The 52,479-nt window shown below is 40.8% G+C and overlaps 2 protein-coding genes and 1 long non-coding RNA gene across 4 annotated transcripts; 2 read left to right on the top strand and 1 right to left on the bottom strand.

Annotated features, from left to right (window-relative positions):
• Positions 1 to 10,830: 10,830 nt before the first annotated feature.
• On the bottom strand, positions 10,831 to 14,034 carry LOC139364959 (uncharacterized). Its single transcript, XR_011626519.1, has 2 exons — positions 13,626 to 14,034; positions 10,831 to 12,432 (listed from the first exon to the last, which is right to left on the bottom strand). It is a non-coding gene; the product is annotated as an uncharacterized lncRNA (long non-coding RNA).
• A 1,226-nt stretch (positions 14,035 to 15,260) lies between these two features.
• On the top strand, positions 15,261 to 20,470 carry LOC139364958 (phosphatidylcholine transfer protein-like). 2 transcript variants are annotated; one of them, XM_071102233.1, is made up of 6 exons: positions 15,261 to 15,446; positions 16,536 to 16,653; positions 18,030 to 18,109; positions 18,486 to 18,657; positions 18,831 to 18,898; positions 19,429 to 20,470. In XM_071102233.1, the coding sequence occupies exons 1-6, from the start codon at positions 15,318 to 15,320 to the stop codon at positions 19,507 to 19,509; spliced, it is 648 nt and encodes a 215-aa protein (XP_070958334.1). In that variant the 5' UTR covers positions 15,261 to 15,317; the 3' UTR covers positions 19,510 to 20,470. The 2 variants fall into 2 exon arrangements, with proteins under 2 accessions (XP_070958334.1, XP_070958336.1); XM_071102235.1 differs by lacking the exon at positions 18,831 to 18,898 and having other exon boundaries at positions 19,429 to 19,808.
• A 26,831-nt stretch (positions 20,471 to 47,301) lies between these two features.
• Positions 47,302 to 48,053, top strand: LOC139424012 (noggin-3-like). Its single transcript, XM_071175691.1, has one exon. It carries the CDS (start codon positions 47,385 to 47,387, stop codon positions 48,051 to 48,053), a length of 669 nt encoding a protein of 222 aa, XP_071031792.1. The 5' UTR covers positions 47,302 to 47,384.
• The last annotated feature ends 4,426 nt before the right edge of the window (positions 48,054 to 52,479 follow it).

Below are 52,479 nucleotides of genomic sequence, written 5' to 3'. Positions count from 1 at the left end.
ACACACACACACACTCCTGTGTCTGTCATTTATTGAGGCGGCAGGGTAGCCTAGTGGTTAGAGTGTTGGACTAGTAATTGGAAGGTTGCAAGTTCAAACCCCGGAGCTGTCGTTCTTCCTCTGAACAGGCAGTTAACCCACTGTTCCTAGGCCGTCATTGACTTGCCTAGTTAAATGTATGGGGATAGGCAAACTGTTATGTTCTACTTGATGTCGTTTGTAATAAATATTTGTTTATTAGGCATGAGTTTTAGATTGTATTCTTGAACAAAGATAAAACCAGATAGATCCTATGTGAATTGATGAACTTCTAACAGCTCTGTTTTTAGAGTTCATGTTCCTCTGGCTCATTTTGCCATTTATCAGGATGATTGTCTACAATGGACAAGCCCCAAACAGATGACATGGGTTTTTAGAACAAAGGACAGAGGTGTTTTAATTCGAAAAAGTAAGGATTTCTTTGAAAAATAGGTTTCATGTTTCCAAATACCATCAGAGGCTTAGTTAGGATTCACTGTTACTTCATAGCAGAACTGGATTTTCATGCCTTTAATACGTTTTTAATGTTCTTGTGACCAATGTCAAAGGTTACAAAGATTTTTCATAGCCACACCAACATGTCATGATCTAACTGTTCATTTGGACATTGATTTAAAACTAGAGGGTTATTTTGGCTTCTGAAGGACAATCGGCACAATATTTCATGAACGCTTATGAAGAAGACTAATGCCTTCTCTGTCTTTGAGTAAAAAGTCCTCATTGAGCAACCATGTCCTCTGACAGTCCTCTGTACGTCAGTCAGTTCGTCATCACTTGTTAATCTGGTCAAATTCCAAAATGAGCATCTGGAAAAGGCTACGCCCTTGTGTGGCGGCCTCAACATTAACACAGTCAGCCTGTCTGTTTGTGGATTGATATGCAGAACATAGTCAACATGCATTTTTTTAGCAAACATCAACCTTATTTTTGGAGGCCAGAATTTCCTTCTGGGAAATGGTAGATTTTGGCAATGAGATGACATTGTGGGTATGGTTTAATATTGGTAAGGTCATTTGCAGCATCAATGAGATTACTTTGTGCGTTGAAATCCATATAGCTTCATTTTCAAGATTACTAAACAAAAAATAGCACATTAACATTGGGTTGAAGGAAAAGCTGAGGGATGTTTTTGTTGAGTTCTTTGGAAGTGATTACAGGAGAGGATATGTCAGGTTTGTCTGTCTGTCCAATGCCCATGGGTGGGGTCTCTCTCCTGTTTACATCTGGGTCGGCGATCTTTCCCAGCTCCAGACCTGGTGCCAGGGTGTCCGGCCGTCTCCACGGGACTGGAAGCAGACAGACGTCCTGAGAGAGCTGGGGAGAAAGGATATGTATGTAGAGAAACCTGCCGGAGGGCCTTGGGCCTTCCCATCTGTCGTCTCTGTCTGGATGGAACCTTTCTGTGTGCAGATGTCTGAGGGCGCTAGGGGGGTTAGTCTTTTCTTTGACTTTTCTGTTAACAAAAGCCTCACTTTCTGCTAGAGCACAAATACTTTACCTCCAAGGGAAAGAGACACAATTCTGCTCCATGTTTGTTTATTTTCCCAGCATGCCACTAATACTCGGTGGTGTCCCTCCCTCCATCAGACATATCCTGACCCCCCACCCTCACCCCTCCAAGTCCACAACAAATGAGTTACAAGGCATACACATTCAAAAGGTCCCTCCCTCTCTGCAATCCAACACATTGTGATAAATCGGCACTACAGGGCCCCAAGAGCCTTTCTTGCCATTACTAGCTTCACGTTCAAATACTGAACAGCATAGACCTTTGTCTTGACATGTATGTATTCAAGCACTCTTGTCTTTGTTGCCATGGTGCCTCTGTGGGCAACCATGAGGGTACGCCAAATGTAGACAGTTGTTACAACTTAACTGACATCAATCAAAAGGCAGCATGTTTACATTTTAGGTTAAAATGCTCTGTTTTACGGATCTGGTAATAATGAAATTCAATCGGCGGACAGTGGCGTACATTGTGTTCTTTCTACTACTAACAAATGTAAGATATATTTTATACAAGTTTGGAGAGTTTAGCCATGCCAGTAAAAAATATTGCAGAGTTTTTTTTTTAAAACCAGAGTGCTAATTTTGTAATGCGTTAGTGTATCAATTTCTCTCAACAACCCATAAAATCGAGACCTCCTCAATGTGGCAAAGGTTTCCCTATGACGTTAGTGGGATATCATCTTCTCCTAGTCCCTATCCTACATGACTGTTGCTGAGATCTGTTTCTATCTAAAGAATGGAGGAGTCAACCAAGAAAACATTTGTTGCTGAAAGGTTTAACTAAACTGAAGTTTCAAAGTATCAAAGTTTCCTTCCCCCATTAAATATACCATTCCACTTCCGGTTCATTTTCATAAGGGTTTAATACGTTTAGAAAAAAGATCAACATAGACACAGCCCTCTTTACTGGACATAAGGGAACTATTACTCACTCGGAGTTGTCCAAGCGGCATACACAGTCATGAGGTGCTGAAGCCAGCAGATGTTGTGAACGTGTCCCTGTTCTTTGTGTCTTCAGTCTCCATGAGTTACTCCAGAGATGTTCCATGAGGTAAGCAAAGAGGCAGGGTTATGCAATCAAAAGACAGCCGAGGGCAGCTCCTGTTCGGCCGCAATGTGTACGAATACCACAGGAGAGACATACTGGTCCATGGGCACAGAGAGTAGAGGGGATCTAGACTGAGGAACCAGGGGGTGCTGTGTTTATTTCCTTCAGAATTGTTTTTATGAATAGTATAACTTGTTTGATCAGGAAATTAGACCTGAACGGGAAGGAATCCATGTGTGGTGTGGTAAACCAAGCTTACCCACACTCTACCCACAGATCTGTTATTTTGTTCATTCTATAGTAATTGTTACCACATTGCTGTATCATGTTGGCCAGACCTTCCTGAACATGTGTTAAGGGGTGTAGGCCTACCGTGCACAGGTCATCACACATTGCACTGCCGGTCTAGCCCTATCTGATAGTGTTGCCATTAGCCTGCATTCTTGAAATTGGTCCCAAAACTCACAGACTAGTTCCAGACTTTACCCCTGTATGCATTTTGTCCTCAGACCCAAATAAGGGAGTGACCTAGCAGCTAGCCTGATATATTAGTAGTGCATTATGATGACTGATTATTTCAGAGTAAAGGGACCATTAAATTGGACCAGGGTGAAGCCGTACCTCTCGGGGGGAAAGCAGCTGGCAGGCGACTGGCGGACTGAGGCGCTCACAGATCTGATAAAGGCCTAAAGGGAGCCTTTTCCTTCCTGAAAGGCGGACTGTTTGTGTTAGCCTGTCCTCCATCTCTTCTTCTGGGTGTGGGAACCTGCTCCTCCCAGAGCTCATGGCTTCCTCTAGTCAAGGACCCCACAAAGCACGACCAGTCTGTGTACCATGTGACTTACATTTAAAGCCTGGGAGAGGAGTGCTTTTACAGTGGTGTTAAAGCGCATGTGACACATGTAAAGACCCTTACCGAAACACCACATGAATCATTGAAATGGTTTTTAGACAGCACTAAATTACAGATGTAGGATTTTAATTTCACTCTTTTGTTGCTGAGAATTTTCTTGCACAAGAGGAAATGCAAACTTGTAGTGTATTAATGGTTTTAAAAGGATTCTAAAGTTAGTCATTTCCACATATCAGACTTTATATGCATGATTTGCCCTAACAAAATGTTTCCTGCTGTACTAAACTGGCTCAAATTAAGATCCTACATCTGTAGCCTACTTAGACATGTATGTAATATGGAGTAATAGGATTTCAATTAACTGTTTTACTCTACATGAAGCCTGTGTAATCCTTTGTAACACTCTTCCTGACCATATGTCTCAGAACACATTGCAACCTATAGCAATGTTCTACATACTCAGGAGGACAGAGAGCTGTCGAAGGGTTTTCTTTCTCCATCTAATTAATGCATTGTTGACTTGTTTTATTTGTTTTAAATCTCACTCACCATCAAAGAGACTCTTTCACCTTGCAGCTCCAGATGAGCTCAGATTTACATGTGGGTCCCATTGGCCACAGTAATAAGTAAGTCATTGGGGCACTACAAAGACTGTGTCCCCTCTCCATTGTCCTGCATACGTCATCAGAAATGCTGCTGTTTTCTTCCCTAGGCAGCGCTCAGAAGAACGTCCAGAGCTGATTAAAAGCATGCCGATTTACACCCCGAGACCACATTAAACGCTCCCCCACTGTTTCCCACAGTAACCTATTCACACCTGTTCAAGATTAGGTGGTGCTTGGAGCTGGGGTCCCACTACTCTCAGCTGGGCCACATTCCCTTGTTGTGCTCTGTGTGACCAGGTCTGACCAAGTCCTAGGCTCCCAGGCGGGTTTATGGGGCCATAGCTTCTGGGTGTGAAAGTTACCTGACAGAGCGTGGCAAATAGGAGAGCCTCTGGGCTTTCACTTCATGTCACATAAGGGCAGAATAAGGTAAATAAATATACATTCCTGTCTTGGTCTCCATTAATGCATTCAAGGATGAAGTGTTTAGGTTATTCCCTCGATATTTTTTCATTTTCCCCCAAAGATCAATACATTTATAGCATAACTGTATTAGTTTATCTGTTGAGGAATATCAAGGTGGTAACCTAACCAACAGCAGAAGTAGAAGTTTCTACTTACCATTCAAAAAGATCTATGCAATGGAGTTTTTGAACGCCTATAGAGGAAAATCCAACCATTTACAAAGTAGCTCAGCTGTTCCGATGAAAGGAAACCAAGTGCTGTGAAGAAGCTACTTCCCATGACATCATTGTTTGTTAAATGACCTCTGCAGCTGTGTCAGACACACCTTGTCATTTCCTCTCTGAACCATTCCAATTATTTAGTTAATTTACTTAGGGGAAAAAGACTGGCCATGCTTGCCAAGATGTTTCTTGGCACACATACAAAAATATGGTACTGGAAAGAGTGAACACCTTGCATGTATTATTGCAGTTTAACCAATTACACTTGAGGTCTTCCAGCATTAACTCACTGTCCACAATGCACGCACATGCACGTGCACATACACACACACAAATATACACACACACACACACACACACTTTAATTAAGGTGGAAGTTCAAATAATAAACACTGATTAATAGATAACTCTTCAATTACAGCTGTTTCCAAATCCTTGGTTTCAAAGGAGAACTTGCAAATTACAAACAGATTTCCTGAGGCAGAGTTGGTAAACACTGTGGAAGTCGCTTTTTTCCTGTTGGTGTCAGAGATTGACATGAAACAGCCCTGTTGGTCTTTTACACCATGACAGGAGTGATTGTTCCTCTGTTGTTCCAACAAGGGTACAAGGATTAGATTGTTTCAGGGTGAGAACTTCTTTCAAGATCAACATTGAGCCAACATATTGACCATGAATAACATATCCGTCACTGCCTTGTTCATACTACTTATCTCTCTAAGCTTTTTGCAATGCATTGTAAATCACAAGATACAACATACACAATGGTCCAACAGAAATTCGGCCAACTATCCTGTATTATGTATCACAGTGAAACCAAACTCTGACCATGTCTGTTCTCATTCCTCTTTTCAGACAAATGGATTAAATGTATCTTCATGCTTGACGGAGTCAACAATACAGTTACGATAGGATGTCACTTTTGTGGTTTCCCTTTGTGCCGTTTTGATGTCCTTCCGTCTTTGTTGCATGATGGGAATCATTTTCACCCTTTTCCAGCAGGCAGCTGGTTGAGGCTCACTATGTTTGAGAGAGGTCTTGATGAGGAAAGAGAAACAAAGGGAAAACCCTGTTAGCAGTACACTCCTTGGTTTAATTAGGAAATATGTGGGGAGAGAGACAGAAGGGTGGCTGGCTACAAGGAGACAAGAGGTAAAATACTACACAGCACAATCGATTAGAAGATGAATGTGCTCGTTCAACAGTTGGTCGTTGTTGGGCATTGGGGGAGCTGCAGCTGCTTCAATCGTCAAGATTGTATCAGTCAAGATGGCCTTTTGTTATGGTTGAAGAGAGCCCTGTAGTCTGAATAAGAATTTAGGGAAATAATACAAAACAAAAATAATTGTTTCTAGAGACCCTGACCCACCACCCTTCCAAGGTTCTACACAATGTCCAGACTCAATAATGTCACAGTGTCTACTGATCTTGCGTTGTTTGTTGTTCAGACTTATTTTACTCTGCTGAGAGTTGTTCATGTCAAGTTGAATCAAGATTCAAAACTCAAGTTAAACTGCCAGATACAAGAGGGTGAAGAACTTTACAGTTTTAAAAAAGGCTTTAAAAAGCCGTGCTTAAGTTTTTCTTTTAAAACAACAGTGGGAAATCTTGGGTTGAACTGAGATTTAATGGCGATCCAGTGCATCCTCTATCCCTCTGAGTTGTTGAGTTTGTCAGGAAGGGCTTTACCTCCAGTGTGCATGGGAATGAGGACATGCCATGGGTTAGGACCCCAGAGGCAGCGGGGCAGGCAGCACTTCAGACACCTCTTTGAGAGCTGTTGGCACAGCATGAAAGAAAACACAGTCTTGGGCAGTGCCAGTGAAGATAACTGTTGTGAATGCCATAGTGGCTTTTCTGTTCCTTTTAAGGTAAAATGTGCTTCTTGGATAATGGATGTAGTCTGGATTTCTTCCAATAAAAAGTTATTAATATGTTTATCCTCTCCCAGCTATCACAATAATCATTTGTTTAAGGGAACCACCACCATAATTGTGGTTAACGATTGCCTTGAAATACTTTTTGATAAGCGATTTATTTACCTTGGAGGGTGTGCACTTAGTACCTTTCAGAAGGAGCAGAAAGAAAACATTGCTTGATGAGGCGCTTGAAATATAGATTGGAATATCTGAAGGGCTGAACCAATACATGGAATTTAGCATGTTTCAGTGGTTGCTCTTTCAGTTTTCAAGAACATGGGCCAATGTTGAAATTCAGCAGAGGCACAAACTTAAAAGTTTGAAACTCCAAGTGAACAAATATTTCTGACAGTGAAGATTTGGGAAGGCAAGCATTCTTACAAACGACTACTGCAACAATCTAATCAAAACCCTCTCCTGATTGCCAAGGTTCCACTTTTGTTGTATCCACTGACATTACCATCAAAGAACTGCTCACGTTCAAGAAATTGGAGGGTTGTGTCTGATAAGCAGGCAAGCTGCCTATTGTTTCCTGCATCAGCTGGCCTGTGCCCATGGTCGCTGAGTGTCAGGTGGGGTGAGTTTACAGAGGAAGTAGTGACATGGGCCAATCGTCCAGGGGAAAGGTGGCTGACGCACTCTCCAGCTCTTTAACCCTCCGGCCCTTGTAGAGCAACTAAACAGTCACTCCCCAGCTCTTTAACCAACAGACCCTTGTAGAGCAATTAAACAGTCACTCTCCATCTCTTTAACCCACCAGCCCTTGTAGAGCAACTAAACAGTCACTCCCCAGCTCTTTAACCCACCAGCCCTTGTAGAGCAACTAAACCCTCCTGTTCAGCCTGTACATTAATGATCTGCCTTCTGTCTGTACTGGGTCTGAAGTTCAAATGTATGCAGATGATACAGTGATATATGTGCATGCAAAGAGCAAACAACAAGCTGCACAAGAACTCACTACTGTAATGGTCCAGGTTACAAAGTGGCTCAGTGACTCGTGTTTGCATCTCAATGTGAAAAAAACTGTTTGCATGTTCTTCACAAAGAGGGCAACAGATGCTACGGAGCCAGATGTCTATGTGTCAGGGGAGAAGCTCCAGGTGGTATCCGATTTTAAGTACCTTGGCATCATACTTGATTCCAACCTCTCTTTTAAAAAGCATGTGAAAAAAGTAATTCAAATAACCAAATTCAACCTAGCTAATTTCCGATTTATACAAAATTGTTTGACTACAGAGGTAGCAAAACTGTACTTCGAAACTATGATACTCCCCCACTTAACATACTGCTTGACTAGTTGGGCCCAAGCTTGCTGTACAACATTAAATCTTATTCAGTCTGTCTACAAACAGGCTCTCAAAGTGCTTGATAGGAAGCCCAATAGCCATCATCATTGTCACATTCTTAGAAAGCATGAGCTCTTGAGTTGGGAAAATCTTGTGCAATACACCGACGCATGTCTTGTATTCAAGATCCTTAATGGCCTGGCTCCCCCTCCACTCAATATTTTTGTTAAACAGAAAACCCAGACATATGGCAGCAGATCCACAAGGTCTGCCATGAGAGGTGACTGTATAGTTCCCCTAATGAAAAGCACCTTTAGTAAATCTGCATTCTCTGTGAGAGCTTCCCATGTCTGGAATACACTGCCATCAGACACACATAACTGCACCACATATCACACTTTCACAAAATGCTTGAAGACATGGCTAAAGGTCAATCAGATTTGTGAACATGGTCCCTAGCTGTGTGTTGCCGCTTTCCATGTTGTCTGTTGTCTGTAGCTTGTGAGGTGTGGAAACACTTTGTTGCTTTTATGAATTTTGTCTTGCTGCTTTTTGTTTTATGTTGCTCTGTCTGTATGCTACGTCTTGCTTGTCCTATGTTGCTCTGTATGCTATGTCTTGCTTGTTCTATGCTGCTATTGTCTATATTGTATTTTTATTTTTTTAATAACCTGCCCAGGGACTGCGGTTGAAAATTAGCCGGCTGGCTAAAACCGGCACTTAAACGTTGATTAATGTGCACTGTCCCTGTAAAAATAAAAATAAACTCAAGCTCAAACTCAAACAGTCACTCCCCAGCTCTTAACCCACCAGCCTTTGTAGAGAAACTAAACAGTCACTCTCCATCTCTTTAACCCACCAGCCCTTGTAGAGCAACAGTCACTTCCCAGCTCTTTAACCCACCAGCCCTTGTAGAGCAACTAAACCGTCACTCTCTATCTCTTTAACCCACCAGCTCTTGTAGAGCAAATTAAAGGTCACCTCAAAATGAATTTACAATGGTTTGGACTTACGAGAAGCTCTGACCATAGAATACTTCAAATGACAGTTTCACATTGATCAGAAACCCAGTTCTAATATTCATAACAGCAACGTATCTCTTGAAGTGAATATTTGTAACACCGTTTTCAAGTGAACAATCCACAATTATTAGGATATGGTTAGCTGTTTTTCCATTTGGGCAGGACTGTTCAAGAACATGAGCAGTCTTATTTGTGTGCAGACACCTAATGTGAGAATTTGTCTTCCTTTACACCAACAGCCCTAACAGCCTGATGATAACAGGGTGAGCTCACAAGCAACGATGAAAAAAATATTTCTAAAACATTGACCTCATATTCCAGGTCAACCAAGGTCATTGATTGGATGTCATTTGAAATAGAAGCTGTAATAAATAAGCCCTTTGCTCCTCTGGTACCACATATTTTGATTATTTCAAGCTGTTTATGGTTAAGTCATGCTTCTCTGGGTTTTTTTTAATCAAGTATTTGATTGGAGGTAACTGACTGAAAAGGATCCCTGTAATGTTGACCTCATTACTTTTAATTGTGCTCATCCCATTCTGGCTTGTAACAGCTAGCCATTATGGGTTTCTTCGATTCAATTCAAATAATTTGATCCAATCTCACTTTTGTCTTATTCATAAACATAATTATCTGCTTGGCAGTCCCTGGAACAAAAAAAAAGTGACGTACAACAAATTCAGAAAGAGGGTACGGTTGTGGAGAGCACCTGTTAAATCCCATATCAGGTCACCCCTTTTTTCCAACTTTGCTGCTTCTTAGCCCTAGCTGCTGGTAACCTTTCATGTGGAAAAGGGACACATCTTACTAAGTGATTAACATTTGGTCTCAGAGTCAGGTGTCTGAATGACTCCTTTCTCCCCCTATAAGGAGCTTCCCTATGCGTGGGGTAAGGTTCGCCCTCAAAAGTGACAAAGTGTGTTGTAGGTGCTCAACTGACGCAAGCAAACCATTTAGTTGTAGTGTCTGGTGTCACAGGGACGCATAGCAACGCAAATGCTGCCTATAAATATACCTCCGAGTCTGTGCTATTTTAAACCAAGTCAAACAGGAGAGTTCAACTTCCTTTTACCTTTGGGAATGTATGTATTTGGAATTTAGAATTAAGTATTGATTCTGTTGGCCAACTGAGCACTGTTATGCAGATTATTTGGACTTTCCTATATAGTGGAAGAAACGGTGGAAGTGATTTCTCAGCTGTCAAAGCATACAGTGATGTCACCTTTGGCAGCTACATAATTTGATCCTGACAGAGGTACAAAACAACAACAAATAATGAATATTTTGTAATATTAGAAAACATATTAAGTAGATATTAATACTGTAACTTATTTATATAATACATAAACAATATTTATTATCCTTATCACGAACACATTTCATTCACTGCAGATTAATGAAATGTAATCCTAGGCAAACCTGCCCTCAAAGCAGTTTAAACAATCAACAAAGGACAGAACAAGTGCATAAGGTTGAATACACAATGGAACCCCAGGATAAGGAGTTGGACTTAGTGGTGTACGTCAGGAGAGAAAGACACACTTCCTTCAATTCACTATTGAATGTTCAAGTCACACCACTTATCTGCTTTTAGCAGTTATGCCCTACTCTTTCTTCTTTGACAAATACATTAAGTGAGAGACATTCTATTATGTCATTTCAGTCATTAAAAAACCCCAAAGCTGAAATAGACCATGTGTGGTTGTGTTAAACAGAAAGATCATTTAATTTGATATGTCAAGCTAATAGCTGATATGAGCCAGACTGTCTCATGGAACACTTCGACTTCTCCCCTATATATCAGCTGTTCTCTTCAGAATACATACATAGTGAACCTTTGGATCATGAAAACGGACACAAATGAAATGTTTAAATATGGATGAGAGTTTATTAAACCTCACTATAACCTATTAACAATTGATGTACTGTTAACAGAGAAGTCATACATAAAAATGATTATATTAAAGTGGAATAAAATACTAGAACATTTCATATCGCTCAACATATGAAATACATTTACTGACATTGGCAAGTACTGTAGTGACAACAAGACTGTGGCAAGATGCTAGTAATTCCAAAGAATCTTGTTGTCATAGTTACATAGAACACCATGTTAGTCATGGTGTGGAACAGTGTTTACAGAGAATAGTTAATAAAGGTTAATTCGATGTAAGTTATATTTTGTCAATAATTATATTCCCTCATAATGCAATACTACCTATGACATCATAGGTACATCATAGGTACTATACATAATTACTGTGTGACATCTAATTGACTTTATCTCTGAGCTCGACTTGTTTCAGAGAATACGATAATAAACATCAAACAAAAACAACACGTTTTTGTGTCCCCATCATGCCAATATATATCATTACATATTAACATGTAAGTACCATATTCCCATGTCAGGTAATTGAATATAAGTCTGTGTGAAATGAAAAGGAACAATCAGACTTTATGAGAGATGTTATGCCTAAAACATGGTAAATGAAGCATGATTCATTGTTCTGGATTTTCCCATGTCCCCCTCCTTTCAGACCACTATCCCTCCCAGTAAATCTAAGACACCAGATGCAACAGTAGATTAATGGGAAACATCCTCTCCATTGCTTTGTACAGTGGTAATTTGTCTTAATTTTGATACATTCAGTTTGGCTGTCTGCCCAGCTTCCCAGATGTGACCAGTCTGTTTGACAGATTAAAAACCCAACAACTTCATGAAAGTTAAGACGTTTTGACTTGCTTAGCCTAGAGACAGTCTGAGGTCAAAGCCTTGCAGGTCAACGACCCACCACAGACGTTGGTCAGTCATGAAAACATCTGGATACAGCTGTCTCCACTCTGCTTTCAAATTAACCACTACCTCTGTTTCCTCTCACACCCAAACATATCACAGACTTATTTTTCTCCTGATGATCAGTCTTTCCCTTCATGCAAAGATGCTCCTCTGGTTTGCGACCAATGCAGTTTGGCTTTCCCTCCGCCTCTCCTTCTTTCTCTCAAGTCTCATCTTCCAGCATACCGCACTTAGCGCCAATAGCACCAGTCCAGCAGATAGTAGCACCAGCCCAAAGTAAGAGATGGTGGACCCATGTGAGTTGAAGCTGTAGGCCACAGAAGTGACCACAATACCGGCAATGAGAATGACCACACCAAACGGCACTGTGCAGCGATAGCAGGAGAGTTCTGCACCACCTGTTGCCGCGTTCAGTTGGATTTCAGTGACCAAAGGGATAGCTATTATAGTCACAGTCGGAGTGTGGTCATTGATGTTGGCCTTCTCCATGACAGCTCTTTCTGGGGCTGCTGGCACTGTCATGGGGTCTTTGCTGGGTTCCTCTGGCATCGCAGGATCCAGCATCAAAGTTGTGCTTCTTTCCAACCACAGATGGATCCTCACTTTAACCACAGATGGGTCTTCACTTTTTATATCCTGATGTTGTTCTGTCAGCGTGTCCCAATCTATGTGAAGAAATATATAATTTGTTATGTCATAGTGAAGGGAGTGTCAAAATCCATATGTTCCTCAACATGTTGCCCAATTGTAGCCTCACTGGACATAATAAAACAGGCCTAATCAATCATTTAAGTAGCTATGATGTGCATGCACATGGCCTCAGTCTGAATTGTTGACAGCTTAATACATGAGCCTTCATTTGGCACTTAGTAACTCCAGGCAACCTCCTTGCACAATGCTAGCCTCTGGACCAGCAAAGTCAGAAATTGGCTGAATGACCCAGAACCACTCCACCTTGCACAAGCTGTCACATTCCCTGGAGAGCGTGGGAGATGGCATTACAAACTACTCTGTGTAATGCGAGCAGCCTCAAAATCATCAGCAATTTCACAAGCAGTCATTCTTTCTCCATGTCTGCAAACTTAGAAAATATAATAAAAAATGTAATTCAAGATGCTTGTTATAAAACATTAGTCCATGTCATAACATCTTAGAAATGTATTACTCTAATAGGCCTAGTGCAAAATTGTAGACCTTTTGCAATTGATAGACTATATGGAATATATTTCACTTATAGTCTATTTATTGTAATAGGCCTAGTCCTTTATTATAGTAACCATTGTTGATGAGGTCCCTGATAGAGAAAAATACATTAATTCCACATGTGAACATGTGAAGTGTTCCAAAAACACATGGTTTCATGTGATCACATGTGATAGTATGTGAAGTTAATGTGATAACATGCCACAACAAGTAAAGCAACATGTGATAGATAACATGAAACTACACATGTGAAATGTTCCAAAATCACATTTTCACATGATTTCACAAGTACAGTTTAATGTGAAATTGTGTGATTTTACACATGTAAAATCATGCGGTTTTGCTGTGGTTTTGCTCTAAGGGGTGTTATGTTTGAATTGAATTTCAATGTGTCTAGAAAGTTAGTAATGGAAAATATTGTAGCCTTAGCTGTGCCACATGCATAGTCTACCTACCATATATAAACACGTTATCTCAAGTTGTTATAAATATTACATAAAAGGGAACATATCATGTTTGAGGAAAAGTGTTTGAGTTGGAGAGATCGAGTTTTACGCGTGGACCATCTTCCGATAAACACACAGTGAATATTGTGTGATGAAGAAAAAAATCAGCATGTTCGATAAGTGTCTAACGAAGTGTTTATTAAACTTACCTTGCACGCATTTTCCATGCCCGCACCGTTTAAAATGTGGTTTTGCCCATCGATGAATAAAACATGGACTGTAATACGCTTTTGTATTCCAGTAACTCCGTATACTTTCAAAAGCAGACACAAGTAGGACTCCCCCCCGTCTTTATGTACCGTACATTAAATTATAAGCCAGATTCCATGTGTAGGTCCAGAACACAGTTTCACTCTCCACTTCGCTCAGCCAGTCTACAGCACCGTAAACGCTGTGTTGGAATTTGACTCCCATTCATCGGATGTCCCCTGTGCGTTTCCTCCTGTGTAAGAAAACGACTGTTTGACTGCCATCTTCTTGCATTGCAAGCACGTTTGTAGAATATCGGTGGCTATGGGGGTGGGGTGAACCAAAAGCAGGCCACAGGTTTTTATTATTATCTTGGCTTCAGAGGAGGGGGGACCTTTTAACCTCTTTTGACTAAGGCAGGGCCAACATGAAGCACAGCTGTTGGGATGTCCAGACACATTTATATAGCCTAGAAACTGCCCAATAGGCCTTTGAAGCAAATTTTGGCTAGTACGAAGATGAGTAATAGCAGTTGATGTAATACAATATTATCACATCATTACAAACAAACATACACACACACAAACATACAAACACATACAACATACAAACACACACACTTGAGCCTACAAGAATATCCATGCACATATCTTCATGTTTGGTTATTTTTAATTAAAACAAGGGACTCTCTACGATGAATGACATAAGGTCTATCAAACTGGGACCATGGTTCATAGGACCTATGTGTCTAGAAATGCATGCTGTCACACACCCATGCTATGCCTGTGATCCAATGGCAGCCACCAGGGCCTGTGGATGGGATATGCCTACTGCCTGTAACACAAGTGCTCCCCAAGACAGATCTGACACATAGTAATGTGATACAGGGTGTTGTCTTGTCTCTTCCTTCCTGCAGTAAATCCCTTCCCAAAAAGAGACAGTGGCAACGGGAAATCATGGCTCTTCCACAACCCTTAGCTGGACCATATACTGTCCGGCTGGAAAACTGATTTGAGTAATATGACATATCTTTAAACTATCTAAATTATCATTTGGGCCTAACTTCAATCAGTGGCATATGTAAATGCTGAATTTGCCTGGTGTGTTGGCAAAAGAAGAGTGCAAAGGATGCTAAACCACAGATCCAGTGTTCTACCTCTGGAAGTTCCTAAAGGCATTGATATATTTGATTAAAACCACCAGATGAAGCTTATCCTATATTTGAAAAAGCCTACAGTTTTGGGATTTCTGAATGGAATGGGAGTGGTTAACCGCAGAATAATAATCAACAAGCAACTGAGACAGGGCACCAGCAGGACACAAAGCATTACAGATTATGTTTCCTCTCTATTGTAATTGGAGATGGTCAGTGTTTCCAAATTATATTTTCCCTTGGATGGCACTTCAATTTGGAGGTGGGATAGACAAAGGAGCATTCCAAAAACAGTACAGTGCAGTGCAGATAGTCATTAACCACACACATACATGCACAGTTTAAATCCAAAATACAATTTCAATCACAAAAATAAATAGATAGTGATTCTAAGTATATCACTGGAATGACTGACGCACTTCAGCGTACGCACGGCGTCTGAAGCGCACACACGGAGTCCTAGATCACATGATCAAATGTCAGAGCACGGTTTGAAAACATGTCGCTGCACTTTACAGATGAGGAATTTCTGGAGGCATGGAAGGAATTAGATAAACCTCAGTTGGAGGGGGGGTGGGAGTTTTTCACTGAGACAATGGGTGTCAAAATTTACCGGCTGTATGACAAGGTACATTTAAGTTACTGTTTTGAGACAGGAATAGAAAGTGAAAACTGCTGTGTTAGCTTATCGGCGGTTAGCGTCGTTAGCTGGCGTAGCAATAGTTTATTCATTGTGATTATGCCGATTGGCGTGATTGAATGACGCACTGGCATCGATCTGTTGGATGTGCTCGCACGTAGACTATTTTCACGTTTCATACGTTGTATTATTTTCACGTCGAAAATGAAATTTACATGAAATAGCATAGCAGATTTTGTGAGTAGCCTACGTTAGACTCGAGGAACAGGCCCACTGTCAAAATGCGGAAGTCGCTATTCGTTATCATCAACTAAAGTGTTTTAAACGTCATATTGATGATTGAGTAGGCTAGGGGAGAGTGGGGTAAGTTGAGCCATTCAGAATTAATGTAAACATTAGTTTTGAAAGCATACTGTAGCTTGTCCAAAAAAGTGGCCTTTTGGCACAACTTACCTGCGCAATTCAACACAATTACGAAAGCTTTTTTGTATTTGTCATTTTAAGGCTTAACACCTAAAAAAACACTTTGTACCTAATTTAAAAAAAAAAAATACATAGGCCAGGCCCTGTTGCTAACTCATATCCCAGCAAAAATGCCTTGCATTATGCCTGGAAAGAAAACACTTCAATAATGCTCAACTTACCCCAAGGCAAACATTTTGATATTTGCCCACACAGGTACAAGGATTCATTTTTTATGCTAGGTTTAAAAGAAAAATCCAAATCAAATTATCAAATGTTATTTGTCACGTGCCGAATTCAACAGGTGTAGAGTGAAATGCTTACCTACAAGCCCTTTAACCAACAATGCAGTTTTAAGAAAAAAACAAGTGTTAAGAAAGTATTTACTAAATAAATTGAAGTAAACAATAAAACAAAAATACTAATTAAGAAAATAGAAAAATAACAAATAATTAAAGAGCAACAATCACAGTAAGGAGGCTATACAGGGGGTACATTTTTTGGTGTTGCATGTTTCTCCAACTGACTAATCAGAGCCTTGGGGTATGGCATTAGTTACATTGTAGATGTGGTATATATTTGTAAGAGAGAACTTCTTTCATATGCTGTTCACAGGAAACTGGACTTTATGAGTACAAAGTCTTTGGAGTGCTTGTCACCTGCACTCCAGAACTGTGTGCTGATGTCTACATGGACTTGCCCTATCGGAAACAATGGGATGGATATGTCAAAGGTAAAGAGTTACAAACTCTCCCTAGATCGACTTTCTTCCATTCAAACCTCTTGTCGCACTCAACCCCTAATAAGGGCCATTTTATAAGACTCATAACACATTCATAAGCAACTCAATTCTGTCAGTTTGGTTGAGTATTGATGACATGGTATGCATATTAATGCTTGTTTTATATGGTGCTTACTTATGCATGTTTTATTGTTCATATGTATAGCCCCTTTAACTCGTACTTAATTATCTAAAATATGAGCTCCACAAAATAGTTGAAACATCACCTTTCCATTGTCCTTTTTCATTCACTCCTGTTTTCTATCCCAATCAAACCAATCATAACCAAGAATCCCTTTTATCTCAGTTTTCATGAGGATCGCAACAAGAGCACAGGGCCCGTTTGGCAGTTAATAACTTTTCTCATCTTTTGTTCTCTCTTGCCTCCCCAAAGTATCCAACAGGTAACATGTCTGTCCACCTGAATTTAGCCATAGACTGTAGCTATTGATGTCGTAGTTGGGTAGTTAGCACTCTGGTATAGCCATGGGCTAATGTTGTTGTATCCTTTGTGTATTAACGTGCTTAATCAAATGTTCATATAAGCCTAGACTGTGTGAACAAACAAGCAAACTTGAAGATGTTCTTTCAAGAGCTTGTATCTTGAAAATTTAGTTTTTTGTTTCGCCGACCCTCTGAAAAATTACCAACAGGTTCCATCTTAACAAGGTAGGCCTAAATCATTGGCCATATCTTGTTTTGGGATTTCCAAATACTGTACTGTTGTCCTATTTCAAGAAGAGACAACAGGGTTATGGATATCCTGGAAATGATAACTAACTGAAGTAACACATTTGCCTCTCCCAGAGACTTGTTGCGTGAGAGGGTGCAGTGGGCTTTTTATTGGAAACACATCCTTGGCTTCAGCTCCTGACTGCCGTCAAGCTTTTTGCTGTTGAATAAAATTGCCATTTCAATAGATTGGATAGATGCTGTATTCTGAAAGTGCTGTTGGTGTCTTTGCTTGCACATGTGAGTGTATCTTGATGTGCGCTGTACACTCTTAGAAAAAAGGGTTCCAAAAGGGTTCTGCGGTTGTCCCCATATGAGAACCCTTTTTGGACCCAGGTAGACCTTTTTTGGGTTCCACGTAGAACCCCCTGTGGGGGTTCTACCTGGAACCAAAAGGGTTTATTCGAAGAACCCCTTTTGGTTCTAGATAGCACCTTTTTTTTTCTAAGTGCAGCCAGTGTTCCAGAAGATGTATGATTTAATCATGTAATGAATAGTATGACGACATAGTATAATACCTATAGTATAATAGATGACTGATGTTTCATGATGTAAGCACTGCTTTATTTTGTGTGTGCCCTTTTTGTTTTTTGCAGAGCTGCATGAGAAGGACTATGATGGTCATTCAGCAATCTACTGGGAGGTGAAATACCCTTTTCCTCTGTCAAACAGAGATGTATCCTTAATGAAGTAAAATGTCAAAATAAATAATACCTGTAGATAATATCAGGCAATCATGTTTCTCAGTAAAAGCAAATAGGCCTGTGCTTTTTTTTTTTTTTTTACTAAATGTTCTATGTATTCACCCACCCACAATGTCTCAATCTTGCTTTTCTCTCTCTCCCCCAGTTCACATTTACAATGGGTCCGACATGGTGAAGTGAAAGCAAGTATGGTTTATAGTATTAAGAGTAACGTGAGAAATGTATTGTTCTTTAGGTGACAACACGGGACAGTATATTTTCTCAAGGAGTAACTGATCCAGTCACGGGGTGTGGACCACATTAGACCATATTATCTCTACCAGGCTTCTTTAACAGTGTAAACCTCAGTACGTGTACGTCAGGGAGCGGAGGGAGGTTGACGTGGACAGCAGGAAGATCTGGGTGGTCCTGGCTAAGAGCTCCCCACAGTCCCCTTTACCAGAGAAGAGTGGGGTGCAGCGAGTGAATGACTACAAGCAGACTGTGGCCATGGAGAGTGATGGTGCCTGTGGCACTAAAGGTACTGCTCACTCTAGAGTACACCAGATCCAATCAGAACTCATCCCTGTAGTACCAATTTAAATGTCTATAGGGGAAACTGTTCAGTTTTGAACTTGAATCTGTTGTGGATCTGTCTGTGAAGTCACTTGCTTTTTGTTGACAGACATTTACATTTGCATTATTTTCTTTCAGTCTTCATGAATTACTTTGATAACCCTGGTGGTAATATTCCAACCTGGCTTGTGAACTGGGCAGCCAAGGTGAGTTCAGACCTGAGTGCTATCTAAAAACCTAATAGGGTTCTTTGGCTGTTCCCATAGCAGAACCCTTTTTGATTCCCGGTAGAACCCTTTTGGTTCCAGGTAGAATCCTGTACACAGAGAGTTCTACATGGAACCAAAATGTGTCCTATCTGGAATCAAAAATGGTTCTTCTATGGGGACAGCCGAAGAACCCCTTTGGAACCCTTTTTTCTAAGAGTGTAGCAGCTGATCTTTTTCTGTTGGTGGGATGGCTGACATATTCATAGTAGAGTAATAATAAAGGAGTACTATAGAATTAAGAAAACGGTTTGTTTACTCACATTTATATCTACTTGCCAGTTTTGATTGCCCCAAAGCATGCCCTGTTATCTCAATTGGAAGGCTTTATTCACGCTGTTAATCTCAAGCAGATGTTTTGTGTTAGGATGCCAATGGTTCCTCTCTGTTGCCCCATTTGGGTGTGTCTACTCTGCTAGTCTATCCATGACGTTCATTGACAAAGGCAGCTATTCCCCGTGTTTCAACAGAGCGGAGTGCCTGCCTTCCTTACAGACATGCAGAAGGCCTGTGGCAATTACTCAAACTACTGCCAGAAGAACAAGAAATGAACGCCCTTTGTGGGAAGTCGCATCAAAGCCACAAGGATTGCATTTTTCAGCTCATCGTTCAATAAAGTCTACACTTAGTGTCTGAGGGCCATTGTGGGTGTTTTGGGTATGGTTGGAGACTTATTACAAAGTCAATAGGTGAAAGTGGTGTTGGTGTAATCTGCAGCTAGATGTGGTACTGACTGGGGCATGTACTGTATTTTAGTTATTAGTTGTATAAAAAATATATATTTCAATTGAAGTTATCTGGTACTGAATTCCTACTCCTATGTAAATGTTGTATTTTGGGCATGCCCACAGTAAGGGCTTGGATGAGATCTGTAGTGATCTACCCCCTGTTTTAACGAGTACTGTTTCTTTGACTACAATGGCTTTTCCTTTTATTTTCCTGTTATGGTCAAATGTATGTTGTTTTTTAAATCCTACATTGTTTTATTTATGAATGTTTAGCCAATGAATGATATGCATTTTTGCACTTGTGATTAAGCACTGAAATCAAATCAACTTCCAAACCTTAATGTCTATAGGAAAAAATGCAGTGCTGTAATTCTACTGTTCATCAGCCTATTAATTTGTGAATGATTAGTTTCTCAGCAGCTCTATTGAGGAATGATTTCTGTACTCTACAATGCAACGTTGTTGCTTAGGCAAGCAAGGCTGAATCAAAAGCACACTAGATTTTTATTTTTTATTTCCCTAATGGACATTTTGAATGTACATTTTTAAAAAATCTGATTTTGTCCTATCATTAATAGTTGCCTGCAGTGATTTGTTGTGATACTTGAAATGTACAAAAACACGATAATGAAATAGTTGAATGTGTTGAATATGTTGAATCTTCGAGAGCTAGGCCTATACCTCTTTATCCTTGTGTGGTTGCAGTTAGGTCTCCAGTTCTGTGGAGGTGATAAGTGTGTATTACTATCTAATACATATCAATAAAATGACGGCTGAGATGAAACACTGCATCATGTATTATTTGACTGAAACCTGTAGACGCTTTTCAAAACAGGACTATCACCTTCATCGAACACAATTTTTAACAAAGTGTATTTTCCACCTTTTGGCGTTGACCAATGAAATGAACTGTTTGTGGCTCGCGCTCCCCCTTGCGGTAAAAATGATATGTTCACGCCGCGCGGCCCTGATGTTGCGTGATGAAGTTGATATACTTTACTTGACCTTTCAAATTTGATACATTGTATCTGTTAATTCAATTCTCTCACCGAAAGCACTGCTGTGTTTTGTAAAAACGAGTTATGTTGAAGATAAATTGACAGGGTATTTCTTGACATCTGAAAAAGGTAGAGCTTAGCCAACGTTTAGCAGTCTAGGCCTACTTTGCAAGTTTTATCTTAAAATTCGTCGACAGCATAAAATCCGCGAGGCCGGAAAAACCGAACCTCATGAACAGTGATGAGTATGGTGAGTCCTATAGAATATGTCTGGCTACATCGGTGGTATAGGAGCTTAGTTGTAATTATGCGATGTTATTCTCATAGGCCTACTGTAGGTTGTGAGAAAGTGGACCCTACCTTCTTGTCAGGGGGGTGCTAACTGCAAGGCTTTAGGAGTCAGGCAGGATTCAGCTGGAAGTATTTATTTACAGGTATAGAGGGTGAGCTGAACCCATGGTTATTGACAAGTTGACGAACAACACTGACAAACAGAAACATTACAGACAAGTGGTTAGAGCGTTAGACTAGTAACCGAAAGGCTGCAAGATCGAATCCCCGAGCTGACAAGGTAAACATATGTCGTTCTGTCCCTGAACAAGGCAGTTTAACCCACTATTCCTAGGCCGTCATTGTAAATAAGAAGTTGTTCTTAACTGACTTGCCTAGTTAAATAAAGGTAAAAAAATAAATACACTAAAGGGCCCAACATACTGAAGTTTCTGGCTTCTAAGGCAGAGCGCCTATAACTGACAACGCATCAATAATTACTCACACAGCAGAGTTACAGATAACCATAGAACAAAATGTCACCCCAGTCTAAAATGAAATGTACAACATGACCTGTTCCCAGCAAACACGTTGCATAACCACGACCAACCCCAAGGTAATGAATTTGTAATTATTGACTAGACTATTACCTTCTCACAACGTTGTGGCTACATAATCTGAAGGTAATACCATTTGGTCATTTTCCTACCTCCTTAACATGTCACGGCAACATGATTTCATTACTTTACATATTGGTCTTGATTAGACCCACACAAAAAATGTCACAGTATCTGCAGAGTGAAACATTCTGTGATCACAGCCTATATGAGCTGTGGAGGATGCATCCTCAAATGTCTTTTGAATGAACTACACATTTATAGATGTTTGAGTCCATTTATTGTTCAGATTGGATTTGAAATCTCCATGTAGTTTTTTTAAAAAGCAGACTACACTCAATCATATGACCCACTGAAGAGATGAGTTTTCAGTAAAGACTTAAAGGTTGAGCCCGAGTTTGCGTCTCTCACATGGGTAGGCAGACCATTCCATAAAAATTGAGCTCTATAGGAGAAAGCCCTGCCTCCAGCTGTTTGCTTAGAAATTCTAGGGACAATTAGGAGGCCTGCGTCTTGTGACCGTAGCGTACATGTAGGTATGTACGGCAGGACCAAATCAGAGAGATAGGTAGGAGCAAGCCCATGTAATGCTTTGTAGGTTAGCAGTAAAACCTTGAAATCAGCCCTTGCCTTGACAGGAAGCCAGTGTAGGAAGGCTAGCACTGGAGTAATATGATTTTTTTTTTTGGTTCTAGTCAGGATTGTAGCAGCCGTATTTAGCACTAACTGAAGTTTATTTAGTGCTTTATCCGGGTAGCCGGAAAGTAGAGCATTGCAGTAGTCTAACCTAGAAGTGACAAAAGCATGGATTAATTTTTCTGCATCATTTTTGGACAGAAAGTTTCTGATTTTTGCAATGTTACGTAGATGGAAAAAAACTGTCCTTGAAATAGCATGGTCAAATAAAATAAATATATATATACATTTGATGTATTTAATATAAAATAATGATATACACTATATCATAAGTATGTGAACACCCCTTCAAATTAGTGGATTTGGCCATTTCAGCCACACCTGTTGCTGACAGGTGTATAAAATCGAGCACACGGCCATGTAATCTCCATAGACAAACACTGGCATTCGAATGGCCTTACTGAAGAGCTCAGTGACTTTCAACCTGACACAGTCATAGGATGCCACCTTTCCAAGGAGTGTTCGTCAAATTTCTGCCCTGCTAGAGCTGCTCCGGTCAACTGTAAGTGCTGTTATTGTGAAGTGAAAACATCTAGGAGCAACAACATCTCAGTCGCAAAGTGGTAGGCCACACAAGCTCACAGAACAGGACCACAGAGTGCTGAAATGCGTAGCGCGTAAAAATCGTCTGTCCTCGGTTGCAACACTCACTACCGAGTTCCAAACTGCCTCCAAAAGCAACGTCAGCACAATAACTGTTTGTCAGGAGCTTCATGAAATGGGTTTCCATGGCTGAGCAGCTGCACACAAACCTAAGATTACCATGCGCAATGCCAAGCGTTGGCTGGAGTGGTGTAAAGCTCACCGCCATCGGACTCTGGATCAGTGGAAACACATTCTCTGGAGTGACGGACAAATCTGGATTTGGCGGATGCCAGGAGAACGCTACCTGCCCGAATGCATAGTGCCAACTGTAAAGTTTGGTGGAGGAGGAATAATGGTCTGGGGGTGTTTTTCATGGTTCAGGATAGGCCCCTTAGTTCCCGTGAAGGGAATTCTTAATGCTACAGCATACAATGACATTCTAGAAGATTCAGTGCATCCAACTTTGTGGCAACAGTTTAGGAAAGCTGCTTTCCTGTTTCAGCATGACAATGGCTCTGTGCACAAAGCGAGGTCCATACAGAAATGGTTTGTCGAGATCGGTGTGGAAGAACTTGACTGGCCTGCACAGAGCGCTGACTTCAACCCCACCGAACACCTTTGGGATGAATTGGAATACCGACTGCGAGCCAGGCCTAATCACCCAACATCAGAGCCCAACCTCAATAATGCTCTTGTGGCTGAATGGAAGCAAGTCCCCGCAGCAATGTTCCAACATCTAATGGAAAGCCTTCCCAGAAGAATGGAGGCTGTTATAGCAGCAAAGGGGGGACCAAATCCTTATTAATGCCCATGATTTTGAAATAAGATGTTTGACGTGCAGGTGTCCACATGTAGTGTATCACGTTTGCAAGGCATATGATCTAACAGGTTATAGAATAAACAACGCAATTATCACAACACATACTGTAGGTTTTAATAGGGCTTTTTTTCTCACTTGGCTTCCCCATTGATATTACCCACAAGCCGCTACTGGTCACTATACTCCTGTTTATTGCCAGTCCACTGGTGGAGAGTGAGACCAGAGAGTGTTCCCCTCCCATCCTTACTGTGTCCCTCTCTGACGTTTCACTTCTGCTGACCTGTCAGCGAACTGGGCATTGTTCTAGATGTTTCCTGAGTAAAAATGGTGCTGGCTTCCTATGAGATCACCACCTAGTGTCATTGCTCTAGGCCTCTGATATCTTGTGTGAAAGCCCTCCCATCAACCCCAAAGAGAATAGCTTTGTCTTTGCCATTACATTTCCAAGCACTGTCCAGGTAACTTTCTAGTCATCGGCATATAGCCAGTTATTAAAATCGGAATGTTTTGTTGTCCCTTTGTCAGGCGTTCAGCCACGCACATGTACAGTAGGCTACAGTGCACACAACATGCCATCTATAGCCTTTCATATTGATTATTAGGCTATTTGCTATTAAGGAGTTAGAGAAAAATGCAATCATGGGAACACACTGGTTGAATCAACATTGTTTCCACGTCATTTTAATTAAATTAGATTGAGCCAACATGGAATAGATGTTGAATGGATGTCTATGCCCAGTGGGTATTGTTTAATCATCAATGGAAATTGAAGTAGGGCCTAGAGCTCACTGATTTCACTGTGCCGGAGATTGACCTTTTACTTTGTTCTTCTCTTCCACCTAGTGGTCTGTGGAGTGAATAGTAGAACATTGAATGAACATAATCTGCAGTGAAGGTCCGGTCTCAATTTTGTCTCATGACTTATTTCAGCCCTGAGACTATCAGGAAGTACAAGGAACACATTTGTGTATCCAATTAATATCTCAATTTGATTCATGAACACTTTACAGTCTTAATTACATTACTGAATTCAAATTCCATCTATGGGCCACAAAGCATAGGCGTGCATTAGTTATTTTAATAGAGTAATCAAAGACACACTTCAGTTCTGGCAATGTAAGTGACGAGTCAAGAATTGTCATAGCGGATAGAGCTGAATCCGTTTACGAGATAGTAGTAGGTTGATGACGTTGGAATTAGATTAAGGACTTTGAATCTTGGAAGAGTTTTTGTATGATTTTCTATGCATCTGTTCTATTTTGGTGGGACTGAATTATGGGAGTAATGATAAAAATCAGAGCCTTTACATTTCTATTTTTATGCACCATTTTATCCACTGGAATTTCTTGAGTGAATCATATTCAGTTCTCAAAAGGGTTCTTTCCATTGCCAGTCTTTCACAAATGGAAGACAAATATATTTCTTGGCTAGCCATTGTATTTTAGAGGGGGGTTCTTTTGATTGGTAATATACAGGGCTAATTAGCTTTAGAAAGTGATATACTTTTTCTCCTGGACTCCTGCTTCTCCTAAATGTCAGCTCAGATTTCCCAGGTGCCTTGCTGTCTGCCAGAGGTAACACAATAATGGCTGTGCTTGGAAATGTATTTTTTCAACCTCCTTTTTGGTGATTTTTAATAGATTACAATTATAGATATCAGTGTGCTCTGGGAATAGGAATCCTTGATCCTGAATAGGCTTTTATACGATTTTATACAGTGTTGTAAAAATCAACTGTAGTTCAACTCAATTATACATGCAGACTCACATATGGTTCTAGCTGAGCACAGTTGCCTTGCTTAACCTCTATTCAAAAAGGCCCAATCTTAAGGTTATACAATTATTTTCTTAAGCATAGGTAGCCTAGTGGTTAGAGCTTTGGGCCAGTAACCGAAAGATTGCTAGATCGAATCGCCGAGCTGACAAGTTAAAAATCTGTCGTTCTGCCCCTGAACAAGTCAGTTAACCTAGACTGTCATTGTAAATAAGAATTTGTTAATAACTGACTTGCCTAGTTACATAAAATTAAAGCATTTCCTTTACATTATGAATATCAATCAACCCTGTCGCACTGGTTCAGTTCAACAGCATCTTTGAGAACTGCTGGGTACTTGTGCCAATCACATATTTTACTTATTAATACAGTCCAAACGGAATGATTTCCAGAAGTAAGAGCATTTTGAATAACCAATAGTATAACTAATGTCCAGCAATAGGCTGCATACCCATGTATTTATGATGTTGGAGATAACTCAGCCCTGCAAAATGAGAATTTTTAGGGGGGATTGTTTAACTCCATTAGTTTTATGGTTAAAAAAAGATGTATAGCAGTATTGTATTTGAATCTCTCAACAACTGGCATGCAAACTGGTAGAGTTATAGCTTATTCCTCTGTCTGTATTGCTATGTGTGCTCAGTTTGTGCCCCCTTTTATTTTGGAGAAATATTGAACCGTAGCAAGCCGTATATCAGGATACCAGGCCAGGAATCCAACTGTTTGACAATACTTTTATAATGGCTGTGTTAATGTTCTTATTACCACAGAGGATGGTTTAGTTGAGTTGAGAAAGCTTGCAGTCAAAACACTTGATGTTTGACTCTTTCTGTTTTATAAACATGCTTGTCTAGGATGGTAAATAATGTATCTCTGTATGATAGCTCATTTGGCGGGAGCCATTCCGGTTCTGGGAGAGTCTAGTCTGTTCCTCAGGGCCAACGTTTAGCCTGCTACTGAGGTAATGAATGGTCTCTTCACAAACACGGAGAGACACAATATTGTCTCAGGGCTCTCCTGCTACGGAACTCGGAAATCACCAGGATGGCAGGCCGCTGTTGGGCACTCAGGGGTATTTATGGATTTTGGATCGTTACAGCTGTGTAAGATAATGTTTGATTTTCATCCATCAATCTTTCTGCAAACAGCTCCTCATTCAACGAGCAGAAAATAATGTCGGTGTGAAATACGGGTCCTTTTAACCAAAATAATACAAAAAAGAGAAGCCTTTTCCTGACTTGAGCATACATTTACAGGCTGCAAAAATACACAGAAGAGAGTTAAAAATAAAATGTATTTTTGTGAACTGGGTCAGACACGTGGCTAATGCCTGTGACTGGACGTTGACATCTTTCCATTCACTTTCTACCCGCTGTTACGGTCCCTAAATTCTCTGGTCTTTAGAATGCAGGCTTGTGTCTATGATGATGTTGAGAAAACAGACTATGATACAGGCTATTTTTCAACTTTTCAGAGGAGTAACAATAACTGCAAAATTTGCTGTTTTGCAGGCTGCTGCCAAAAAGAGAGAGGTACACACAGACCGTAATTAACATCCATTGCTGGTCTTATGGTATGGTTACAATGAATGCATTTCTAAGTTTAAATGACTAAGCTTTGCTGCTTGTCTGCGTAAGTACAGATTCAATCACATAAGAGTAATGCACAGTGTAAGCTGCATTACACAAAATTGCTAAGGCTTTGGCGCTAGCTTAAAGTCAGGTATTTGTTTTCTTTGGTGTTTCTTTGCATTCATTAAAAATAATAGTGTTTTCTGTTGAGCTGCCGTGGACTGGGACTGGCACCTCCTATATACGTAACCTAGTCTCTGGGCCAACACAGGCCTTGCATTCCAAGGAGGGGCTACTCCTGTTTACCTCTCCCGACCGTCTGACCGCAGACTCAGGGCCCTCTCCTTTCCTTCTGTGGTTTCTGGCAGCCAACTCCAGATTCCTGCATGTCTATCACTGTAATCAGGAGTCCAGACCTGCAGTCAGCCAAGCAGCTTGAAACAAAGCAGCATAAAGTAGGTGAAGCATTTCATTTGGATATGGAGAAGCAGCATCTGCATTCTCTCTCAGATTGGTGACCCTCCTCTGAATCTAGATGATGACCATTCTTCCCCAAAGAGCCAAAAGGGGGCATGCAAGCTCTCCTCAGCTCTGGTAGCCTAACTACAGAGGCTCTATTGGCTCCTCTCTTCATTAAGGAGTTGTTGAGGACTACCACCACTACTATCGTGAAAATGTCCAGTTATTTTCTCCATTGCTCTTTTCAAAAAAATTGAACCTGCAAAATATAAATTTGGCAAATGTCTGATTGCAAACATTTCGAGTGATTACTGACCCTCTTCTGTTTTATCACTCTGGATCTTCTTATAAATTCCATTTAATGAAACTCCTTTGGGACCTGATACCTCCTATTATGTCATTACCCCTCCGGCAGAAGAAGAGATGACTGTTTTTGCTTAACTACAGCTGCCTGCAGACCACATAGAGCAGAATAGTACTAGAGCACCGAGGAAGTAGTACTAGAGCACTGAGGAAGTAGTACTAGAGCACTGAGGAAGTAGTACTAGAGCACTGAGGAAGTAGATGACATGAATAAGTGACAGAATGTGCAAACCATCCAGAAAATAAGGATTTCTGCTAAAAATGCATGTAATGCAAAGACCTGTTAACTTAGGATTGATAAATGGAATGATTTGTACAAGTCAAGTGCTTTGCTTGGAGTGCAGTTTTGGCATTGGTGATTGTTCAGTTTAAACAATAGTAAATACCTTATGTGGGAAGAAAAAGATGAGGCCTGATAAACACTAATGTGACTGTTTTTAAAATGAATTCCTACATTTCTTTGCTTGATTTCCATTTAGAAAAACATAACTATTTTTAGAAGTAAATTGGTAAAGAAATTTGAGTTAAACCTGCAAGATAATGATTTATCACTGTAATCAATAGAATGCAGATTTACCACATTGAATAAATACTGTGGTTAGAATTGGTCTTTGATGGAGAAATTCTGCAACATGTCGAAACAGCAAATTCTTCATACGACAACCCAATGTACAGTGTTTCTTTCTCTGTGGCATACACTTTCAATAGATGGAGTTTTAAATGGACTTAATGATTTTGGCATGTTGGTATGAGTCGTGAGTAGTGGTTTACTTAAATGGACCCCATTGGTTTCTGAGGATTGTACTTGACTGTAGTGGCTGACATGATAAAGGAGTCCTATGCATATGTAATAACGCCTTTGAGTAACCATCAGTAAACCCATCTGTGAACTTGAGTGTTATTCTATAAACTTCTTAACAGCAAATTCCCAATCAAAACCAACCCTGTCTTGGTCAGAGATGGATGGGGACATTTAGGGACAAATAAACAAAATAAATACCACAAATGAAATGTTTCAGTCTATAGGCTGATTTACGCATTCCCAGAATCAAAGACCAGCAGGCCTCGTACCCTCTGGTTCCACAAACAGTGGTGGTAGCAGACAGACAACCATTCAGACAGTATTACTGTCCTGTTCTGTCTTTACAGCATACTAACTGTCCGTAGTCAAATATAGAATTCACCTGAGTTTGTAACTACAGATTACGTTCATATTGTTCAAACCGTATTTGTCTTTCCCCTAAAATGACCAAACCTATGAATGTTAAACCCGTGGCTCCCAGTTTTGATGTATTGTTTTGATTTCATTGTCTGAAATTATGAATGCAGTAAAGAGCCTCTCCCCCACCTGGGCTGACCTGGTGTGGCTACAGCAGCAGTAATAACCAGTAGTGACTCTCTCCTCTCTCTCTCTCTCCCTGATTAATGCACTTAGATATGATTGAACCCTGCTCTTTGTCTGTCTCCTCTCAGACTCATGCCTGAAAGACTATCTCATTACAGCCCCAGTTAACTGTAGTAATACACACTGTGGCAAGTGCACATCTTGCAGTGTCATTAAAGCCACTGTTCATTACTGCTTTGCCCTTGAATTCACACATACCAGGGAACTGGAAGTGTTTAAGGGCTGCAGCCATAGCAACGGGAATTCTGTCTCTTTCACTTTTGCACATGAGCAATTTGTTTGAAAATTGTTAGTTTCTGCTATAGACAAATCAAACCTCCTGAATATCATGCTTTCTTTCTTTCTTTCTTTTTAAAATTTATTTGCATCCAACTTAATCCTCCCACTAAGACCATAAGCTTGTTTTTCTAATCAGAGATAGGTGCAGATTCTCAGGGTTTCAAGCCTGGCATCTATCTACACTGTCGCCATAACATTGTGTTTGTAATTAGTTTAATTCTACAGTTATTAAGCACTCTCACAAATACTGGAAGGAATTTAAGCCCAGAGTGGACTCTCACAGAGCTTGCCATTAAAGCTGTCTGAATAGGTCTGGTGCCATGGTTCTTACGTGGGATGATTCCACATGTTGCTGTTTGTTTTAGCTCCACATTGCTATGCACCAGTGTCAAAATGAGGATATATACTCACTCACAGATTTAACTGTACAAATATTTTGATAGCAATATGCTAGTCCCTTCAAATACCTCTCTGAATGTGAGACTGAACCAATTTATCTAGAAGTCTCATTTGTTGAAGGGTAAACAAATGTATCAATTTGTGTCCTACACAAATAGACAATGCTTCTCAGAGGTAACCTGAGGTAAGTTGTTATACTGTATATGCCGACTACTAGATTTTGAAAGCAGTCCATTACATTTTGGGGGGCATATTATGTCAAGTATATCAGTCTTGTGAGTTACTGACCTTCGTCTGACTCTTGTGGATAGTTTAATAATCTGCAACACAGATTAGACGGCATATTATTCAATGTCGTCGACATTCAGAGGAATCGGAAAATGGACCTTTTACTGTCACAATTACAAAAGCCTTTGAATGTATCTGTCTATCAGAATGAACAAAGCTAGTCAGACAGACGTCTCGCTGTGGGTGCTGGAAAGAAAACGAGCCACAATCAGATGATATTAAACATTCTCAGTCCTTCACATTGAGCAAATGCTTGGTACATATGGTTTGAGCTAGTTATATAATGTCCATGACAGATCTATGCAACATAAAGCCCTCTATTTAGAAATTCCAACAATATTTAGTTCAAATGATGTATATTTGAACATGTGGTTTCACAATTGTTTTTAAATACAGTAATTCAACACGAAAAACGACCTTGGCTGTTCCCTTGCGCTATGTTCCAGGACAATTCCTTTATTGTTCTGTTTGACTGTGTGCAGTAGAGTGTATTCTATAAAAGAGGTTGCTTATTCGGGTGTAATCAGAGTGCCGTGGCGAGACTCTAAACCATCTGAAAGTTGACTGTCCAGTATCAAGTCAAGTCTCACTTGGCTGAACTGATAACTGGCTGCTGACTGGCTGCCACTCGTCGCGCTGTTCAGTTGACCAATAATCTGAGCAGAAGGGCTGTGATAATGTACTACTACACCGGAAGATTTACCCATTTAAAACAATAGTGAAAGAAAAGGATTCATAAGAATGTATCTGTCAGAAAGATGTTAACTCACTGCTTTGGACAGAATCTCTTTAGGGATTATTTGTTACATAAACCTTTGATGTGAAGTTCTGTTGAGATTGATGTTCTGCTGGACAGTTTTTTCAACATGTCGGTTAATTAATGTTGAAAAGGTTGGCAGCTGGACAAATTGGCAAAGGGCTGTTTTGTATGATGTGGCAGTTAGTATGATGACTTATGATGAATCTATTTCCTTAGGAAAACACAGTGTGATGCTGCCCCTGTGGAATGTGGTGCAGTGCAGCTGATTACTGCTGGACTTGGTGCAACCACACTTACATCAACAGTGATACACATTGAGATATCTAATGTCACCATTAGGGAACAGAAAACCTAGAGACCTGACCAACCAGAGGACAGCCTCTCATAAACATGGAATGTGTCTCAATAGTGTTGCACCTAAATATCAATATGTTCTAATGTCTATAATTAAAATCTAAATCTAATGGAAATCTCGTAATCTCAGCCTACACAGCCGTTTAGTCTCTACTTGTCCCCTCTGAGCTGGATTTAAAATGACCTGGGGACCAGCTTTGCCTGTGATGCTTTGGTCTTTGTAGGGTTCTGAGAGACAAGGATGGACAACACTTTGTTTTGTCTGACCTCTCTGTGTTTGTTCTCTTTCCAAGGTCTTGGGAGACGCCAAGCCGTGTCTGAGTGACCAGCCGCACATCACTCATTGTCATCTCCTTGGAGCCCCCAGCACCCCAGCACCCCAGGCACTAGAGGTCGACCGATTAATTGGAATGGCCGATTAATTAGGGCCGATTTCCAGTTTTCATAACAATCAGAAATCGGTATTTTGGACACCGATTTGGCCGATTTTTTTTTTTTTTTATATATACATATTTTTTACACCTTTATTTAATATTTATTTAACTAGGGCAAGTCAGTTAAGAACACATTCTTGTTTTTAATGACGGCCTAGGAACGGTGGGTTGTTCAGGGGCAGAACGACAGATTTTTACCTTAACAGCTCGGGGATTCAATCTTGCGACCTTACAGTTAACTAGTCCAACGCTCTAACCACCTGCCTCACGTGGAGCCTGCCTGTTACGCGACTGCAGTAAGCCAAGGTAAGTTGCTAGCTAGCATTAAACTTATCTTATAAAAAACAATCAATCAATCAATCATAATCACTAGTTAACTTAACTACACATGGTTGATGAAATTACTAGTTTATCTAGCGTGTCCTGCGTTGCATTTAATCGATGCGGTGCGTATTCGTGAAAAAGGACTGTCGTTGTTCCAATGTGTACCTAACCATAAACATCGATGCCTTTCTGAAAATCAATACACAGAAGCATATATTTTTAAACCTGCATATTTACAGTGCCTTGCGAAAGTATTCGGCCCCCTTGAACTTTGCGACCTTTTGCCACATTTCAGGCTTCAAACATAAAGATATAAAACTGTATTTTTTTGTGAAGAATCAACAACAAGTGGGACACAATCATGAAGTGGAATGACATTTATTGGATATTTCAAACTTTTTTAACAAATCAAAAACTGAAAAATTGGGCGTGCAAAATTATTCAGCCCCTTTACTTTCAGTGCAGCAAACTCTCTCCAGAAGTTCAGTGAGGATCTCTGAATGATCCAATGTTGACCTAAATGACTAATGATGATAAATACAATCCACCTGTGTGTAATCAAGTCTCCGTATAAATGCACCTGCACTGTGATAGTCTCAGAGGTCCGTTAAAAGCGCAGAGAGCATCATGAAGAACAAGGAACACACCAGGCAGGTCCGAGATACTGTTGTGAAGAAGTTTAAAGCCGGATTTGGATACAAAAAGATTTCCCAAGCTTTAAACATCCCAAGGAGCACTGTGCAAGCGATAATATTGAAATGGAAGGAGTATCAGACCACTGCAAATCTACCAAGACCTGGCCGTCCCTCTAAACTTTCAGCTCATACAAGGAGAAGACTGATCAGAGATGCAGCCAAGAGGCCCATGATCACTCTGGATGAACTGCAGAGATCTACAGCTGAGGTGGGAGACTCTGTCCATAGGACAACAATCAGTCGTATATTGCACAAATCTGGCCTTTATGGAAGAGTGGCAAGAAGAAAGCAATTTCTTAAAGATATCCATAAAAAGTGTCATTTAAAGTTTGCCACAAGCCACCTGGGAGACACACCAAACATGTGGAAGAAGGTGCTCTGGTCAGATGAAACCAAAATTGAACTTTTTGGCAACAATGCAAAACGTTATGTTTGGCGTAAAAGAAACACAGCTCATCACCCTGAACACACCATCACCACTTTCAAACATGGTGGTGGCAGCATCAAATCTACAATGGAATGGTTCAAAAATAAACATATCCAGGTGTTAGAATGGCCAAGTCAAAGTCCAGACCTGAATCCAATCGAGAATCTGTGGAAAGAACTGAAAACTGCTGTTCACAAATGCTCTCCATCCAACCTCACTGAGCTCGAGCTGTTTTGCAAGGAGGAATGGGAAAAAATTTCAGTCTCTCGATGTGCAAAACTGATAGAGACATACCCCAAGCGACTTACAGCTGTAATCGCAGCAAAAGGTGGCGCTACAAAGTATTAACTTAAGGGGGCTGAATAATTTTGCACGCTCAATTTTTCAGTTTTTGATTTGTTAAAAAAGTTTGAAATATCCAATAAATGTCGTTCCACTTCATGATTGTGTCCCACTTGTTGTTGATTCTTCACAAAAAAATACAGTTTTATATCTTTATGTTTGAAGCCTGAAACGTGGCAAAAGGTCACAAAGTTCAAGGGGGCCGAATACTTTCGCAAGGCACTGTAGCTAAAAGAAATCCAGGTTAGCAGGCAATATTAACCAGGTGAAATTGTGTCACTTCTCTTGCGTTCATTGCACGCAGAGTCAGGGCATATGCAACAGTTTGGGCCGCCTAATTTGCCAGAATTTTACGTAATTATGACATAACATTGAAGGTTGTGCAATGTAACAGGAATATTTAGACTTATGGATGCCACTCGTTAGATAAAATACAGAACGGTTCCATATTTCACTGAAAGAATAAACTTGTTTTCGAGATCACCTGATTCGACCATAATAATGACCTACGGCTCGTATTTCTGTGTGTTATTATGTTAGAATTAAGTCTATGATTTGATAGAGCAGTCTGACTGAGCGGTGGTAGGCACCAGCAGGCTCGTAAGCATTCATCCAAACAGCTCTTTCGTGCGTTTTGCCAGCAGCTCTTCGCAATGCGTCAAGCATTGAGCTGTTTATGACTTCAAGCCTATCAACTCCCGAGATTAGGCTGGTGTAACCGATGTGAAATGGCTAGCTAGTTAGCGGGGTGCGCGCTAATAGCGTTTCAAAAGTCACTCTCTCTGAGACTTGGAGTGGTTGTTCCCCTTGCTCTGCATGGGTAACGCTGCTTCAAGGGTGGCTGTTGTCGATGTGTTCCTGTTTCGAGCCCAGGTATGGGCGAGGAGAGGGACAGAAGCTATACTGTTACACTGGCAATACTAAAGTGCCTATAAGAACATCCAATAATCAAAGGTATATGAAATACAAATGGTATAGAGAGAAATAGTCCTATAATTCCTATAATAACTACAACCTAAAACTTCTTAAGTGGAAATATTGAAGACTCATGTTAAAAGGAACCACCAGCTTTCATATGTTCTCATGTTCTGAGCAAGAAACTTCTTCTTACATGGCACATATTGTACTTTTACTTTCTTCTCCAACACTTTGTTTTTGCATTATTTAAACCAAATTGAACATGTTTCATAATTTATTTGAGGCTAAATTGATTTTATTGATGTATAATATTAAGTTAAAATAAGTGTTCATTCAGTATTGTTGTAATTGTCATTATTACAAATACATTTTTTTTTTAAATCGGCCGATTAATCGGTATCGGGTTTTTTTGGTCCTCCAATAATCGGTATCAGCGTTAAAAAATCATAATCGGTAGACCTCTACCAGGCACCCCCTCTCAGTGCCAATGCCAGACTGGAACCCAACTGTCAGCTCTTGAGGTGGAGAGGATCCCAAGTCCTAACAGGGCTCAAGAAACAAAGGTATATATCCAGCTCTGTTAAAAAAAATATAACATAAGTTATGTAAGTCAATGTGGTAATGGGTTTCTGCCCGATCAGATTAATAAAGACAATATTAACAACCCTACCACAGGGCCCTCCACCCAGCTCCATTCAGCCATCACACTCGCTCATCTGTCCTCACCAGCCAAATCTGTTTGTTGATGCAGAAATTCTATATAGAGTTTCTATTTCAGTTTGATAAAACATTGATATGAACGAATGAGGTAGGTGTATGAAATGCCCAGCCACTGTCTGTCAACGGGTGGCGTACCTCGTCAGACTCAGTCAACCCACCCAGACCTGACCCCCTCTACAAAGCCCTGTCCCCTGCTATTAAAATAATTTACAGAAATAACACAAGACGTGCTCTTGAGGGATTGGGTTGTTTTTCAGTCCTCTCCTGGTGAGGAAGCCTCTCAGCTGAGTCTCTGGACTTGCTGCACAGGTAATCCGAGTGACTCCTAATTAAATGTTACAGCGTGGCGAGTCAGAGTTTCAGTCACACTGCGGAGCTGGGCTGGTGTCAGACTGGTATTTAAACATGGTCTGTCAGAGCCCAGGGTATCTCTCTCTCAGCCTCTATTTTCTTACTTTCTATACTCAAACTAATATTGCCCCCAAACAGAGCTGATTTTCTAGGTTGTCTTGATCACACCCCAGAGTATGACTTGAAAAGACATTGGCAAAAATGATTAAGCTGATGGCAGAATAAATGTATTGACATCATTGACATTCAATACTTCTAGACAGAACATACTTTGATAGACCTACCGTCAGGTTTGTGCAATAGAACCCCTGACAGAGGTTACATAATTCAGCCCTTTAAAATATAGCTAGCTAAGGATGTACAGGATTATGCAAGATATGAGATTCAGACAGACAGTTATACAAACATTTATAGACTGTTAAAGATAATTTTGTTGTTTTAGAGAGGGTCTCAAATTGAGTTAAAATGTTATGTCTCCTTAAAACAACATATCATGCAATCATATATTTTCCTGCAAGAGGAAGAAAAAAATATTTATTTCTATGACTACAGATTTGCTTGCAGACAGAAAGCTCTTTCTCCTTAGCCTTCATATGGGCGTTTTACCGTGGGTTTTGTTTTTCTTTAATAACGCAACAGCTTGAATCACGGAGTCGGCAGGGATCGACCATCCTGGTTCCTGAGACAAGTTAAAGATCTTAAGCTGGGTGTCTCTGCTCTACACCCAATGGGCTTAAACATATATCACACTGGCAGTGGGCTGTTTGCTTTCAACCCCCTCTTCCCCTCCCTGAGCCGACCACTGATCCCCTCTCTGTCTGTATCTCATAGAGGATTCCCTCTATTCAGGGGTACAAGTGAGGCTTCACAGTCAAACAGCCATGCTGACAGAGAATTTATTTGATCCCCAAAGCTTACTATCTGACCGAGCTTCTGGATTTACTCCACCTGGTGAAAGATGTATACTTAACTAACACATTTTAAGTCACGTGTAAATGTGTCAATTTAGACTGTCCTCCAAACACCATGAGGGGATGAGGTGAAAGATCATATGTGGCGGTCCTGTAAAACATGTCTGGTGAACTGTCCTGCTGATCTCTGTGTCTCTTTTGATCACTGGACCTTGATGACAATCTGTCCTTACATCTTGAATCACCATGTCGCAAAACAGCAGGTCATCTATAAGTCTAGGTTTGCCTTTACCAAAATAACACTGTGCTAGTTTTGTGAACTAGTCTTTCTGCATTGTATTAAAATATGAGCTGGTCAATGTTAAATGTTTATATAATTTGGTAATGTATATAGTTCTGAAACATCACCTCTTACAGAAAGCATATTACATTAAATACAAACATGATATTTGTGGCGGAAGGGTGGAAATTTCTCCTTGGGGAGTAGTCCAATCAGACTGACTCCAGCCATTTCAAAAGGTCTACTCGTTTTTCAGACAAGAAATCCAACCTTAAAATTGCTTTAGAGCCTGACCCACAAGTCTAATTCACAGTACATTAATCTGAAATCAATGAACATTTTCCTGTTGGAATTGTTCTCACTAATTCACCGCCATTGTAGAGGATTCAATTATGGTCATGATACACCCACCCATCTTAAATGTGTTACATCACATTGGACTCGTTAAAGTTATGGTCATACATACACTGGTTTAAGTTTATTATTGTCATTGAAAATAGACTTCACCATGAAACAGAAGGTGATAAAAAATAGAAATTAGATTCAATTCATATTACGGACTTTAAAATGATTGTATGATTCATGTAACTATTGGTTCAGTTCTGTCTGGAGACATAGGTGCTGTCTCTGCCTGTGGTTCAGCAGGGGAGAGTGGAGTGCTTTTGAGGGCTTCTTCCTTTATACCGTGGCAAATAGCCCCGTACAATCTGCTCTCCCTGGTGTGCACAGCGACATCTCCATCCATGATAAACTCCCAAACCATGTCCAGTCTGTCTCAGCTCTCTACTACTTAGTCTATTCAACACCACGGGGCAGTTTATAAGAGGGGGGCGGGGATAGGGGTGTGCCCTGACGTTTGCATACTGTATAGCACTCTTGGCAGTAGCAACAAAACAGCCATTCCTCTGGCGACCACTGCCAGTCATTAAGCATAATGTGTCTGGTATCCCTGCGCTGAAAATGCACAAAGGGGGAAAGTAAGACCGCATGAGACATTCTTCTAAGCTGTGATGTGGAGAGATGGGGGCCCCATGCGGGGTGCAGGGAGCAGACAGCGACAGGGAGGCTTACTGTGATCTCCCCCAGGACGGCTGGGGGACAGCAACCCGAGAGGGACTCCCCTGATCGTTAAAACAACAGCCCCTGCAGCCAACCAGGCTCCATCTCCCCAGTGGATTTACACTAGTTTCTCAACCCCCACCCCGTCCCTCCCTCTCTTCTCCCCTTCTGCTTCCCCCACCAGTCCCCTTTGTGTCAGTCTTTCAGGAGCAACCTCCCCCTCCTCTCTGGGCTCTCCTGCTGTTCCCGTAAACAACTACTGTGACAGAGCGGTGAGCTGAGCTGACAGATCCACACTCCAGCAGCCAGCCAGCCCTCAGGAAGGACTCTGGCATTATAGGTTTTGATTAAACCGCAGTAGGGACTTGTCATAAACTGCCCTGTCTGGTGTCATTTTTTATGATGATGGGCTGAGTGAGAGAGGTCCTGCCTCCATAGAACTCACCCTATGAAATCTGCCCTCTCTGTCTGTTTGTTACCGCTTTACATGACCACTATAGATCAACACCAATTCAAAGGCAAACGGTATGAGAAAGAGGTGTGAAGAGCCAATAGTACCAATAAAGCCATTTAGGAGTGATTATAGATTTCCTACAGTACAAACCAGAGGTGTAAGGCTTTCTCAGTTGGATTTCAAAGGCAATGAAGTGGAACTCTTAGCTTTTATTGTTAAAGGGTGCTTGTTTAAATCTCAGCCTCAGCTCTTTAGCCCCTTTCTGCAGTAACTTGCTACCCCCCGGTGTCTGTTACTACAGATTTGTGTCTGGTCCTCCTCATGCCTCACCATGCTTAGGATCATCTACCTCTCAAATCATTCCATTTTAATATCAATCACGGTGTTCAATGTTTTGAAATTGAAGATTGAGTTGGGGTTAAGGCTGTTGCTCTCTTTGCCTGTGTGACGTGTTGAAACCACGTGGAGGCCTTAGGAGCGTCTGCCTGCCGTTGCGGATCACAGGGAGCATGACGCTAGGCTAGCGCTGGAGCCGTGGAGGTGAGGTGAGCTGGGACGCGCCTGGGTGGCAGGGCAGCGCGCGGGGCCTCCCTGGCTGGCGCCTGTAATTTTACCTTCCCATTCATCAGCCAGAGATATTAATAATAACAGCACATCTGGATTCACTTTACTGTCTCACTTTAACTCCTTCTGTAACAGTCGCTGCTACCACTGCTGCCCAAGCCCCCAGTACACTCCCCCTCCTCTGCTGTCTGTCTCCCTCTCACTGCCTTCCTCTCCTTTTTCACTTCTCTGTTCTTGAGTCTGGCCTCGTCAAGAGAGGGGCTCCTATCTCAACCTCACTACTGGTAAACCAGCCAAGGACCGCCTTAGAAGACTCTTGCTATCAAAACAAACGTCATTCCATTGATACATTTTACAGTCCTAACAAAACAGTGGTAAAGTCCTTGTTCGAGATCATTATAATAATTGTATTTCAGTACTAATGTTAATGCTTCATATGGTGACAAGAATATTGACCTCTTTCATTTTTACATGAGACGAGGTGTTTAGAAATATAAAGTACAGACATTGAACTGGCTTTAATTCCACTGCCAACTTTCAATTAGCACCAACCCTCTGTACACAACTGGACATGCCACCCCTGGGCGGAGGCTGTGTAAATCACTGAGCTGGCCATCCATAGGTGGAGGCAGGGGCCTGCTGCTGGCGGGCCAGGCTGGCTCAACGCCCGCTGTCCAACCCTCCTGGCTGCGGCAGGTGAAAGAGGTCTGCTGTGTGCAGAGCTGACAGCCCCTCTCAATGCATAGAAACACTTGCTTCATTACCAAACGCCCCCAGTGAAAAAGGGAGAGGTAGAGAAAGAGAGTTGCTGTACTAAACATGACTTTGAGAAGAGGAGAGAAAAAACTGTGTGCATCACTCATCTGCTCATGAGTCAACGAACACTGATGATGTCACAGGGAGCCGTGCAAGCCTCACACAAACTATACTGTATTACCGATTTTCGTTTAAACTACCTTATTTATTTGCACAAAGAAAATCAAGAGCTGATTATTTTTTCCAAGTTGTGGACTGAAAAGTACCTCCCACAGAGAGAGAACAACCTTATTTCACAAACAAAACACTTAAAATACTTATTTAGTACAGAAATAGACATTGGACAATTACAGCTCATATTTTTTTACTACCTAGTGCCTCTCATGATATATTCAAAATGGAAATATCAAATCAAATCAATTTTATTTATATAGCCCTTCGTACATCAGCTGATATCTCAAAGTGCTGTACAGAAACCCAGCCTAAAACCCCAAACAGCAAGCAATGCAGGTGTAGAAGCACGGTGGCTAGGAAAAACTCCCTAGAAAGGCCAAAACCTAGGAAGAAACCTATGTGGGGTGGCCAGTCCTCTTCTGGCTGTGCCGGGTGGAGATTATAACAGAACATGGTCAAGATGTTCAAATGTTCATAAATGACCAGCATGGTCGAATAATAATAAGGCAGAACAGTTGAAACTGGAGCAGCAGCACAGTCAGGTGGACTGGGGACACACATATGAAGCCTGGTATGGATCTTTTCAATTATACTCAGACATGTTTCAGCCTTGATGATCAATAGATTATCTGCTATAGCTATAAAGGACTTGTATCTATTTTTTATTTAACTAGGCAAGTCAGTTAAAAACAAATTCTTATTTACAATAATGGCTTAGGAATAGTGGCAGAACCACAGATTTTGACCTTGTCAGCTCAGGGGTTTGATCTAGCAACCTTTCGGTTTCTGGCCCAATGCTCTAACCACTAGGCTACCTGCCCCCCTGTAAGCTGTCAAGGAGTGAATACATCCATGAAATGAATCCTAGCACTGCTGAAAAAGCACCACTATAAAGCAAAGAGAGGGATTCATTAATGTAAGGTCATCTTGATTTATGATGTGTGAATTTGGAGCTGAGAGTCTGAGACCAAGGGGGTGGGTGGCAAACACAGCACCCTGTGTTATAGGTTGAGACACCGGGATCTCTCTCGACTGGCTCCCCATCCTGTCTCCAACTCCCCCAGCCTGTTAGTTCATAGAGGAGGCTCCGGCCCAGCCACTGCAGCTTTGTCCTGATGAACCGTGTAAATCCACCTTGATTACTACATGGAATCACCACGCTGGCTTTGGCGGTGCTGAAAAGCCGTCTTTGACGTGTGCTAAATATCTTGGTAGCCACAGTGGATGCCCACCGTCTCTCTGTGCTGTTGTTCACGCTCCATTTCTGTGACATGGTGGATTGATGAACTGCTGAATCATCAATCAAAAGCCAAAGTATTTATTTTTCATATACTAAAGGGGCTGCTATCTGAGAGCTGACCACTGCCTTCAGGCTGCATCACAGCCCAGTGCACTTGCTGTGTAACTGGCTTGTTAGAACCATCAGTCCTCCTCCGTCTCAGCTGAGGACACTGCTATCCTGGATGACATATGAGTTCATGCTCACCTCCTGAGCTCAATGGAACCTTAAGCACTCCACCATCCATGACGCTCTGATGTAATATGTTAGTTGTGAGGTACTGAGCTTGCTTTGGATTATAAGTAGGCCTACAATACTGTATTAACATTTTCCCAGGCCCGTGTCTTGGTCAAGGTTGCCAAATCTGAGCATTAGTTTGTTTATTTTATTGATCATTTCTGGAAATAATGACACAATTGCCTTTCATAATTTCTTAACGATTTCATTTTACAGGCCCAAACTAACTGTGTAAAAGTACTCGATTTGTTTTGAAACCCAAATAGACATTATGTTTAGTCATTTGTTTGAATAGCTAGCGAGGCCGGTTCGGAGATTGAAATAGCCCCGTGTTTATATTCTGGTTAATTACTCTGTTTGGATAAAATGCTATTGTCTATGAAAACTTTATGGGATGAAAAGAAATGAACACACACAACAGTGTGATGCCTCAACTCCACAACCTGTGGGAAAACAAGGCTACCTGTTAATTAAAGAGCCTGTTAAAGGGGAAGTTCACCCATCTGGCCTTATTTTCACTCTTTCTGTGCTTGTAGTTGATATTTTGTTTCTTTACAGTGAAAATTGGTTGTCACATTTTGCTGAGTCATCACTTGGCATTGATTATAATGCAAAATGCAAATATGTCTAAAGCATATTAGAAAACACTCTAAAAAACTCGAAACCAACTCATATTACATCAGAATCCCTTTCGGAATGATGTCTCTGCACTAAAAACATTCCATTGTGACATAAATCCATGTTTGAATGATGCTGTTTATAACAACAACAACTAAAATATGCAAATATGGATTTATAGGACAGTGGAAAAAAATAGCAAGAATTGAGTGTAGAGACATGATTCAGAATGTGATTGTGATGTAATAGGAGTTGGTGTGGAGTGTTTTAGAGCGTTTTCTAACATGCGTTAGACACATTTTCATGTAGACAATGGCAAGTGATGACTCGGGCAAAATATGTTTACCAATTATCTCTTTAATTAAACAAATTATATATATTTTTTAACGGTTCTGTGCCTTCAAAGAACAGTATTTTCCATGCATGGTAATGTATAACGAACGACTACATATCTGGATATTTATGATAATAGATTCACAGAAATAGGATTGACATCTGTATACTACATAAAACCTGTAGTTGTGAAGATCTGATCGAGACAAATGATTGGTGTTGTAAACTCTAACGGCTTTGCTCGAGCAGTAGAGTGGCCTTGTTTGACGTGAAAGAACACCATCTACGATAAGGCTTAACATTGTGAGGAAAGATCTCACCTTGCTCTAGTGAAACCTAGCAATTTGTTGAGATAAAGCTCATAGTAAGTGTGATTATTGTGATTGTGGGCTCTTGGATCGCAGGAGGAACATGGAAAAAGTGTTAAACAAACTACCAAATTGCACACCACCAGAGTGCCAGAGTAAACAAAATAGCACCCATTTCATGTCTGTGTTTACTCAGCAGCAATGTGGCCTCAATTAGCCTGGAGTGTGAAAATGGGATTGCGTGAAATAAACCGTGTGAAAGGTGCTGTGTAGGAAGCGCAACACGTGAAATGGACTGTTTTCTGAGACAATTTCATTTTATTGAAACCACACACTGTTTCCATCAGTTATGACAACTATCTGTGCCCCCCACCAGTGCCTCCAGAGTAGACTACACAATTCCCCCCCCCCACCGGTTGAGTGGGAGTGTCAAGAGATTGTATTGTCTAGTAGTGAGGTGCTCTGACTTAGACCACTTCTGTGTTGAGCATACTGATCATTCTTGCTGTGGGGCCCTATTCAAGCAAACACAGTAAACAGTCATCAGTAAAAAACATAACACTGATCTAGTACTATCAGAATGCACATTTTGATTCATGTCCTGCATGAATAATACATTTTACTCTGTGAAACAACAAGAAAATGCTTAAGCTTTCTCATTGTACAGAGAATAACAGTTTTTTCTTGTCTTATGCTTTCAGTTAATCTTTGTTTTTAACAGTCAACTGAGGTAAAAGTGTAACTAATAATGTAGTAACTGGAAAACCTGGAAAACCATGTCCATTATATTCATAACAAATCTCAATAACTTGATACAGTTGAAGTCAGACGTTTACATACACTTAGGTTGGAGTCATTAAAACGTGTTTTTCAACCACTCAACACATTTCTTGTTAACAAACTATAATTTTGGCATGTCGGTTAGGACATCTACTTTGTGCATGACACAAGTAATTTTTCCAACAATTGTTTACAGACAGACTATTTAACTTATAATTCATTGTATCACAATTCCAGTGGGTCAGATGTTTACATACACTAAGTTGACTGTGCCTTTAAACAGCTTGGAAAATTCCAGAAAATTATGTCATGGGTTTAGAAGCTTCTGATAGGCTAATTGACATAATTTGAGTCAATTGGAGGTGTACCTGTGGATGTACTTCAAGGCCTACCTTCAAACTCAGTGCCTCTTTGCTTGACATCATGGAAAAATCTAAAGTAATCAGCCAAGACCTCCACAAGTCTGGTTCATCCTTGGGAGCAATTTCCAAATGCCTGAAGGTACCATGCTCATCTGTACAAACAATAGTACGCAAGTATGAACACCTCGGGAACACGCAGCCGTCATACCGCTCAGGAAGGAGACGCGTTCTGTCTCCTAGAGATGAACGTACTTTGGTGCGAAAAGTGCAAATCAATCCCAGAACAACAGCAAAGGACCTTATGAAGATGCTGGAGGAAACAGGTACAAAAGTATCTATATCCACAGTAAAACGAGTCCTATATTGACATAACCTGAAAGGTCGCTCAGCAAGGAAGAGGCCACTGCTCCAAAACCACCATAAAAAAAACAGACTACAGTTTGCAACTGCACATGGGGACAAAGATCGTACCTTTTGGAGAAATGTCCTCTGGTCTGATGAAACAAAAATAGAACTGTTTGGCCATGATGACCATTGTTATGTTTGGAGGAAAAGGAGGAGGCTTGCAAGCCAAAGAACACCATCTCAACCGTGAAGCACGGGGGTGGCAGCATCATGTTGTGGGGGTGTTTTGCTACAGGAGGGACTGGTGCACTTCACAAAATAGATGGCATCATGAGGATGAAAAATTATGTGGATATATTGAAGCAACATCTCAAGACATCAGTCAGGAAGTTAAAGCTTGGTCACAAATGGGTATTCCAAATGGACAATGACCCCAATCATACTTCCAAAGTTGTGGCAAAATGGCTTAAGGACAACAAAGTCAAGGTATTGGAGTGGCCATCACAAAGCCCTGACCTCAATCCAATATAAAATTTGTGGGCAGAACTGAAAAAGCGTGTGCGAGCAAGGAGGCCTACAAACCTGATTCAGTTACACCAGTTCTGTCAGGAGGAATGGGCCAAGATTCACCCAACTTATTGTGGGAAACCTGTGGAAGGCTACCTGAAACGTTTGACCCAAGTTAAACAATTTAAAGGCAATGCTACCAAATGCTAATTGAGTGAATGTAAACTTCTGATCCACTAGGAATGTGATGAAAGAAATAAAAGCTAAAAATAAATCATTCTCTCTTCTATTATTCTGAAATTTCACATTCTTAAAATAAGGTGGTGATCCTAACTGACCTAAGACAGGGAATTTTTACTGGGATTAAATGTCAGGAATTGTGAAAAACTGAGTTTAAGTGTATTTGGCTAAGGTGTATGTAAACTTCCGACTTCAACTGTAGGAGAAAGTAATAATTTAATACAACCACAATAAAACCACAGTTGAAATGACACTGGAAAGTCTAGGTCCATTCTTAATCACTCTTGGTGTGTTTTTAATGGTTTAACTAAGCTGGCCTTCTCTTGTTACCTATGTTTAAGGGCTCCTGAGTGGTGCAGCAGTTTAAGGCACTGCATCTCAGTGTTAGAGGTGTCACTACAGACCCTGGTTCAATTCCAAGCTGGATCACAACTGGACGTGATTGGGAAAGAATTCAATCCTTTTTGTTTCAATATGAACCCTTTTCTTTTACAGGTTAATATGTTTGTGGCGCACAACTGGCCCAGCGTCGTTAGGGTTTGGCCAGGGTAGGCCGTCATTGTAAATAAGAATTTGTTCTTTACTGACTTGCCTAGTTAAATAAAAAATAAGGTGCCTGCCAAGAGAGTGGTCTGGTTTGCCTCACTAAATGAGAAACCAGCAGGAAAGGGTACAACAACCTATGCAGAACCTAAAGGTATTCATTTTGAATGCATATCCCTAAGCAAAAGTTGTTATGCCTTTGTACCTTTCAAGGACCAGACCCTGAAAATGATAATTGTGTTGGCTGTTTTACTAGCTGAGGAAATTGACTTTGGTGTAGCCTACTTGAATAAAAACTCTTCAATTAAGCAGGTGTCTGTCTAAAGTATTCTGTCTTTTCAAGGTGAATATTTAACTATCACAATTTTCCTGTGATAAAACAGTAGGAAGGGATTAGAAGAAACAAAAACAACTCACCATGAAATGAGGGCTGGAAATAAGTCCATAATGTAATGAGAACCATATTGAAATGTCACTTTGTTGGCTCTAATGCAGCTGTATTCTCCAATGAATTTCATTGCATAGATTAAAGTATTCCATAGATGTTACCACGTATCTAGACCATTGAATGTTATAATCATTGTAATATATTGCTTGTAGATGATTATGTATCTATTCATCAGTATTTACCTATTATCGCTGCAGCATTTCAGCATATTCAGATACATGGGGATTTGTCACAACAAGTTAAACCTTGTCAATGCCTTATTGTCAATGACCAAGAATGCCTGAATAGTTAGATCAATTGTTGTTTCAAAAATAAAAATAAGCGTGACCTTTTCCAGACTTTTCACCATAATTTGACCATAAACTAAATGAGTCGTGCGCAGAAGTGCATGTGTGAATTAGTTCATTCAAAATGAAACAGATATACATTTATCTAAGTGAATGCTTTATGGCTGATGTAGCAGCCAGTCAGTTCTTCCATTAAATTATTTTCAAGGAATGATTCTCCAAGCATTTGAGGGTAGACAGGTTTGCAAATGGTGATACTTTCCATGGCTGCTGCTTAGTGAGAGTTGTTGATTTGGGAGTTATTTTGGCCAAGGTTTATTGAGAGGTTCCCTGTGACATGGTTGCACACTGAAATATTGTCCCTGCCAACAAAGAGAACAGTCTTCATTAGAAAAATAAACAGTTGTTTGTTCAGTCATGTTCTTTATAAGATCTCTCCCTATGTTCTACTTGCTCACAACAATTCCAAATATTTGAAGCATTTTGTGTTGGTATTATTGAGTAGAGTGTATGTGTCATGAGTGTCATTTAAGGATGCTTATATAGAGTATTTAACATGTTTTTCCTCATGACAAATACTATCTCTATATCCTGTTGTTTTATAACCTAGCCAGTAGGCTAACCATTCAAATGAATAGTACCGTAGCTGTTGGCCTATTGATAGAAATAGTAGTGGCTATGGCCTCTCACATTCAGTTCTAATTGTTGTTCACCGCTTCTAGCTAATACCCCCCTCTGTTATCAATGGAAAATTAGCAGAAGTAGTCAGATATTCCGACAGAGGGCGATCAGAATCCAAATTGACGGACCCCTCCTCTCCCTAACCCATCCCCGCCTCTTGATTGAGGGAGGTGACGGTGGATCTCCTACAACAAACCCACATTCAGATGGATATATCAATTACATCACAACCCGTGGAGGATATATCAGAGGGAGCAGGTTACTCTCTCAGCGTCCTGCAAAAGAAAACGAAACACCATGCCGATCCTCAGAGGGGAGGACTTGCAACTGGAATCACGCGTCAAAGCGCACAAGAATGAGAACCGCTGATGCCACTGATGCTGTCACAAAGCCATTTCATACAATATATTGAATTCGTGCGTAAAAGGGAATCACTGCCTATATCTATATTTGTTTTTACGAAAGAGACTATTCATCTTTACCATCTTCAATCAAGTATCGTTTGCTATGGAGTAAGCAGTCTGACTTTTAAGGACACCAACACTCAAGAAGTGAAGTTTGGCTGGATGTAACTCAAGCCGGTGCGCACTCCGCAAGAACCGGGCACAACTGTACGCAGCAGAGTAGCCTAGGCCTACCTGTTTAGCTGTATCCTATAATACTGTCTTATTGTGCGTAACGGACATGGATCAATCACAGCATTTTGTAGCAATGTACTTGCTGATGTTGTCCCTCGGACTTATAATAGAAGAAGGGCTATGCCAGCATTATTACCTCCTCCGTCCTATCCCGAGTGACAGTTTGCCACTTGTGGAATTAAAAGAGGACCCAGATCCTGTCTTTGACCCAAAAGAGAGGGACCTCAATGAAACCGAACTGAAAAGTGTATTGGGGGACTTTGATAGTCGCTTGATGTCTATTACACCACCACAGGATAAATACACTGGCAACGATGAGCTTGACGATTTGGACATTCAACAGAAGCCCAGTGGAGTGATGCCGAATGAAATCAAAGCAATGGATTTTGACGTACAGTTTGGCAAGAAGCACAAACCCAGTAAAAAACTTAAACGGAGGCTGCAGCAGTGGCTGTGGTCATTCTCATTCTGTCCCGTCATTTATACATGGAACGACCTCGGCAGCAGATTTTGGCCACGTTATGTGAGAGTGGGAAACTGTCAAAGCAAAAGATCATGTTCGGTTCCAGAGGGGATGGTCTGCAAACCAGCAAACTCGACCCATTTTACGATATTGAGATGGCGATGTATACAGAAGAAAGGTGGCCTCAAATGTACTTGGATACCAGTTCAATACCCGATGATAACCGAATGCAAATGCGCCTGCTCGAACTGAAATGACTGTTTTCAAGTATAAATTATCATGACTTTGTAATTTTGTATGCACTACCGAGTGTAGGAATGTATTTTATGTATATGAGGTGCTATTCAATTATATAGGTTATTGTAAAAAGTCAGTATTACGTGTAACCAGAGTCTACCGTATTTGTGGAAAGTATTGGTTATATTTGTTGTATTTATATTGAAGATCAATGGCGCGTAGGTGCCGTTTTATAAACATGTTGTTTTCTATTATGGAAAACTAATCTATCGACCTCAGATTTCATGTGGATTGTGTTATCTTGCAGCTGATATACAGCTGAATATCGGTAGCCTATTTCAACGATTTATCATGTAAATTAAGAGAACTTCTATTTATTCTTTATATTCATATAATAAAATGTCACTGAAATAATGAAATCTCTATTTTGTCTTAAAATATATATATCCCCTATACCTGTCAACTCAACACACCGTGAACCCTTTGATGGAGTAATGACACCTGTCACAATTAGGGTTTATAGTGTGCGCACTCACTCACTCTGAACCATACTCTCAGGAGTCTCGCGTAGTTTGCGCAAGTAAGCAGTCTGGTTCAAGTGACTCTCAGTAAAGCAGCGTGCACCGGTCATACATGGGTAACCTATGGGCGGCTCTCAGTTGATTACTTACTTACACAGTTATACACTTTAATAGAGCTGGGGCCAAAACTGACTTGTTAATTATATTTGTTAAAACTTGGGGTTCCCAGGAGTGGATACGGGTTGAGGATTTCCTGAGTCATAATTGTTAAGCGTTTGTATTCATGCGTAAATGCGCACAATTCACGCACACTATTGGATAAATGGAGGGAGTTTGGTGATTTTTCTACAATCTTACTTTTTTGCTTCATAGCAACTGAAACTAAAATATTGATGAGAACAAGATGCTTGGTGATCTTGGACATTATATCAAAGTCTCAAATTGAGTTGATATTTTCCCACATTTGTTTTATCAACCAGTGACCAGTCCTATAATTACCCTGCCATAGTAAAACCAGCTGTCCTCCATCAAACAGTTATCAGCTTACGAACCCATTAGAAATGTAGGTGCTGATAAAGTAACACGGATTTATTGATCCATAGTTTCAGCAGCTGTTGACAGTTCCAACACCCACCTCCTCATTAGGAACACAGCAGGAGTGAGCTCTAGAATGGAGCTAGATTCCAGAGTAAGCAGAGGCCAATATTCCACCTGAAGTTGTACAAATATAAGTTATTTCTATGTCTATGTTTTTGTGGAATTTAAACAGGGTGGAAGGATTAATAATATTTGTCTACTTTAATTTTGTTCCTCATCAAGTTTACTAACCCAGGTGAAAAAGGTTTCAGCTTCTAGGAGACAAAATCAGCCCTCCATTTTTTGTGTCAGTTCAGGATAAACACAGAAGTCCACCATCTATGCTTGTTATACCAGAAATTGCATACAAACACACACCAGGTTGACCCATTGTCTCAAGTCAGATAGTGTGACGACTGTAGTTTATTTGCATTTCATTTGTAATTAATTTGAGGCGCAACACATTAGAATGATGTCACCTGATGACCAGGTTATGATGTTTCTAAATGTACTCCTCAGATTCAAGGGCCGCGTTCCTCTGCCCAGGCTTTGTCGAGATATGGAGAATGGTGCAACCGCGCAACTGCAGCCCGCAGAAACCCCTATTTATACTATACTTCTACTGGTACATTTTAATCTATGATTCCAGTACATATGCGGGAGGCAAGGACGTTCCAGTACAGTAGATGGCGGTAATGCAACCGCTGATAAACCCCAGAGAAGAAGAAGAGGCCAAAGGGGACAATGGCGAGGGTAGGTGTTCGGTAGGCGATAGCGAAGGACACTGTGTGCCATCTTAGCCAGCTAGTCCTAAAGAGTACTCCGGTACACAGCAGGCGGAAGGCGGGCTAGCTAAGCATACTGTGTCGCAAGCACACGGTGTCGCCCCCGCCTGCTGTGTACCGGAGTAGCTAGCGGTAGGCTATACAATACCGGTAGACAGTAAGTATCCTTTTCCCCCACCTGTCGGGCACAGTTTTCTCTAGTACACAGCAGGCGGGAGGCAGGAGGCAGGGGCAACACAGTGTGCTAACTAACTAGCAAACTAGCACACAGTGTCACGAACTAGCAGACAGTGTTTCTAACAAGCAAGCTGGGGGGCGACAGGAACGACCCGAATTGCGGGCTTCAGTTGCACACTGTTGGACGCATGCTAGATTTTACAATGCCTGGGTAGGTATTTTAGGTTTCAGCGATCGCAGTCCGCGGTTCTGAAATGGCTAAATCTATGCGACTGCTTATCGATAGGCTTTCAGATGATGTAATGTTAGTGCTTGTAGTAGCCTATAGTTTTGCTCTAATGAATACATGTTTTATTCGGTCATTTTCTCATGTTAAGTCTAAAGTTTGTTCCACGAATCTATAGGCCAACAGTGTCGCAATGCTGCTATTTAGGATGCTGGCTGGCGCCAATAATGTATTTACGTGTTCAGTAATTAAAGTGGGAAATTCAAACACTGCAGATTGTAAAATACATTTCTGATGCAACAGCATATATACAAATGTCCTGTAGGCAATAGCCTACCTTAGCCATCCTTGTGCTCTCTCACAGCTTGGATATAAAGTTTGTGCAGCATAAAACCAGTCTATTAATGGAAATAATAATACAATCAGTACACTATCAAAACAATAGCTTATTAGGGATTGTTTCATTATGCAGACAATGCAGTCTAGCCTACTAGCCTATTCATAGCAATATACAGTATTTAGCTGGTAGACTATTTATATTACACATTAGAACTCAGACTCCACACTGTCGGGGCTATCCATCTCATCACTCATAGGCTTACCAGTGTTCACAGAAGGGGGGTTGCTATCATGAGGCCGCTTGGTCTCTGGCAGTCATCCGCTTGGTTTTCTAGAGAGGTGGAGGGCCAGCACTCTCACTAGAGGAACTGTCATTATTCTCGAGGGGAGGAAGAAGAGGAGGAGCCAGGCCTCTTTCATTGTCGGGCCGACAGTGAGGTAGGTCTCTGTCGGGCACTGTCGGGACTGGAAGGCTGCTTGTGCTAGCTGCTGCCATGGTGTTTCGTCAGTGGAGGATGAGGTGGTTGCTTTGCTGATGTGGTTATCATGGGTAATTTGGCACAAGCTTGATCAGATAAGGATTTTTTTGCATCTTTTTTTGTGGACCACTTGGTCTTGCCTTATGTTTATCCATCTTGAACAACGCACTCACTCTCCATCCGAGTCCGACCTGATTCACCTACATTTTTTAACTTGATTGCCAATTAGGTGAGGAGGAAGGCGGGCTGCCGCCGGCGCCGCTAAAAAATAGCCTAATTAGATGCACAACAACTATATTGTCTGTCTGCCTCACCTACTACCATGTAGATTGGACAACACAAACACTTCACTTACCACATTCGGAAATGTAAAAAGAGGGTTACTGTCAAAATTATTTATAAAACAATGTTTTAAAATGTAGACATAGGTGCGCATGGGTCCCCATAGCTTGTGAGGGCAGTGGGTGTTTCCTCTACACCAGTGCATATGTTATAGCAATCTGGTGCCCAATGGCACAGTCGATGACGTGGCTTGCAACCATTGGTTGATGTGTGCAATGTCTGAGCAGGGGAACGCTACCATCATTTTTTACCCAATTTCTGCTGGTCACTGAGGTTTACTTATGAGTGAATAGAATCCATAATGTGGATATGCAGTGGCTTTGATTTTTAGTCAAGGGTTCTCATATCTACACAATCTGGACTGAATCAACATAGAGATAGAGCTCCAGATGCAGGATCATACACAGTATATCATCAATGAACAATGAAGAATTTGACTGACCCTGACCCATTTGACTTTTGCATGGAATGTAATCTCATATGGTTATAATGCCTATGACTGTCAAGTCTCAGTTTACAAGCTATGTAAAGTGACCACCTATTTCAGGTTTTGTGTGTCATTGTGGGGTATTTAAGTAGACGGCAGGATTACAGCGTCTACTCAGGAACAGCTGGCCTGGAAAAGTTGTTAAATATAAATAAACTAATTGTACTTTTACTCAGAAAGTAGGTATCAAATATACTTACTTGTTCTATTATATTCCAACACTTTATAATTAATATGGATTTAATACTGAAAGGGTCAGTGTAAGACATTGTCGAGCAAGGTACACAGCGACAGAACAAAGCAAACTAATCAAGTCTACATAGCCTTTGCAGTCTTTCTATTTTGCTACACATTTACAGATGTAGGATCTTAATGTGAGCCAGTCTCCTACAGTAGGAAAATAATCCTCCAGGAACAGGAAATGTGAATTATTATGTGGATTATAATTAAATAATATTTTTGTAGGGGTTGATACATTTTTTGTTATAGCAAATCAAGTCTGAAATTTC

Source organism: Oncorhynchus clarkii, chromosome 13 (genome assembly GCF_045791955.1).
Source record: "Oncorhynchus clarkii lewisi isolate Uvic-CL-2024 chromosome 13, UVic_Ocla_1.0, whole genome shotgun sequence".
Taxonomy (NCBI): Eukaryota; Metazoa; Chordata; class Actinopteri; order Salmoniformes; family Salmonidae; genus Oncorhynchus; species Oncorhynchus clarkii.
The sequence above is the reverse complement of the archived record's forward strand: the minus strand, read 5'-3'. Positions and strand labels throughout refer to the sequence as shown.

Excerpts from the sequence above, each read along its gene's own strand:
- LOC139364958 (XM_071102233.1), top strand. The coding sequence starts at position 15,318 with ATGTCGCTGCACTTTACAGATGAGGAATTTCTGGAGGCATGGAAGGAA. Across the intron at positions 18,110-18,485 it reads TTCCTCTGTCAAACAGAGAT|TACGTGTACGTCAGGGAGCG; the intron begins GTATCCTTAATG and ends TGTAAACCTCAG. Across the intron at positions 18,899-19,428 it reads TTGTGAACTGGGCAGCCAAG|AGCGGAGTGCCTGCCTTCCT; the intron begins GTGAGTTCAGAC and ends GTGTTTCAACAG.
- LOC139424012 (XM_071175691.1), top strand. The coding sequence starts at position 47,385 with ATGGATCAATCACAGCATTTTGTAGCAATGTACTTGCTGATGTTGTCC.